The 72,089-nt window shown below is 37.4% G+C and overlaps 1 long non-coding RNA gene across 4 annotated transcripts; it reads left to right on the forward strand.

The window, feature by feature from the left end:
* The first annotated feature begins 42,420 nt into the window (after positions 1–42,420).
* On the forward strand, positions 42,421–45,657 carry LOC141642570 (uncharacterized). Of its 4 annotated transcripts, none has more exons than XR_012543341.1 (4): positions 44,752–44,828; positions 44,989–45,180; positions 45,302–45,342; positions 45,470–45,657. It is a non-coding gene; the product is annotated as an uncharacterized LOC141642570 (long non-coding RNA). The 4 variants fall into 4 exon arrangements; XR_012543342.1 differs by having other exon boundaries at positions 44,989–45,033; positions 45,109–45,342; XR_012543343.1 differs by lacking the exon at positions 44,752–44,828 and adding an exon at positions 42,421–42,531 and having other exon boundaries at positions 44,989–45,342.
* Positions 45,658–72,089: the final 26,432 nt, after the last annotated feature.

Genomic DNA, 72,089 nt, shown 5'->3' on the forward strand with positions numbered 1-72,089 from the left:
TATCGCGGCCAAGCTAGACTAATCCGAGTCGTGGAGCAAATGGAGAATGGTGTTAATCCTGCATGGATTATACTAGCTGAGACTATTAAAAGCTTGGATGCACAAAAAGCCAATCCGGATGCTGTATTCATGGGATCAACCCGTCTACTGCAAGTTTGTCTTTCTTCTCTTTTTTCCTTTTTTCTCTTTTCTTCGTCTCTTTTTTCTTTTTTTTTGTCTCTTTTTTTTTCGTCCTCTTTTTTTTTTTGTCTTCGTCTCTTTTTCTTTTTTTTTCTTTTTTTTTTCGTCCTTTTTCTTTTTTTTTTTTGTTTTTTCCGTCTTTTTTTTTTTTGACCTACCTTTTTCTGATTGTCTAACAGGTATGGCTCAGCGAGCGTCTTGGTTTGATTGATCCGCCGTTGAAACCAGAAGATTATCATGTCAGAAGTCTCACTAATCGGCGACGGCGCTACGATTCGAGCAAGGATCCGATTCGCGAAATATCTTTGATTAGCGGAACAGGGTCTCACATTCGCTGGTCCTTACCATGGCTTCATTTGAGCTCACTTACCGGGCTCGCAGATACTGATCATACACGGTATGTCACTTTGTTGGGCTTGGATCACCCTCTCTATTTTTACCCGGACCGAGTGCTTCGCCAATTCGGTCGTCAACAAATTGTCCCTGCGACGGAGGCTTCGCGAGGTCCTGCTTTTGTTATTTCTCAGGGTAGATGTCATACTTGGCTCCATGCGTGGCGCCGAAGGACCGTGTGGCGCATTCCCGAGCCACACGAGTCTACTTGGGTTTCTCCTTCATATCTCAAATGGACTACGTAACCGGGCCTTAATGCAAGGAAGAAACTACGAGAAAGATGATGCCATTGATCGGGAGAAGCATGACGGGGGTTGAAAAATCGACAATTCTTTCTTGGGCCGATTTCGGGCCCGGCGAGACCGAGACTAGGCCCGACGAGAACCCTAGGGCTAAACCTGGTGCTCTAGCGTGTGCGACCGATCGGGTACTACAAGTGGTGACGTTCCGACACTTGCGAGAAAGACTTGGCCCTCGACCAAGCGTAAAAGAGAGATTGGGCCCGCGAGAAGACAGCGTGGTCCCCCGAAGAAACGGGCAAGAATGATGATGGGTGAGACATCGTCTCGTAGTGTGGATACGCGACCCAACTAAAGATAGGTGGTAGTTACGGCTCTATTATTTAGTATTACTATTATGCTTTTATTTGCTTTCCTGTTAGTTTGATTTGTAATGGGCGTCGCCTGGATTTATCAAAATAAAAGACACGTATTATTTATTAGAAATCCCCGGTTTCGTATTGAATATTTCATTTTTATTGTGGTTGTACCCTTTTCAAGGGTTGCCTACGTATCGCTTTTCAACGAGAATCAAACCGAGGTCGTAGGTCTCTCATAAAACATTCGAGCGGTGGCAACAAATGCCAAACTTAAAACTTATTCAAATACATCACAATTCAAGTGTTATTTCATAACTTTGAGAGTGAGGTCTTAAGGATAGTACTTCTTCAATCGATCCGATTCGTTGGATTCGAGAAATCATTTCCATCCAAATCTGTCAAACGTACCGCGCCTCCTGTGAGTATCTTCTTCACGAGATAAGGACCGGCCCAATTAGGCTTAAACTTCCCTCTTGGATCGACTGGTAATAGAGCCCTTACTGATTTGAGAACTAAATCGCCTTCATTAATTCCCCTGGGCTTCACCTTCTTGTTAAAAGCCCGCTCTATCCTTTTCTGATAGAGCTGAACAAGATACAACGTATTCAAACGACGCTCATCAAGCAACACCAACGAATTATATCTGGCTTGGACCCAATCCGCTTCCGAGACCTGGCTTTCGAGCAAGATGCGTAGGGAGGGTACTTCCAGTTCGACTGGTTGTACTGCTTCCATCTCGTAAACTAGATAGTACGGGGTTGCCCCTGTGGCTGTTCTGATGGATGTTCTATATCCCCACAACGCGAAGGGTATCTTCTCCGGCCACTCCTTGTAATTGTCAGACATCATTCTCAATATAGTAGCCACCGTTTTGTTAGCGGCCTCCACTGCTCCATTTGTCTGAGGTCGATATGGAGATGACTTATGATGCTTGATTCTATACTTTTAAAGTATAACGGCTGTCTCAGCTTGAAAGTGAGTTCCATGATCATCGATGAACTCGTGCGGCACTCCGTCCGAACGAGATGATGTCATTACGAATAAACTTGGCTACTTGCCTCGCATTTAGCACTTTGTAAGACTTGGCCTCTACCCACTTGGTAAAGTAATCAATAGCGACTAGGATATAACAATGCCCTCCTGTTCTAGAAGGGTTTACTTTTCCGATGATGTCGATTCCCCAGGTTGAGAAAGGCCAAGGTGACGTCATGGTATATAGCATAGAAGGTGGTACATGTTGAATATTCGCAAATATTTGGCAATTGTAACAATGCCGGATATATCTGCGACAATCTGTTTCCATTGTTGTCCAATAGTATCCTAACCTCATGATCTTCCGAACTAGCATGTGGGAGTTCATATGCGGCCCACATTCCCCGTCGTGGACTTCTTCCATGACCTTTTCTGACGTTGTCTTGTCGACGCATCGCAACAGGACACCCTGTGCTGTCTTCTTATACAATTGTCCATCGTTAGTTTTAACGAATTGGGGTATTCTCCTGCTTCTTTGAATCTCACAATGGATGCATACCAAGGTTCGGCTTCGCTTTCCTCGGCATCATCGACAGCATTTATATAAGCTGGTGAAGACCTTCGTTCGACACACAATGGCATGCTATCCATATGATCACGGATGTTTATCAACGCGCGATTTTGATGCGTCGCCGAACCGATTTTCCTCCCTTGGGAGGTACACGTATCGCACCTCTTCGAAGAGTTTTTCTAGCTCTTCTATCTTAGCCTGGTAGGGTGCCCGGTCGCTACTTTTGATCTTCCATGACCCCGTCACTTGATTAATGACCAAGGAGGAATCCCCGTGTCATCGTCAACTTCATGACTCCTAACTTGTTAGCGCTCTGCAAACCAAGTAGGCATGCTTCGTATTCTGCGGCGTTATTTGTGACGGCGAAGTGCAATTTGATCGAAACTGGTACGTGCTATCCTCTCGGTGAAATGATAAGGACACCTATTCCGCATCCCATGTTATTCGAAGCCCCATCGAAATATAGATCCCATGCATCATCTTCGACATGGACAATATCCTCATCTGGGAACGACCAAGTGTCAACAATGTCAGTTTCTTCGACTGGATTATCGGCCAGGAAATCGGCAACGACCTTTCCTTTTATCGCTTTCAGCGGCACATATTTGAGATCGAATTCCGATAGCATGAGGGTCCATCTTGACATTCTGCCGTTTAGCACCGGCTTTTCAAACAAGTACTTGATGGGGTCCATTCTGGAATATATACTCACACTGTAGCTGAGCATATAGTGATGTAGCTTCTTCTTTGCCCAGACTAAAGCTAGGCATGTCTTTTCTAATGCTGTATACTTTGAGTCATACTCCAAGAACTTTTTACTAAGGTAGTAAATTGCACTTTCTTCTTTGTCAACGGTTTGTGCCAGCATTGCTCCCATCGCGGTATCTGTAACTGTTAAATACAGTGATAGAGGCAAGCCGTCTACAAAGCGGATCGAGCGGCGGAGAAGATAACACTTCCTTTATCTTATCAAACGCGGCTTGGCATAGGTCATCCCACATAATATGCTCCCCAACTTTCAATTTCTTAAAAATTGGTTCGCAGATCATAGTTAATTTTGAGACGAAACGGCATATGTATTGCACTCGGCCTAAGAAACCTCGAATTTCTTTCTCGGTTTTAGGATGGGGCATTTCCATAATGGCTTTAATCTTTGATGGGTCGATTTCGATGCCACGGTGGCTAACGATATGACCCAAAAGCTTGCCCAGGTGACCCGAACGCGCACTTCGTGGGTTTAATCTCATATTATACTTTCTCAACCTCTCGAAGAATTTTCGTAATGCCATCAAATGGTTATTACGTTCCGTCGATTTTACGATCATGTCATCGACGTAGACCTCTACTTCCTTATGAATCATGTCATGCAGCAACGTCGTTGCTGTTCTCTGGTAAGTCGCACCTGCATTTATTAATCCAAACGGCATCACTGTGTAGCAATAAGTGCCCCATGGTGTTGTGAAAGCAGTCTTGTGCATATCTTCCTCGGCCATTTTTATCTGGTTGTAACCAGCGTACCCATCCATAAAGGATAATAATGCATGGTTAGCGGTATTGTCAACCAAGATGTCAATGTGAGGTAACGGAAAGTCCTCCTTTGGACTAGCCTTATTTAGATCACGAAAATCGACACAGACCTGAACCTTTCCGTCTTTCTTTGGGACCGTCACCACATTAGCTATCCAATCTGAGTATTCCGATACTTTGATGAACCCGACCTTGAACTGTTTATCAATGTCTTCTTTGACTTTCAAAGACCACTCCGTACGCATTCTACGTGGCTTCTGCTTTACTGGTTTGAACCCCAGCTTGATCGGAATCTTGTGGTCTTCTTCTTCCACCTGTCTATCCTCGACCTCATTCTCAACGTTATTAAAACAATCAATTGAATCGCAATATAAATGAGACAAGTCGTAAGCAAACTGATTCATCTTATTATTGATTTGAAACTTCGCAAATTGCGTTAACATTTGGGCCAACTGATCAGAGGTCAGTGGCGAGATAGGAGCAGTATTCGGGACAGCCCGGAATACCAAAGACTAGGGGAAGGTACGGGAAAAGGAAAGACTGGGGAAGGGGTATCTTCGACACCTAAAACCCTAGACTTAGCCTTAGGACTTATGTCAGACTCAGACTCAGACTCAGAATCGTCATCAGGTTTGAACATTTGCCCTTCTCCAATGGTCATCTTAAAAAGCGAACCCTTGTTGTCGGTCCATTTCATGGTTTTCCGCCATCCCGATGTATTCCTCTGAGGATCTACATCAGTAATGAGGGTAGATGGATCGAAACGATCACTCCTTACGATCATGTTTACCAAGACTTCGTTTGGTATTTCCGGCTTCTTTTCCTCTCCAAAGAGGAGACCCATAGCTTTCCCATCTTCGATCGGAACAGACTCCTACTTTATTGTAGCTACTGCCATAATGTCTTCGGGAATATAGAAACAATCACGGAATACTTCGATTCCGGGGACCAGCTTGTTGGCCTTTGAGTTGAACAGTGGTTCGGGGAAGTCTAAACTCGGCATTTCCTCCCCGGCTTTCACAAAGTGACCGTTTAGAGTTAGCAAGTACGGCCCCAACTTGATGTCTCGGTCTTCATTCGAGACTCTCTTTCTCAGGGAGTCTTCTTCAGTTGGCTCATACCCAAGCCCGTATCTTGTCCCCTTAGGCACTGGCGACTTCATGTTTTCCCTTCGGGGGTACATGGAGTACCCGAAGTACTTTCCGGTCTTGAAGATTGTTTTACAAACACGGCTTCCCGTATATAAGTCCATATTCGGTGCCTCAAAAGTGGACTCAATTGCATTTACTACCTCGAAACCACAAGACTCCAAGGCTGTATTATCAGTTTGCACTTCGAAAGTAACATCTCCTTCCGTCACAATTATAAGAGTAGCATCGATGGTCACTACCTCTCCCTTGAGAGGGATTTTAATCTTGCGATGGAGGGTAGATAACACGGCTCCAGCTGTGTGAATCCATGGTCTCCCGAGCAAAATGTTGAAAGATGAGGCAACATCTGTGACACCCTCAATTATTGCGGAAAAGTAAACACGTAAATCTAGAATAAAACTGCATGGATATGTTTGTAATAAGTTCATTTGGGTAAAAACCTGTTATTTTTAAAAACCTGAACCTGTTATAAAGATATCCAAATTGGAAGGTGTCAAACATACAAGGTCTAACTAGAAGTTTCATAACATAACCATCGCTAAAGTCGCGAATAGCAAATTATACAACCAAATGTAAAGAGGGAGACATATGTCCCTAAAATGTATGTGACATAAAAAGTGTTTAAGGGTCACAATAAAATAAAGCCAATCTAGGTTCCAAGGTTACTTTGCTCGCTAGCTCGTCCATGTACCCCATATATGCATCACCTACCTGTCAATCGCATTTTATACAAATACGAAAGCCACAGTCAGTGGGGAGTAACTCCGAGTTCTCCCAGCCACGAAATGTCATAATTAATATAACATGTAAACATAAGAATATGAATACGAATCACACAATGCCTTATCATATAGATGCTAGACAACCGTGCTTATCATGTGAACAACAATATAACAACACATAGTCCTAGCATGTGAATACTAGACCGAGTCATACTACACTATCATGTGAATCACATAACATCCAGGAATCCAAACTCTATCAACCATAGCCGGCTTGCATCTCACCTTCTATGATTCATAGAATCATCAAACAAGAAAGGGCAATATATCAAAGACAGGCATAAGTTCTTAGTCCCGTCAATAGTCACTCTGTAACTCGAGTCTATACCACGAGGTAGGGAAGGTAATCGAACCGGTATCTTGGCTCAGAGGTTCTATCAAAACATGGCCAAGACACAACACAACCCTAGCCTAAAATCTGCGTAGACCTAGACATGCGGATACACACCACCGCACCCAAGACCCACAATTTTTCTAAAACAAAGTGAGTACCCTAAAGAGTCCACCAAAGGGTTGGCTAGTACTTAAGCTGACCACTTACTCTCAAAATAAGTAACGAGATCATGCCCCAACTTGGATATAAACCCACCAAGTCAGGAACACAGAGGTTATTAAGCAGTGAACATACAGTCGTCAAAGACTATAATGACCTATCTATGATGAAGGCCGAAATACTCACCTAGGACCTAGTCCCAGCTAGTCCAAGCTTGAATACTTTAGCCCACACCACACAAGACAAGTAGGATACCCAATTCAACTGACAATCCAACAATATCTCCATTATCAATAATAATCCAAATTCCAGCTAACCGTTAATTTCATAATTCATGAGAACAAGCTAAAATGGCAAAGAGGCAAGATCAAGTATAAGGCGACCAATTCATCCAACAACCAACATGTGAAATGATAATTACAAATATCAAGACATAACATAAAATTTCCAATAACAACCAATCTCACCTCAAAGACAAACCCTCGACCCGAGTCCCGCGACGGGTCATCGGTCAAATCGAGGCTGACTGGTTTAAACCTAGCTTGACCAAACTCGTTCGGTCAATCTGGCCCAGCTCAGAGTCTTGGCCTACTTTGGCCCAAATTACAAATTTTATCGCCATATTATTCTCATGCTATTTCCAATTTCTATCATGTGAAAAATGAAAGTTAAACATTATCAATCACCTAAACACTTAACAAACAACAAGCACCACATTTACTACTAATGTGACATTAATTCGTCGAGTAACTCGGAATTAGTTACCTTAAGCTAGCAAAGAGACAAGCAATAACTTGAGAAAGCTTCTAAAACCCAAAATTACTCTTCATCTTCAACCACATATGAGTCACCTAAAATAATTATGTGAAAGGACGATATTAACGAATTATCGTTATATAAAATATGAGACGGAAATTAATTTAAATCAAAGCATGTAAACATATTCATTAGCTACTGTCTTATGTTCATAAACCATTATGACCCTCCCTTTTGACAGGCATACCAAGAAAATTGTCACAACTTTTACGCCCTAGAAACAGTCCCATAAAGCACCATTTTATCCGTCCCAAAATCGAGCCTAAACCACTGTCACGGCTCCCAAAACCGAGGCCAAAACAGCCCACACGGCCTCCATTTCGATGTCCCAAAAAAATCTGATCAAGGCCGCACAAAACGGTACCAAAACGAGTTCAATCAATCCTAAACCAGTCCTAAACCGAGTCAAAACAGTCCCAAAAATGTCCCAAAGTACTTGCAAAGCGGACTCAAAAAATGATCCTAATTTCTCGCACAATACCACAACTAAACAAGATCCCAAATAGCATCCCAAAACGATCCCTACATGTCAGTATACACCGTCTTAAATATACCACTTACTAGCTAGCATCCCAAATGATCCCTAGAGGTCAGTATACACCGTCTCAATCATCTCCACATATCAGTATACACCGTCTCAACTATACAACTGACTAATTAACATCCATAAGGATCCCTATATATAATTATACACCGTCTCAATTATAAAACAGACTAACCAGCATTCGAAATAAACATATTTTACAAGTAATATTTAGTAATCCGTTATCGTTACCTTTTTCCGATCGAACTAGTCCTTCATGACTAACAAATATTCTACAGACTGCGTCTATTTTAGTACATACAACCGTCTTATAATAAATAAAGCTGAAAATATAAATGGGTTTGTAAAAATACATGACGAAAATGAATTTTACTTACAACGGATTGACAGAACGATGAAAGCAAAGACTATGGAACGAAAATCATTGATAACGGATGACAAACGGAGTGGCAGAATCAATTTAAAATTAAAAAAAAAATGAAAAGAACGAAAAAGAAGAAAAAGGAAGGGAGAAGAAGAAATGTTGCGTGAGAAATGAGGGAGTAGCTTGCCTGCCTGCTATTTATTATACGTACGTTTCTTCATTGTTAAGAAACTTCGATAGTTATTAAAATCGTTTCGAGTTAAATTTAACCGGTTTAAGTAAAAGTTTCAGTAATAAAACGGAATCAATAATAAATAAATTTAATGAGTGAAAATAAAATAAACTCAGCTAGTTAACGTAAATAATACAATATCAGCTTGAATCGGAATTATTAGCGATTTTTACGAAACTAACAGATATTAATAAAAATTGCTAATTTAGTGAAATAAGCTCAAAATAGCTAATTGGACGGTTTTGTTCCCAAAATCCATCTCGGGTTCACTTAAAACAACTTTCATAAGGACTCGTAAAGAAACGGAAATTATTAAATAAATAAACTCGAACTAACTTCAATAAACTCGAACTAACTTTAAATAAACTTATTAATGATTATTAAAATTAACGTATCGAATTATGATGAAATTAATTAATTAGCTAAGCATATATATATATATATAAATCGTTAAATGATGTAATTAAATTCAAAATAGCAATTAAAAGAATTTTATCCAACTTAATAAAATACGGGGTGTTACAATCACCCCATCTTTTAAAAAGTTTCGTCCTCGAAACTTGAAAGTATAAATGAAAGGTTATAAAAATAAAATTGAAATTGGAATCGGTAACCAAAACATTTAAAAGGTCACTTATCGTAAGAATCAAAATTCTTTCAAAAGTTTCAAATAAATTTTTCCGACAGAACCAGATTCTCATCAGAGGAACGGAAGTGTTCTCGTTGCGCATTCAAGAACATCACATTCCAAATCAAAGATAAGGTCAAAAAGCAAATTATTTGTATAAATCGAAAATCAAAATATTTTCAGAAACATTAATGAAAAGTTTTCAAAAGTATAAGTCTCATTCGTGGAACGAAATTGCCCTTGTCGTGCACACAAGAGCGCTAACTTTCCATGTCAAAGACAGATTTAAAATAAAAATCATTCGCCGATAAGCGCAGGGCAAGTTATTAGACGCCTTTAATAACGAGTCCTAACATCCCATCAACGTTAAAATAAAAATAAGAGAAAGGTAATCAACTCAAATTTTCTTTTGCAAAAAGCCAAAATAGAAATAAAGGTTTCACCTTTAAACTAAAAGGGGTGTTAAATTCCTGAAATATAATATTAAACTTTAACAAAGGCATCATGATTAGATCAAAGTGAATAGAAATTGGATAAAATTTACAAAAATCTCAGGTTTAGCAACTCAAAACCATGATAAAGAAGTCTATACTCAAAGAACAATTAGAGAATTAAATCGAATTTTCATTTTCAAATCTTTAAAATAGGTTAGGTTTGCAGAAGTGACATAAACTTTTAAGAATGAATCGAAACTGGTAGCTTGAAAGTTTAGAAGTTGTACAAAAAGGAAAGTAACTTAGATAGCATAGAAACAAAGTATGTTAAGAGAGCTCAAACTTAAGCAACAAGAGAGCTATAATGAATTTCATAGGGTAGAAATTGAAGTCAAAATTACAAGGATGTCAAAGATAGAGTTTCACAAGTTACGAGTGTCATACTTAAAGGAGGAGCAAGATGAAGCGAGAAAAAGAGGTATGAACGGTAACGCTTATGATCAAGGAGAAAAGAAAATTAGACAACAAGGAAACGCCAGATACTCAAATCTCAAACAACAATGTCATCACTCCACTAAGGAAACAAAGGGTAATAACCAGGTCAGGAAGTGATAGGAAATTTAAAAAGGGATATATGAATATGTCAAGATGTGATACTAAAAGAGTCGAATCATAAAAATAACTAGTAAACAACCAGTAAGAGATATTAGAATTAGGGAGGTATTCAAGACAAGGAAATAACGAGTAAACTTTTATACTTAAGAATCAAATCCAACCAAGGTATGAACGAAAGGGAGGAAAACGATTAAAGGTATGAAAGAGGATTTTAAGGCTTAAACCATACGCTTCCTAAAACTTAAGGTTCTCTCTAACAAGGTCACGCCTATTAGGGTATTGTACCTTCATGACAAAATGACCAAATCCCAAACAAGGGTCAAGGTAAAATAAACGCTCGCTTAAGGGGTGATAAATCGGTTAGATACTTCTTCCACCTATCTTATCACATATTAGGATTTCCCTAAATCAAATCTACCACTCAAGTATAAAAGCATCTCTTATCTCAAGCACTCGACACAACCTCAATGTTTTAAAAACCAAAGAATGAATTGACAAAGACTTCTCAACAAAGTTCTCAAAGAACAACTAACACCAAATCACATTCCCAATCTATACGGGATTGTTAACATCTAAAAATGGGTTTTCTTCCTAATTCATATTCTAAACTTATCTCATGTTTACTCCAAAGGTGACGACACTCAACCTACTAAACTTTCAAATCCCAAACATAAACAACAAAGCCAAGTTCTATAACTTTAATTACATAGGCAACTCATTCCTAACACAAAGAATCCACCAATCGATTATACTCACTTTGTCAAGGAACTAGGTATAAGAATCACTAAGTATGTCTCATCACATTACCTAAGTCTTTCTAACATCACATCCTCTCAAACCCAGGGTTAAGGTTCAGACACAAACAATCTCCTCAAAAGTCGAATTTTCCAACCCAGGTCAACATTCCTCACAAGAAAGAGTACTATCTAATGGCGTTAAGGAAGGATAAGCAAAGAACAAAGGACAAGTTAGGAGTACAAGCCTAGCTTTTAAAGTAAAACAGAAGGGAGTTTAGAAGGAGGATAAGCACCAAGAGATTAAGAATAAGGCGAGATACAAAAAGAACGAGAAACATCTTCAAGGAAGTAGAAGCATTCTTCAAAGGTTGAACAAATCTTCAATCCTCAGCAATAGGCACTAAATTTTGATCTTCTTAAAATATAAGTGTCTTTTCAATGGAACGGAGATGCTGTTGGCGATCACTCAAGAACATCAATATTCCAATTCAAAGACATAAAAATACATTTTTACACCAACAAATGATAAAACTAATTATCAGACGTCTCCAATAACAAGCTTTAACACTAATTGACGTTAAAACCAGTGAAAAACATTAAAATATTTTCAAAACCTTTAGTTCAAATTTTTTTTTATAATAAGGGTAATAACTCCATTAGCTATAGATAAGCTCACGGTCATTGATGCAAGAACGCAACAATTATTAAATGACAATCAACAAACAGGTTAGTACCTAACAAAGAGCAAACACAAAGAGACTACAACATAAGGTCCTAAGTCTACCCATCTTACCCATCTCTCAAGTTTATTATTTCAAGGTCAAGTTATTAATATTGGGGTGCACAAACGTGCGTCGGGAGCAAATATGCTCTGATACCAACTGTGACACCCTCAATTATTGCGGAAAAGTAAACACGTAAATCTAGAATAAAACTGCATGGATATGTTTGTAATAGGTTCATTTGGGTAAAAACCTGTTATTTTTAAAAACATGAACCTGTTATAAAGATATCCAAATTGGAAGGTGTCAAACATACAAGGTCTAACTAGAAGTTTCATAACATAACCATCGCTAAAGTCGCGAATAGCAAATTATACAACCAAATGTAAAGAGGGAGACATATGTCCCTAAAATGTATGTGACATAAAAAGTGTTTAAGGGTCACAATAAAATAAAGCCAGTCTAGGTTCCAAGGTTACTTTGCTCGCTAGCTCGTCCATGTACCCCATATATGCATCACCTACCTGTCAATCGCATTTTATACAAATACGAAAGCCACAGCCAGTGGGGAGTAACTCCGAGTTCTCCCAGCCACGAAATGTCATAATTAATATAACATGTAAACATAAGAATATGAATACGAATCACACAATGCCTTAGCATATAGATGCTAGACAACCGTGCTTATCATGTGAACAACAATATAACAACACATAGTCCTAGCATGTGAATACTAGACCGACTCATACTACACTATCATGTGAATCACATAACATCCAGGAATCCAAACTCTATCAACCATAGCCGGCTTGCATCTCACCTTCTATGATTCATAGAATCATCAAACAAGAAAGGGCAATATATCAAAGACATGCATAAGTTCTTAGTCCCGTCAATAGTCACTCTGTAACTCGAGTCTATACCACGAGGCAGGGAAGATAATCGAACCGGTATCTTGGCTCAGAGGTTCTATCAAAACATGGCCAAGACACAACACAACCCTAGCCTAAAATCTGCGCAGGCCTAGACATGCGGATACACACCACCGCACCCAAGACCCACAATTTTTCTAAAACAAAGTGAGTACTCTAAGGAGTCCACCAAAGGGTTGGCTAGTACTTAAGCTGACCACTTACTCTCAAAATAAGTAACGAGGTCATGCCCCAACTTGGATATAAACCCACCAAGTCAGGAACACAGAGGCTATTAAGCAGTGAACATACACTCGTCAAAGACTATAATGACCTATCTATGATGAAGGCCGAAATACTCACCTAGGACCTAGTCCCAGCTAGTCCCAGCTTGAATACTTTATCCCACACCACACAAGACAAGTAGGATACCCAATTCAACTGACAATCCAACAATATCTCCATTATCAATAATAATCCAAATTCCAGCTAACCGTTAATTTCATAATTCATGAGAACAAGCTAAAATGGCAAAGAGGCAACAAGACTGAAGTATAAGGCAGCCAATTCATCCAACAACCAACATGTGAAATGATAATTACAAATATCAAGACATAACATAAAATTTCCAATAACAACCAATCTCACCTCAAAGACAAACCCTCGACCCGAGTCCCGCGACGGGTCATCGGTCAAATCGAGGCTGACTGGTTTAAACCTAGCTTGACCAAACTCGTTCGGTCAATCTCGCCCAGCTCAGAGTCTTGGCCTACTTTGGCCCAAATTACAAATTTTATCGCCATATTATTCTCATGCTATTTCCAATTTCTATCATGTGAAAAATGAAAGTAAAACATTATCAATCACCTAAACACCTAACAAACAACAAGCACCACATTTACTACTAATGTGACATTAATTCGTCGAGTAACTCGGAATAGTTACCTTAAGCTAGCAAAGAGACAAGCAATAACTTGAGAAAGCTTCTAAAACCCAAAATTACTCTTCATCTTCAACCACATATGAGTCACCTAAAATAATTATGTGAAAGGACGATATTAACGAATTATCGTTATATAAAATATGAGACGGAAATTAATTTAAATCAAAACATGTAAACATATTCATTAGCTACTGTCTTATGTTCATAAACCATTATGACCCTCCCTTTTGACAGGCATACCAAGAAAATTGTCACAACTTTTACGCCCTAGAAACAGTCCCATTAAGCACCATTTTATCCGTCCCAAAACTGAGCCTAAACCAGCCTGTCACGGCTCCCAAAACCGAGGCCAAAACAGCCCACACGACCTCCATTTCGACTGTCCCAAAACAGTCTGAAGGCTGCACAAAATCGGTACCAAAAAAGAGTTCAATCAATCCTAAACCAGTCTAAACCGAGTCAAAACAGTCCCAAAAATGTCCCAAAGTACTGCAGCGGACTGTGATCTAATTTATCGCACAATACCACAACTAAACAAGATCCCAAATAGCATCCCAAAACGATCCCTACATGTCAGTATACATCGTCTTAAATATACCACTTACTAGCTAACATCCCAAATGATCCCTAGAGGTCAGTATACACCGTCTCAATCATCTCCACATATCAGTATACACCGTCTCAACTATACAACTGACTAATTAACATCCATAAGGATCCCTATATATAATTATACACCGTCTCAATTATAAAACAGACTAACCAGCATTCGAAATAAACATATTTTACAAGTAATATTTAGTAATCCGTTATCGTTACCTTTTTGCGATCGAACTAGTCCTTCATGACTAACAAATATTCTACCAGACCGTCTATTTTAGTACATACAACCGTCTTATAATAAATAAAGCTAAAAATATAAATGGTTTTATAAAAATACATGACGAAAATGAATTTTACTTACAACGGATTGACAGGAACGATGAAAGCAGCACTATGGAACGAAAATCATTGATAACGGATGACAAACGGAGTGGCAGAATCAATTTAAAATTAAAAAAAAAATGAAAAGAACGAAAAAGAAGAAAAAGGAAGGGAGAAGAAGAAATGTTGCGTGAGAAATGAGGGAGCCGCTTGCCTGCCTGCTATTTATTATACATACGTTTCTTCATTGTTAAGAAACTTCGATAGTTATTAAAACCGTTTCGAGTTAAATTTAACCGGTTTAAGTAAAAGTTTCAGTAATAAAACGGAATCAATAATAAATAAATTTAATGAGTGAAAATAAAATAAACTCAGCTAGTTAACGTAAATAATACAATATCAGCTTGAATCGGAATTATTAGCGATTTTTACGAAACTAACAGATATTAATAAAAATTGCTAATTTAGTGAAATAAGCTCAAAATAGCTAATTGGACGGTTTTGTTCCCAAAATCCATCTCGGGTTCACTTAAAACAACTTTCATAAGGACTCGTAAAGAAACGGAAATTATTAAATAAATAAACTCGAACTAACTTCAATAAACTCGAACTAACTTTAAATAAACTTATTAATGATTATTAAAATTAACGTATCGAATTATGATGAAATTAATTAATTAGCTAAGCATATATATATAAATCGTTAAATGATGTAATTAAATTCAAAATAGCAATTAAAAGAATTTTATCCAACTTAATAAAATACGGGGTGTTACAACATCTATCACTTGGAAATTGACCTTGCGCTCCACCTTTCCCACATTCACGCTTAAAGTGACGAGTCCGGACACTCGACGCACTGTGCCATCGAAAGCCCGAACCGTTTGCGTAGTGGGTGCGAAGTCGCTTTTCTCGAGTCCCAAAATGAAAGCGGCCCGTAGTGGGAGAACATTAACTGCAGACCCGTCGTCGACAAGGGTCATTGGGAGTCGCTTATGACGGCATTCTACCGTGATGTACATAGCGAGACAATGTTGTGGCCCAAATGAGGGCAGGTCTTCATCAGAAAAAGTTACGGCATTAGTGAGCCGAGGTTGGTTTTGAGCAACAAATGAGACCACGTCATCTGGAGTAGTGTGCGGTGACACGGTCATATTAATTAAGGCTTGAAGCAGAGCTTGTCGGTGTTCAAACGAGCTCAACATTAACTCCCAGATGGAGACATCCGCCTTAGTCTTTGTAATCGCTTGATGAGGGAGGCCTCGAGGTCGACCCTTCACCAAGAGCCCGGACTGAGGTGGCCTCCTTGGTGGGTGTCTTACTTGGACTGTCTCCAAAGATAGAGACATGGTTTGCCTTCTCGACATGATAGGGACGTCCCGATCGAGTCAAATGATTAGATTCGAGGACATCTTTCCTCAATTTAGAAATTTCTTCCGAGTTCGGGAATAATCGCACCTTCGGTGAGATAGATATCGTCTTCATCGTCGCCCCGGACCCATTAATTTCATTCTCGCCGGAGAATGTATGGTGTGCAATCGATAGCAAAATCCCCAATTCGAACTTCGTTCTTAGCTTGAGGGATATACTCAGAGCAGCTTACATAGACCTTCCCCACGAAAAACCCAGTGAGACGGCAGATGGGTTGGATTAAGTGAGATACATCGGTATTGTCTTCGACGAATACTGCATTGGCATGGTCGCCAAAAGGATTATTCAGGTTGTTAGGTCGGACGGTGGGGTTGGGGAGCAACCCATTCTCGATCATGTCTTGGATTTCATGTTTAAGACGGTAACAATTTTCGGTATCATGACCTTTTCCTAGATGATAAGCACAGTAGGCGTTGGGCTTATACCATTTACCCTGTCGATCCGCAGGCGGGTCCGGAGTTGGACCAATTGGGTTCAGTTTCCCTTGGGCCGAGAGCCTTTGGAGGGCGTATGCATAGGTATACCCGATGTCGGTGAACGCTCTTGGCCCATGGCGTTGCGATCCCTTAGGAGCTCCTCCCAAAAGACCGATGGCTTGGATATGATTGGCAGAACTGGATGCCTTAGATTTGGAAGAGGAGGCACCCTGATACCCTTTTGGCTTTTCAGCCTCAGCAGAACGAACGTCGTCCTCAATTTTTCTTCCGACTCGAATAAGGTCCTTGAATGAGCCGAAATGTTGATATTTGATAGCGTCACAGTAGACAGGTCGAAGATTGTTGATGAACTTATCTACCATTTCAGTCTTCTCTGGCCTTTTGGCCAACTGCACGCTTTTAGCGCGCCAGCGGTTGAGGAATTCAGTAAATCCCTCCTTATCCTTCTGTGTCATCACCTCGAGTGTGCGCACAGTAGTCTGAATCTCAGCATTATCAGCAAAGTGTTTGCAGAACTCCACCGCTATATCTTCGAAAGTGGGGAAATTCTTAAGCTCAAGGCTGTAGAACCACGCCTTCGGGTGTTCTCCTAGGGATTGAGCAAAAATGTGGGGCAATTTCTCAGCAGGTACTCCTTTCAGCGCAAGGTACTCCTTGTAGGAACGGATATGTTGCAATGGATCTTCCGTCCATTTGAACTTTGGGATATCAGTTAGGACAAAATTGGTTGGTAGCTTGTCCTGGACCGACATGTACCCTCTGGCATTCTCATAATGCACATTTTCCCCTCGGGATAGCTTCAACTGTTCCTCTATTAGTCGGAACCTCTTTTCGAATTCAGTTTCCGAGGCGGTGGTATGGGAGATTCCACCGCGATCTTGGCTTCCACAGCCGTCAAGCGTTCCATCATTGCGACCAAAGTGTCGTTAATCTGCTTCTGTGCCTCTGCGGTAGTCATACTTCTTGTTTGTAGCGGCCTTTCTACAATAAAATCCCGAGCGAGTATCAGTTATCGAATCAAAATCCCCTGCACAAACAGGACTCGACTCATAACAACATGACGGACTCCACGCGACTCAATATTGGGCTTAGACCCGGAGAGCGAGCAATTGGGCCCCCTCGGTTTGGGTCATACACGACTAGGGACGGTTTTTCAAACCTAAAAACTGGCTATAACTTGACATGGATCCTACGAATGAACTATTATGGCTCGTTGGAACGGGTCCTAACTGTGATACACACGTGGCTTGGGTTTTAGACTCAACGTGATCATAAATCCGACATGACAAACCCGTGTTCAAACCAGACATGGCTCTTGGGCTTTGTGACAAACGCCCTAGGTGGCCTAGTGGGGACGTTTTGGTGGACTGACTTGGACCAAATGGTCGACTTTCATGACTCAGACCCAAAGATCGGTTTAGGTGACTCACTTGACAAGTGTTCTAACCAAACAAAGGCTCACTCGAGTCTAAGGGTAGACTAGCTCGCCTATATCGAGCAAGCAAAAGCCCAACTCGACTAACCCGACCCCACTGACTCAAACTCTTTTCTAGGTTTGTGTTGGACCTGGGATACAGTTCATCGAAATTTGAAATCGAGAAGGATTGAATTGATTTTTAAAATGGGCAGCACTTCGGCTTGAAAGAAGGTTCAAAATTTCGAAATAGAGGGCCGAAATTTTCGAAAAGAAATGGACTTGAAAAAGAATCAAATGTTCGAAAGAAAAAGAAGATGGATTTGAAACTGCTATTTTGAAAACATGACCCGGGATTCACATAGCATGTAATCATTCGCATTTTAGGGATGCAATGCATGAACTAGACTCTTCTAAGTCTCGGTCAGTCCTCTAAAATGGGTCTATGCCAGTGAAACCGCTTTGTCGGGGAGTCCACATACCGTCATATGCCCGTAGCAATATGCCTCGTATGCAGCTGCCTACCTCCATGGAATCACCTTGATACTTAAATCGGACATAGTGGACATCAATATCCTCCCTTGGAATTAACCCAAGAGATTCTTTGGCCCGCCTAAAGTTTCGGTGGGTTTATGCATGATTAATATAAAAAAAAATGTGACAACAATCCTAATAGCCATCTTACACTTTTCAAGTTTCACTTTCCCCAACGGAGTCGCCAAATTGTGGACCATGGAAAAACACTCCACTCAAATGTTTTTTCAAAACATTTTTAATTTAAAAGAGTCGCCACTAAATTTTTAAATGGAATTTAGAAACCAATTTTAGAGATTTGAATTCGTGTGACTTTACGTGTTAGGAAGTTAATTTAATTTCATTAAAACAACACCCAACCCCGCCCCTTGCAATAACGGTCTCTACTAGGTGAAAGATGGTTATTTCGGAAAGATATCACATGCGTATGCAACCATTGAATTTAAATCCTATCATGCGAATTTCATTCTAAGTCGTTTAAAATGCATTTAACTTCGTCGAAGTGGTTTAGCATGTGAGGTTCATTGATTAAACTAGAAAATACATCCAAAGAGAGGGATAGGAAGGCTTACGCTTAGCATAAGATGTATTAACAAACATTAGTGGTTAGCTCATACATACAATATAAATTATAAATAATGTAAATTAAAATCTAAAACATAAACTAATTAAACTAAGGATTAATCAAACAAAGTCAAACAAGGAAGCAAATTATAACACAAAACCTGGACAAACCCGTGCACTGCACGGATCTGAAATTTTCGAAACATGTCAGAATTGACCCGTGCACTGCGCGGGTTTTGAATTAATACATTGCTAATTACGAAATAAATACTAAATCAATGCAATAAATTACGAAAATCTACCTAAATTAAAATTACAAATTATAGGTCTGTAAAATCATAAAAAATCAATTTTTATATGGTTAAAAATAAATACACGTAAATTAAATAAACTCGATTTATTAAATTGCCCTATTCCAACACGAGGATATGTAAATGAGACGGGGTGTACGGCCGACCGATATGGCGGATTTCTTTCCCATCTCAAGTCAACGCGGGTGCCGGAATGGTACTTTAACTCATACTCAAACTATTCTAGTTTCGATATTAGTTAGACGACGTTAGACAATGGTTAGTAAATAAACAATAAAAAAACGAAATAAAAAGGAGAGAAGGGAGTTTTAATGCACCCTCAACCTACATGTATCGTTGACACCGTCTTGGGTCGTAATCGATCGTAGATTTTATCTCGAGGGGCCGTCGTCGACGAAGACAATTGAAATTGAATTTTGAAATCACGAAACAAACACGTTCAAAAGGCAGACTTGCGCAGCGATTTTCAATCGCTCACCACGCCTTCGTTTCTCAACGATTTTTCAAACCGAAAGATGTTTTGGAAACTAGAAAGACTGAATTTTGTGAATATGGAAACAAACAAGACGCTTTAGTAGGATTTGTGCACGAGAATCAAGGCCAAAGACCACGACAGAAACTCGAAAACAAGATTTGTGTCCCTGTTTTCGAGCGGCTGTCACGGCTTTAGTTTAGGGTTTTTTTGGACTATTGATGGTTGTTATTTGTAGTATGTTGTGGGGAGAACTTAGAGGAATGAATTTATGGTGAAGGGGGGGTATTTATAAGGAGTTTCGAAGGGTAGAAGTAGGGCAACAAGCAGTCGGGCCTGTTTCGCATAGCTGCTGTCCATCAGCTAATTCGTGGGGTTTTTAGGGTTTGTATGGGAGGTTTTCTTGGTGGTTAAGCTAAGGTAATATGGGTCGGATACTAGGGTATGGTGTAGGGTTAATGGACACGGGTTTGGTAGCTGTTTGGAGCGGGTTTTGAGCTCGGGTTTGAGCACGCAAAACAGGGGGGGCTGCTTGTGTTGAAGGCTGTTTGTGGAGTATTTGGGACGGGAATTGGATGGGTTTTGTGGTGTTCTAGGTGCTGGGTTGTTGTGGGTAATGTGGAGCGCTGGTTGGTGGTGATGGGTTGCGGGTTTGGACTAAGTTTGAGTCGGTTTAGAAGGGCTATCGATGGGCTATACAAACACGGGTAAAGGAAGGAATTGGGCTGTGTTGGGGAGTGTTTAGGACGGGATTTGGGTGTGGATATGGGGGTTCGAACTGGGGTTGAATGGGTAGAGGGCTAGGTTGGTTAGTGTACTCGAGATTCGTGCCAACTCGTAAAGAAAACGGGCTCAAAAACCGAGCTAAGATCGAGCTCCAAAACGCGTGGTTGAAACGAGTTTTAAATTTTCAAATTCGATTTTTCAAATCAAATAGCACATTTAAAATGAATGATTTTTCAAATCAAAAAAATATATTTTATCTTCAATAAAATAAATTTAACGAAATAAATTCAAATTAAAACAATAAAATGAATTCACTTAAAAAAAGCTTTAATTTAAATATCATTTAGATTAATAAAATACTCCGTCGACAACGCTCATTCCACATCGTAAAACGAGCCCAAATAATGACAATGACAACTAAAGAATACATGTGTCCTATCATCATCGGGTGTTTGTCGGGTTTCTATAAATTCCAATATCGACAGATATGGGTATCTACAACTTCCTCAGCTGGTGTCTGAGATGAATTATACTATTGCTTTCCTCAGCCTCGTGTTTGAGATCGTAAGTACGTTGTATAGCTCAATTGTTTGCATTTCATATCATGAGCACTTGCATTGGTTTCCCAAGGCTGGTTCTGCAGGACTTGTCTCTGTTATGTTATTGAGATTACCCCGGCCAAGGATTAGGGGGATGAATGGGAGCGTCGGAGGATTAATCATGAGCATGCATTGCAGTTGCATTTAATATTTTCTTGTATCCGGTCATTGTTGTTGTGTGGCTATTCTTACTCAACCTCGTGGTTCACAATGTATTCGTGAACACCTGTGATGAACCATAATGGGGTGCATATTTGACAGTTACTAAAGATTAGCTGACTTGGGAGCTGTGGAATGCGTGAGGACTTAGCCAGTCTACCTAGAAGTCTAAACCACATAGATTATTATTAGTCACTTTAATTATGTAATTTCCGCTGCACAGTAAAATTGTAATGTTAAGGTTTAAATTTAATCGGTTGTCAATGTAATAAACCGTTTATTTTTTCTAAAGTTATTAAAGTACTTTGGTGAGTTGGACGTTGTTATTCACTACCTCGGGAAACCGAGATGGTAACGCTCTCACTTACTTGGGATGTCTAGCTAAATGCTCCTACATAAATGGGGTGTTACAAATTGTCTGACCGGATAATCTACTATAGATCTCGTCCTAGAGTGGCCACGCATTTCGAGTCATATCTCCTCGAGTGGCCTTGAGATAAAATATGACATAAAATGGACAATCCCGTTGACCTATTTTCTTCGTTCGATATAAAAGACAATGACCCAGTAAATGCTCATCGACCTCCTTTTACGGCGCGGCGTAGAACAAAAACCTAAGCCACCGTAAAATCGCACATACTCTGACAAATAGTCGCTAGTCTAAAGAATTGACTCGAAGGAATAAATAGAAATCCTTGCCACGAACTAGCAACAAAAGGACTCTATAAACGGTCACTGTCCGACAAATCATCTCACAATCTGTCTATGTAATAGACCAGCCATCTCTCTGGCCATATGACAGTCGAACTTGTCATCTATCACCTTAGAATCTAGTCACTTCGAGACGTCACCTCTTTAAGTAACTAGGGACAAAAATACTATGTTAACACAGTTCACTTTAATAGGTTTCGACATTGTCACTACAACCTATTTGGACAAAACAAAGTATTTAAATTCAGATATATAAAATTGAATACAACGATAAATGTAATTATCATATATGAAATAATAAATACAATATCTTAATTATTACATATCGTATAATTTACAACAGTTCTAGCATTCGTCTCAACCCCATAGAATCAACATGACTATCATGTTTAGCTTGAGACAATGACTTGGTTAAAGGATCAACGATGTTGTCGGTTGCCCCAACGTTACAGACTGTAATTTCTTTCCTTTCATTTAAATCTCTAATTGCATGAAATTTTCTAAGTACGTGTCTAGATTTGTTACAAGACTTGGGCTCTTTTGCTTGAAAAATTGCCCCACTGTTATCACAATATAAAAAGATAGGATCCTCGGAGGTCGGAACGACTTTCAGTCCCTCTAAGAATTGCCTAATCCAAACAGCTTCCTTCGTAGCTTTAGCGGCTGCCACGTACTTAGCTTCCGTTGTAGAATCCGCTTCTCCGTTCATCAAAAAGACCAAACCAGCCTAGATTTCAAATCATCCCTATTGGTTTGGAAACTGGCATCAGTATAACCTTTTACACGTAATTCAGATTCTCCTCCAAACACCAAAAATGGATCCTTAGTCCTTCTCAAGTACTTAAAAATATTCTTGATGGCTATCTAGTGTGGACATGGGCCACCCACGCGGTGTGCACCCGCGCGTTGTGTTGTTTAAGGCGGCGACACTTCTCCCACGGAACCTTGTTTTCCCAAAGCACGTTATGGGCCGTTACCGATTGCTGAGGCATTGAAACCGGTGAAAGGTTGAATAAGCCTGCATTTGTGGAGTCTCCACCAATTTTATGGGAAATTGAAACTATTCGAATACCTCGTTGCATGTCAAGACACAAAGTAGTGATATGAACACTAAGAACTTGATACCTTTGCATTCTATGTCTAGAATGACTCTCGTGGATGTCAATGAACACAGATGTTCTCAGAGATCTTCAGTAAGGGGTGATTGTACGTATTAGGAACCTCTTTAATCGAACACCTAATCCCGCCCGCCTCGATGGCGGTCTCTATTAATGATTAGGGAAATCGTTCATATTTGGTATGTCGTCGATGTAATGCATGCAACGCAACATCCACAGATTAATCCCAGCATGGGAATTACACTATGTCGGTGAACAAATAATTGAGCAATTATTATTGTCGAATTGGGATTTAGAATTGATTGCATGTGAAGGATCAAACAAACAAATCATAGATAAATAATAAATAACAAATAAAAAAACAATAATAAGAAATTACAATAACTAAATTACAATTGATTACAATGGTTTAATTGATTTACATCAAAATTACAACTAAAACATAATTTTAAGATGAAAAAAGAGGAAAATAAAAGATTACAAATTAAATTAATAAAATAGGTCAGATTAAGGGTGATATTACGATTATTAGTTAACTAAACACGTAATTAGAAGATACATCAAAGAGAGAACGAAAGTTCAGGGACAAAAATCATATCAGAGCAGGCGCAACATCTGTTGCGTCCTCTGGAAGAGGCGCAGCTCCTCCTGCTTCTGTTCTTGAGTTGAGCTCTTTCTGTGAAGTCAGAACCGCGATCTGTTATGTTTGTTGTTGTGTTTAGGATCAATTATTGATGTCTAGACTCAAGTGGAAGTGATTTAGCAGGTTTCATGCATCGGGAACCATCATAAAAACGATAAAAAAACGGATTAAAACGGATTAGATTATTTACGGTGTCGGAAATACAAAAGGAATTTTAAAATCGAATGGAATTGATAAATTGAAATCAAATAAAGTAAAGTATGTACAAAAGACGAATCCCAGAAACTTGATATGGACAAATCGAGTTTCTAAAAGTTGGATTTCATTTAGTAACGAAAACCCGCATATACCGAATTATAAGGGATTTAATTCGAAACAAAAACATTATAATTAAAAAAGAATTATTAAAAAATGGTTTGTATACAGAAGAATGGATGAAAATAAGAAAAATAAGACTAACGGAACAAAACAATGGAAACCCGAGGAAGAACAAGAAGAGCAGCGAGCAGCCTCTGGAAGAGGCGCAGCATATGCTGCGACTCTTTGAAGAGCCGTAGCTACTGCTGCGTTTCTTCTCGACGTCTACTATCCGCTGCTGTGTAAAAAACAGTTTTATAGAAAGGTTTTAAATGTCGGTTTTAAATATACTTTTGACGTAAACTTTACATTAATTGGTACAAAAATAAAATACAATAAATAAATATAGGATTTACACCCTCAGACTTACATGTTTGACGAAACGAGATTTACTAAATTAACGTTAATGATTGATCGACTCGAATGTATGTAGAAAGTGCCCTCGTTTGAGGATTTTAGATTAATTTATTGATGTGAAGTGGTCAAATTGGTCGGTCATGCAACATGACTGGTACACAGAATGATCTGAGCTTACGTGGTCGATTGATCAAGCACGTAGGCGTCAAAAGCTTAGAGCAAGATCTAGAATCCAAAGAGAGAGAAGAAGGGCGGACACTCGCGTGAAAAATATGGAGACCGAAGGTCTCTATTTATACCAAAAAATGTGAAAAGTTTTGGAATGATACAAACTTTGGAAAGAAATCACGGAAATATTTGGTAAACAGCCAAAAAAGGGCTAGAGAAGAGGCGCAGCAGCTGATGCGGTCCTTCCAAGAGGTGCAGCACCTGCTGCGTCATTTCCCAGAGGTTTCCTTCTCCGGAAGATAGATTTCCGCGTTGCTATTATGGAATTGCGGTAGATCTATAATTCTTTATTCTGTAAAAATGATATGTGGAAGATATTTTACCAAAATATATAAAATTTAATTAGGAATAAATATCTAGAACATTCCGACTCGGCATTTTAAACGGTTTCTTAGAAAATGAAGCGGTTTTGACCCGGACTACAAATGAACTCTAATTACTGTCAAAACGACCGTATCGGTGCATAGATGACGACCAAGGGTAGACACAAGTGTTTGAGCTATCACCTGACGATAAACTTTCGGACTGTCATAAATCGTTTCGTGTACCAAACATGCAGCCTAATCATCACTAGGTAGTTGGCAGAAGGTGTACAAATGAGGTATCTACATAGCCCCCACTTTGACAGAGGTTTGGACAAGGAGACAGTCAAAGTATAGCAATCAGGTCAATCGAAGATTACAACCGGACGACTATGGCGACGCAAGGTGGCTCAAGGGGTCTGAACCAAGGACCTGTCGTATGATCATTTTAGAGTCTGTCGACTATTGGGGAGTGTCGTTTACAGTCCACTAGACTACGTAAGAAAGCTCGTCAGCCATAAGAAAAAACCATACCTGGGGAATATGCATGTCTCTATCCTCAAGCAAACTCTCACTGGGGAAAATATATTGGGAACCTGCATGTCTCTGTCCTCAAGCAAACTCTCGTTGGAGAAAATATATAATGTCTTGATTGTCGTGGGAGGGACCCCATGGACGTAGACTTCGAACCTTCTCGTGCTCTCGTGGGATGAGAGAGACAGGAGGAGGTTGAGGAGGTCCCGCGGAGGACAAACGTGGGGTGAGGTGCTCGCGAGCTCGATGGGTGCACCTGAGTGGGTCGAGAAATGGGATGGTAGGCATCACATTTGGGCAGCAGAGAGCCACCTGTCTTATAGGACGGTGAGGAGTTTGGTAAGTTTCAAGCTTGTCATTTACTATTACCTTTCCTATTTGTTTGTCATCTCATTTCTCATTTTCCTCTTATGCTAAAGATAGCATTTGCTTTGAATTGATACATGAGGTCGGGAACATGAGGTCTTTTCTAGGTTACACGACGATGATGGATGCCTTTGGGAGGCTGTCGGAGGAGGAGAAGGCCATCATCGAGCTGGGAGATTTCGGGGCTTTGGTGGGCGCTTGGAGGGCGATTAGGGAAAGGAATATTCGGGCTAATCTTAGCCCGATTCAAGCTTTCCTTGATCGGTACTGGGACACGACCTCGACTTTCTATATGACTTTTGGAGAGCTCGGGGTCACTTTGGAGAACTACGGCATGATCGTGGGTCTATAGTGTGGAGAGGAGTCGTTGGCGTGGTCCTTGACGGCCATGAGAGTAGACTCAGCCGAGGCGAGGAGGCTGATCGACTGGAACCTGGTGGCAGGTGATGCCTATGTTCCCGGGTTGGTGCCGAGTTCTTACGTTAGGGACGACTTTGCAGGTAGATTCCCAGCGATGGTGACGATGGATGGGAGGAAGGTGCCTCCTACTCCTTGTACTGCTTAGCAGAGGGCTCGTCTGTAGTTATGGTGGTACTTATCTTTAATTTACCTCGGAGACAAGGGGAGATGTTGTCGACGAAGAAGCTTCATTTTCTTACTAACTTGAGTAGCCTAGGTCATTAGGACTGGGTTAATCCTGGCTTTGCGGTCCTTAATTGTTACATGAGGGCCATGGTACGTCCGGAGCTGATAGAGAACAGGACTTCTCCTGCTAATATCGGTCTCGGACTCTTGTTGGAGGTATGAATCTTTCCTTTGCATTATGAAAGATCATTATTTCTTCATTTTCTTGCTATGTAGAATAAATAAATGATTGTTCTGTCTGCGGGCGTGGGTGTACCCCTAATTTCCTAGCTTCACACCCAAGAGGACAGAACCTGAGTCGATGGCGTACCCTACGATGAGGGACTGGATGGTGTACCGTAGGAAGAGCGCCAGCACTCTTCTTACGATGTTTGTCAGAGGGACGTGAATGCCCTAACGTTGGACAGCGTAAGTGCCTTCGATCCTTATTTAATTACTTTTCCTTTTCTGTCTTTTATTTAGAAGTCATCATAAGAATGACCCTTTCCCGTTTAGAGCCGATCATAGGAATGACCCCTCGTTTTCTTGTTTTAGTGGGTGCCTAGACCTTGGGAGAGCTACCCTGAGGCTCCAGCTTTCGTGGTTGAGGTCCTTCGTCCTAGGAGCTCGAACCGGTTGTTGTTGAGGACGCCCATGGGACCAGTGTAGTACTTGGGCAAGCGTTTGACACGGCAGTGCTCTCATGACACCTTTACGTTCCCATCGATCCTCCACCGACGATGTTTAGTAAGATTTCTGAGGCTGAGAGGGAAGCTGACTTGGCTGAGGCGGGTGGCGATGCCCTCCTTCTTCCTGGCGAGGAGTACTCTGATTTTGTTCGTCAGAGGTTGGCGTATTAGCCGATCGTGGTAAGCATTTTTACCCTTTTTGCTTGTTTTTGAATTTATTTAATGAATCATAATGAAATAAAGACTCATTTGAACTTCGTAGGAGATCGAGGTGGCGGGCGTCGAGCCCCCAGCTTACCCAGAGGTGTTGGAGTACACTGAGGCGGCCGGCATGACGACGATCTCAAAGATCCGCGGCTTTGGCGAGGAGGTGACCGACGTTGGTCTGGACGAGTGGCAGCATGTCGTAAGGAGGGTAAGCCCCCAACTTTGGCTATCCTTATTATTTTATTTCATAAGAATGCTTTTGCTCCTTTTTTAACCTTCTTTGTTATTCGAATGCAGGTGGCACTGTCTCGGTACGTGGCGCTGTGGAAGATGGCAAACCGGCTGCGGGCTACGGCCATCGAGGCACTCGTAGGCGGCCACGGATGACAGTTATGAACCTCTCATTTCTTTTTCTTTTTTTTGACATTTCAAATTTCGTTGCAACGAAATGCTACTTCACTTTGTTGAAATGAGGCATTTTTTCATTTTTTGCGGAGGGAGCGTGACCTGGAGCACGAGCTGGTGCAGTCTGGGGAGGAGACCTTTTATTTGCTGAGGGAGCTTGAGGCCAGGGACGCCGAGATGGCTGCTCTTGAGGCGATTGTAGGTGAGCTGAGGCCAACAGGACTAGCTGCTGTTTTTTTTTTGTCTTGTATTCTTGTACATTTTGGACTTTTTGGACTTTGTTTCGGGTGAGAGCCCCCATTTTGATGTATATACTGTCTTTGGTTGTGTACATAATGGTCTGAGTGTCTTTGCAGCTGGGTGTTTGTTATTCCTGTAGGTTAGCTTAAAAAACAGGTTTGGTAGGTGACGGTTTGAGCCGTCATGCTGCCGAAATTTACATAGGATTTACACGTAAAACATGTAGCATATAGGTGGCCTAAATTGGCGCAAAATGGAAAAAGTAAAAAAAAAAGTCCCCGAAATTGAGCAAAAATGCTTAGAAATAAGCGAAAATGCCAAGAAATGAGCAACAAATGAACGGACGGTAGGGAGGGCTACTCCCTTAAAAAAAAATTAAAAAATGTTTTAAGTGTGAAATGTATCGGAAAAAAAAAAAGTGAAATGATTCCCTAAAAATAAGAAAAGAAATAAAAAATGAGTAAGTGTGCTCGTTCGGCAAAAATGTCGATTTTGCCTCGAAAAGCGAACCCGAAAAGAATTAGGAAACATAAAACTTGGTAATTTTGACAAAATTTACCAAATTAAGATCCTATAGGACTAGGAAATCATAGCTTAAAGCAAAATAGGAAAGATCCATGGCTGGCAACACGGAAAACGACTTTGAGAAGAGGCGCAGCATGAGCTCCGACCCTGGAAAGAGCCGCAACAAATGCTGCGTCAATTCTCCAGGTTACCAGTTCCTAACAAAATTTAGGAAACAGCGAATAGTAAAAATAGAGACTTCGGTTGAGCTTTTATCTACACAAATCCTCCATCTTCTCTTCCGTCTATTAAATAAAAAATCACATATCCTCTAAAATTTTTTTCAAAATTATGGATGCCTTTGAAAACCGTCTGAAGGAATGGAAGAATGAGTTTACAAATATTGAGAAACACGACATGGTTGCTTTAGGATCGATCTTGAGTCTCAAGTTAATGAAAGTGGTGAAGCCTTTCTTGGATGTTTGTGTTGAATATTAGGACCCAGATTTTCACGTATTCGCCTTTCCGGGACGCAAAATTTGTCCTTTCCCTGAAGAAAAGGCTGTTGTTGGAGGATGGGACCCAGAAAATGTACCTGCTATACCACCTAGCTCTCAAGGATATAACAATAAATTTAGGGACTTGCTTGGATTGACCAAGGCTGAGGTGGATCATCTGGTGACTTCAAAACGCGTTCGTATGTTTGACTTTATCGTTCGATTTATAAATAGGTAGGATCCTACTAATTCCTATGTTGCGAGGCGCGGGGCCTTCGGGTTTTGTCTACTGCATTGCTATATCCTTCGAGGGCATGTTGATGAGAGGTGATCCTCGTTTTTTGAGCCTAGTGGAACAAATGGAGCTGCGCAAGAGCCCATCATGCCTAGTCTTAGGGGTGACCATTCCTGGTTTGGATAACAGAAAGGCCAACCGCGAGCTTTCTTATTTGGGAAGTCCCGTCATTCTACAAGTAAGAACCCCATTTTTTTGACCATTTTTTTTTTGGCTTTTTTTTGTCTTGTCTTTTTTTTTTGTCGATATATGACTATTAATTGTTAGGTTCATATACCTATTATTAGACTCTTCTAATAGAGAACTAATTAACATATTAATATGAGTTCTTTAGATCTGGTGCATGCATAACTAAATAAGAGATAAAATAAGAAAAACAATGTTTCTTACATTGTTATATGGCTCGAAAAATTCGGCACAAAAAAGGTCACCTTCCTTATTTGTTCTTCAGCTTAAATGTAATGGATGATCCTCCTTAATCCCAAGTATTGAGATCCTCGTCTTGATTGCACCCAAAACAAATCCCTTAAACTAATATATTAACTAACTAGATTAATGTACTAGTATACTTAAAATAATTCTAATAGTATTCTTATTACAACACTAGTAATCTTATATTGTTATTAGAATTATGGATGAACAATCTTTAAGGATTCTAAAACTAATTTTAGAGAGAGTTGAGAGAGAAGGACAAGAATGCATGCATGAGAATATCGAGAACTGAAAAATGAAACAAAAATCTCATCATAAAAGAAGGAAGGGGCCGAGTATGGTGAAGGCTAAATGCCAAAGCATGGCATCTCCTTTTTCTTTTGTTCTTCTCCAAAATTTAGGTGTGCCAGGCTAGTATGGAATAGCCATGATTACATGCATTTTATCACATAAAATAAATAACCCACTAGCTCTTTCATCCTCCATTTTTTGGTCCATATGTAAAATGGACTTCCATTTTATTTTATCTATTTTCACTTGTCACATAATATGTCACATGTAGTATGTAACATATTATTAATTAATTTAATGCATATTTATCAAATAAATATCATTATATGCATTAATTAATTACATATAACAAATTATCTAGTGATTTTTGATCACATAAATAAAATGGGTCATATAATTATAATTCAAAACATATTGTAATCATAATTAGCCATTCATTCTTATCTCAATTGTTTCATAAACAACAACCAATTTTAGTAATAAAATATTTTAATTACTAAAATAAATCTTATTTAATCAAATTACAATAAGATATAAATATTCTCTCTCACAAATGAATTGTTCAATTTTAAGGAATTGATTAACATGTATCGTCATACAGTTAATCAATTTGTCTATTAAGGGAATTGTCCTATAGGTGTGACATTAAGGGATCAACTGGTCACCACCGTCAAACGACAGTAATGTCAAACGCTAGTTAGCTAATCATTATTGATTAATGTTGATCAATTGACTATATAAATGAATCATCCCTTAAGTATTCACAATTTGAGATTTAAACATGTGATCCCACTATTGTTGAGGATAAAAACTCCAACAATCTCCCACTTGTCCGAGACAAGTGTGCATCACCAATTCTCTTGTCCTATTATAATCTCCCACTTAATGCAAGGTGTCTAGCAGGTCGTAGTTGCAATTGATCATATCTTGATTGGTTTCCTCGATCTGGAGAGTAACTATCTGACCGGAATTACCTATCGTAGATACCTTCCGAGCGTGGCCATGCATTTTCTGTTCACTACTCCTCGAGTGGCCCTGAGATTTCAAACAACCCTGACAAGAGGTGGACAATTCCTATCACACTATTCCCTTCGTATGACCACCGTTCATCATGACCTAAAATATACTCATTTGACTTCAGTTACGATAGTTGTAGAGTATAAATCAAAGCCAATTAGAAATTTGGTCCAACTTGGGCGAATGGTCTCTAGTCAAAAGAATCGACTCATAAGAATACTATAGTAGCTCTTGTCACGGTCAGGCTTTATGAATTTCCAGAACTCTATAAACGGTCACTGCCCGACACAGTGTCACATACAGTCTGATCGACTAGTCATCCCATATGACCCTATGGCACTTGAACTTGCCATCAATCGCATCACACTCTAGTCACTTCGAGATGTCACCTCCTTTAAGTAACTAGGGGCGAATACTATGTTAATCCAGTTCACTTTAATGGGACTCAATATTGTCTCAACAGCCCATTTAGATATAACAAAGTAATGAATGAGTTTAAAGAAACTCAAGCAACAAATGCGATTATCGCATATGAATAGTCAATACCTTATTACTACTTCATATCTTATAATCTTTAGTGTACATTTTACACTAATTAAATTGCAATAAAAGCTTGGTAAATGGATATACCATGTATCCATGCATTCTAACTTAATTGTTATTTCCTTATATTCAAAGTTATTTCTAATAACATGAACTTATCTAAGTGTATGTCTAGTCTTCTTTACTAGACTTGGGCTCTTGTACTTGGAATATGCTCCCACTATTATCATATAACTTGTGATAAGGTCTTTGGTAGACGGATTTACTCTCACTCCCTACGTTGACCATCTTATCACAATTTACTTAGATTCCTTTTGTAGAATTTGCAATGGTCGAAACTAGAGTTTGTGTAACCCTTTAACACACAACTCATTATATCATCCTAACATAAGAACGAATCATCAATTCACCCCAAGAATCTTAAGGGATGTTCTGTTTAAGGCTTTCAAAAGACCATCATTCGAATTAACTTGTTATTGACTTATTATGCTCCAATCAAATGATTCATCCTGGCATGTACATATGATAGCATACATGATCATTCTAATGGTGGAAACATTAGCAGTCGATTTTATGTGATCAACAACTTATTAGGTTCAGTAAATGACTATGGCTTTATCATAACAATTCCACTTTCATCAATATGAATAACCTACTTAACCTTGTTGATATAAAATAGATATGAAAGATCTTATCATAATAAGACTCTCGACTCTACACCAACATCTTCTCAAATTTAACACATAGATTCGGAAATCTAAAATGCATCGCTCCTTTTCCTAGTCTCTCAATCACTCTTTCACATAAGAGAGCATTGGTACATTATTCTCAATAAGTAATATGTCATCAACATATAAGACATGGGAAAAATAATTATGGCTCCCACTTAACTTCATGTATAAATATGATTCTTCAACAATGTGTTAGGTTCATATAACTATTATTAGACTCTTCTAATAGTGAACTAATTAACTTCTTAATTTGTGTTCTTTATATCTAGTGCATGAATAACAAAATAAGAGATTAATAAGAAAAATAATGTCCCTTACATTATTATTTTCGGATTTATGGGCACAAGTAAGTTCTCCTACCTTCACTTGTTCTTGAGCTATGATGACTATTCGGATGATCCTCCAAAACTCTATATTAAGAGCCCTCCTCTTTATTGCACCCAAGATTTAACCCTTATCACTACTAAATAATATTTGCTAGATATTTATTTAGTAATCTACCTTAAAATTGATTACTAATATCATATATTACACTATCAATATTAATAATCTCATTGAACAATTTGAATCAAAATTTCTCAAGTTTTGGTGAAAGAGAGGTGAATATGTGTGTAAGAGTTTGCATGTGAATGAATGAGCAATATAAGAGAACAAATTCTCTTCTAAAAGAGCATGGGAAAACCGGTGGGGGGCTTTTTAGGAGACTTATGAATATATATTATCACAATTGTTCTATTCCATGTGATAAGTATGCATACCTATTCGGCTAGGTAATCATTTTGTTTATTTAGTCTCAATAAACAAACAATCAACCCACTAACTCCTATTTCTTCCACCATTTTCGGTCCATTTACATAAGGTGGAATACCATTTTATTTTGTCAATTTGTCATTTGTCACAAAAAATGTCACATGTAGTATATTACATGTTATTAATTAATTTTAATGCATATTTATCAAATAAATATCATTTTATAAATTAATTAAATTACATACAACAAATTGAGTAGTGATACTTGATCACTTAAATAAAATGGGTCATATAATTATAATTCACATCTTGTAATTATAATTAACCATTCATTCTCATCTCTATTGTTTCACAAACAATAACCAATTTTAGTAATAAAGTATTTCAATTACTAAAATAAATCTTATTTAATCCCATTACAATAAGATATTAAATATTCTCCCTCACAATTGAATTGTTCAATTTTAAGGAATTGATTAACTTGTATCGTCATACAATTAAAAAGGTTTACAGTTAAGGGCATCATTAGGTTTGACCTTAAGGGATCAACTGATCACCACCGTCCTACGACAGTAACGTCAAACTCTAGCAAGCCAATCGTTACTGATTAATGTTGATCCGTTGACTATATAATGAATAATCGCTTACGTATTCTTAATATGAGATTTAAACATGTGATTGCACTATTGTTGAGGACACATATTCCAACAATCTCCCACTTTTCTGAGACAAGTGTGCGTCACCAATTCTCTTGTCGTATTACAATCTCCCACTTAATGCAAGGTGTCTCGCAGGAATTATCTACCGTAGAGACCGGAATTCTCTTGTCCTATTACATATTCCAACAATCTGGAGCGTAACAGTCTGACCGGAATTATTTACCGTAGAGACCTTCCGAGCGTGGCCACACATTTTCAGTTCACTACTCCTCGAGTGGCCTTGAGATTTCAAACAACCCTGACAAGGGGGTGGACAATTCCTATCGCACTATTCCCTTTGTTCAGCCGTAGTTCATCATAACCAAAAATATATCCATTTGACCTCATCCACGACAGTCGTAGAGCATAAATCAAAGCCAATCAGAAATTTGTGCCAACTTGGGCTTATAGTCTCTATTCAAAAGAATTGACTCATAAGAATACTATAGCAGCTCTTGCCACGACCAGGCTTTATGAAATACCAGAACTCTTTAAGCGGTCACTGCCCGACAGAGTGTCTCATACAGTCTGCCTATGTGATCGACTAGTCATCCCATATGACTTTATGGCACTTGAACTTGCCATTAATCACATCACACTCTAGTCACTTCGAGACATCACCTCATATAAGTAACTAGGGGCGAACACCATATCATTCCAGTTCACTTTAATGGAGTTCAATTTGTCTCTACAACCCATTTGGATTTAACAAAGTAATGGGTGAGTTTAATAAAACTCAAACGATAAATTAGATTCTCATATATGAATAGTCAATAAACTATTACTACTTCATATCTTATAATCTTTAGTGTACCTTTTACACTAATTGAAATGCAATAAAAGCTTGACAAGTGGATATACCCTATATCCATATGTTCCAAATTTATCAATTGCTATTTCCTTCTTTTCAATGTTATTTCTAATAACATGAATATATCCAAGTATATGTCTAGTCTTCTTACCAGACTTGGGCTCTTTAACTTCAAAGATGCCCCCACTGTTATCACATAACTTGTGATGAAGTCTTTTGGTAGAGGAATCTACTCTCATTCCCTACGTTGACCATCTTATCACGATTTACTTAGATTCCTTTTGTAGAATTTGTAATGGTCGAAACTAAAACACTTCTCTAGTTTCTTACTCCTACGTCAGTAAGACATCCTAGGATTTCAACAAATCCTTTTCGGTTTGGAAACTAAAGTTTGTGCAACCCTTCAACTCATACCTTAGTTTATCATCCAAACATATGAATGAATCCTTAATTCATCTCAAGAATCTTAAGGATGTTCTTTAAGGCTTTCACAAGCCATATTATGGAAATTATCTTGTTATTGACTTATTATGCTCCTAGCATAAGTTACATTATGGCATGTGCGTCTGTTGGCATACATGATCATTCTAATCACGGAAACATTAGAAATCGATTTCATGTAATCAACATCTTAATAGGTTCAGTGAACGACTATGACTCCATCATAGTAATTCCACTTTCATCAACATGAATAACCCATTCAACCTTGTTGATGTTAAAGAGATACGAAAAGATCTTATCATCATAAGACTCTCAACTCTATGCCAATATTCTCTCACGTAGATTCAAAAATCTAGAATACTTTGCACCTTTTCCAAGTCTCCAATCACTCTTTCACAGAAGAAATCATTGGTACATTATTCTCAATAAGTAATATGTTATCAACATATAAGACATTGGAAAAATAATTCTAGCTCCCACTTAACTTCATATATAATCATGATTCTTCAATCATGTGAATGAAACCATTCACTAGTATCATATGAACGAAAAGTATAATCCTTTTATGCTTGCTTAAGACCATTCTAGGATTACTTAAGAAAGCTACACATAATATGTTAGGATTCTTAGATCTTTATCTAAGGTTTTGCGTTCCATACATATCTTTATAGATCATAGTTCCATTACTTTCACAAAGTAACATATTAACTAGAAGACATGTTTGTGACGATCCAATCTACTCCCACTCTATCTCTCAAAAATACATCTATCTTCTTGAGAGATAGCTTTGTGAGTCACAAACAGGCATATGGAGGAGTATTAGAACTTTCTCTAGATTGACGCATTAGCTCATAAAAGACAGGCTCTATAATGGCAGCTTAATTCATATTATATGCATGTCTGATCCATGTCATTTGTTAAATAGACTCTCTATTTCAGGTATTTCCTGGTTGACCATCCGCTTAGAATTACGTATCCGTTTTTGGATTGCAAATTCCCAAAATTGAGTTCGATTACTCAAACCGACTCATGTTAGTTTGATTTATGGGTAGTGTGACTCCCCGCGATAACGTGGAAAATATAACTGATAAATTAAAGCGGAAATTTGTGATATTTTTAAAAACTTTTTATTACTAGTTGAAGATTAACACGCGGGTGCCAAAAATGAAATGAAACAAATATAACAATAGGCAAACTCAGGTTATTACAACCAAAGTCTAGAAAGCGGGGAAAAGATATCCCACGAATAAACATATAAGGGGTTTCTAAACTAGCAAACTAAGTGCCAAGGGTTTAGTTCTCGCTATCCCACACGACTTCCCCAAATAAGCATCTTCACCACCTGTCATTCTTGTAAACATGAACGCCACAGTCAGTGGGAAGTACCTCAAGGTTCTCCCAGCCACAATATGTCGAAATGCAAGCAAACAAACACTTAATTAAACATATTGATCATGCAACATATTTGAACAGTAAAGAACAAGGGAATATACTGGATAATCATGATGATATAGGCATAATACTTTCTTTATAGAATACGCATGATACATTTGAATAAATATGCATTCAAGGAAACAGAACAATCAAGTCATCCAACTCATATTGACACAACTCATTAAGTGTAAGACCAACACAAAGTGTAGACGGACTATCCCACTCAAAGGCTACATTTAAAGCATGTCCGAGATACTACACACAAGACAACATCCTAGACTCCAACCACCTGGTAGGACGATGATCATAATACGGTCCTACTCTAAACCTGGATTCAGACTCTCGGGATGGACATCACCCGATTCGACATGCGGTGACCTATCCGCATCCACGACTCGAAACATGGCACACAGACCGTAACCAAAGGTCGAGTAACCCCAAATCGGAAACATAGCACAGAGTCCGTAACCAAAGGTCCGAAGAGGCAAAAGAATAACCCAATCCGAAAACATGGCACACATATCCGTAACCGAAGGTCCGAAAGGGTAAATAAGGAATGTCAAGTCGTCACACAATGTAAAACGTCACACTTGAGTCACGTGTGAGAGTAAGAATAATAATGCAAATATAAACACGAAAGAATGTCATATGACACAGGATTATTAATGTTACATTCATACTTATGGCTTACATCTCACCATAAGTACAGATGGGAACATCAATCCCGACGCTCATATCACAACTAGAGGGCTTATAGCTCACCTCTAGTATCCGATATGACTGAGACTCTCACGACAGAACAATACAAGACATTTTCAAGAATACGACTCTTGTAAGTAGTTATTTATAGTGAATATCTCATACTTGTGTTATATTACCAAATGTTCCACTTTACAATTTAACATGCAGGTTAAATAAAATATAACAAGCGATAAAGAATAATTTACGGGATAAAATGTGACCAACTCAAGTGACTCGTTTATGAGCCCGACAAATAAGCTATAAGAAGCCCAATAAATTAGTCCATTTAGGTCCAACATGTGAAACACAATTAGTCCATCATATAGAGCATATTAAATCAAACAAATAGAACATAACAAGCCCAATAATTGAATTATAAGGAATCCAACAAAATGAATATGTGAAGGAGCGATATTAACGATGTTCCTTATATGAAATACGAGATGGATATATTTAATTATATTTTAAATAAACCAAACTAGCGCCAAAACAATTTATAAACACGACTCAAAAGCTATTATGGCAGCCTCAAACTCGGCCTCAGAACCAACCACATACGGCCTCAACCCATGACTAACTAGGCCAATGCCTAGGCCACGGCCAGGCCACTGCCAGACCACTGCCAAGCCATTGCAAGGTCTCTGCCAGGCCACAGCCAAGCCATTGCCAGGCCACTGCCAACTCCTACGACAACCTAAACAAGACCCAAAAACCACCACTTACGCACACTACCTTAGCCACCCTCGACATCCCAAAACAGTCCACCCATATACCATTACGTGGTTGTCCACCGTCTGTCCCAAAACAGTCCTAAGGTAGCCATTAAATCATTCTCAAACTGAGGGAAAGTACACCTCCATCTACTCCATTCCTGCGCACAAGGCAACCCAAGGTCGAGTTAAACTAAGACCATATTTTGCGACGGGTTTAAGACGAAAGTTCTCAAGTACAAAACAACTCAACAACCGACTTGAATGACTGCCCTACCCGTCTCAAGACAGAACCCAACCAGCCACAAACACGGTCCATGTGAGCCATAACCCGAGCTCAAGAAAACAGATTTCATGACGGAAATTCGAACCCAAGACAATCTGTTTCAAACACCAAAATTAAGATAAAAATTACCACACACATGAGACAAGTAAAGAACCAATCTTTAACAGAAAAAGAACATATAAAACGACCCATAAGACGGAAATTTTGACCTTTGTCGAGTAACCTATCACCGTACCTTTAACTTCTCGAATTTCCAAGTAAAAACGTCAAAAATGGCACGAGCTATTCTCCAGGCTTCGAGCTTGACAACTAGGAAGAATAAAGCGGGTTATTTGAGTCGTAAAACCGAGTTTGTCATAAGATGCCATTTTCGAAAACTCAACAAAATCGAAGCTTTGTTACCTTAAAAGAAGGAGGAAGGAAAGGGGAAGATAATGGTGTAAAAATTGGAGGATTTGGTTGAGAAACGGAGGAGAAATATGGGTTTGAAAGGGTCGACTAAAATGGCGTACGGAGCTCTGTTGTTTGTTGTTGTTGCTGCTGCACTTTGAAATGAAGAAGAAGGAGAGTTGAGGGAGGGTGGGGATGGCAGTGTACTAGTAGTAGTAGTAGTAGTAGCAGTAGTAGTAGTAATAATAATAATAATAATAATAATAATAATAATAATAATAATATATATATATATATATATATATATATATACATATATATATATATATATATATATATATATATATATATATATATATATATATATAGTGTAAGAGGGTAGGTGGGTGTGATGTGTTGTCGATAAATGGTTGTCCCGTGTTTAGACAAGATTCTTAAATGAAATGCGACAGTCTATGTTAGACGGAATTTAAGACGGGAATTATTATTATTACTGTCACTATTATTGTCCGACCAAAAATATGAATACATATATTCTTATAAAAATTATGCCTCAAGAATATGATTTAATTATACGTATTTTTATATAAATGAGCTTTTATGTATTACTTTTATGAAAATCGTGTTTGACATAAAATATTAAATTGAATAATTCAAAAATATAAAGTAAAGTAATCAAACGGTTTACTAAATTTTAAATGTCAAAATAGGAAATTCGCGGGTGTTACAATTGACAGGGCAGTCATATACCTATCAAAAATAACCAATTGGCTCTAACTAATATAGCTAGGGAAGTCGGGTCGATCTCCACAGGGAGATGGGAAAGTATCAGCTTTGTTCAAGTTTGTCACGGTAACCAAATTGAGGGGTTTTAATCGTTTTGATCTAAACTAATGACAAGGATAGAGAAGAAAGAATAAGAGAATAAAGGTTAACTAGGTAGAGAAAACAGCTAAGACAGACGGTTCACAATAATCATTCGGTCAAGTAATCTAGGTCTCATGTCAATGCAAGTACGGTCTGAGGAGCAGTGAATATCTCCTTTCGGTCTCAATTCGCCCTAAAGCACAAATAGCTTAGTTTTCGCCCTAACTATAATGCCCTATTGTTCGCTACTAGTCTCACCTCTTCCAACCTTTCGGTCCAGGTCAAGGGTTACTATGATATAAATGCCTGATTGCGTTGACTCAATTAAACAGATACAGATAAATGCAGCAGTTAACAACAAAGATTATACCAGCATTAACCTAATACATCGATTACTATCCCTTCATAATTATGGATCCCCTTTAGTCCTAACAGAAGGGAATTAGCTACGCATCATCATTGAATTACCAACAATAACATATAGATAATTGAAACTAAACATAATAACAAGTTAATAAGGATTGAATAAGGTAGAGATGAAATAATAAGGGAAGAATAGAAACACAATAAAAATAATTATGATTAAGAGATTAAAAAAAGAATAATAATACCAATCGTAAATCCAAATCTGAGTAGCAAAGTGTAAAGGAAGAATAAAATCTAAGAACAGTAGAAAGTAATAGAGTAAAAGTGAATGAGAGAGAGAGATTACGCAGTCCATTGTTCTCCTAACATACGAAATCCTCTCCTAGCCTAACCTATGGACTAATTACAAAAGCACATACAAAAATTAGGCGGAAAAAGTCTATAGAAGGATAAACCACTCGATCGAGTGGAAATAAACCACTCGATCGAGCAACTAATCATCAAACCTCTCGATCGAGTGGAAATAAACCACTCGATCGAGCACTCCTTGCAATTTCTCCTCGATTTACTCCTCGATCTGCTTGATTGAGCAACCTTCAACATATAGAGCATTCGATCGACTAGAAAACTAGTCGATCGAGCTATTTAAGCACGTTAGACATTGAAACACTTCCCGAAACCAGCTCACGCGTCTCCAAAATGTTAGATTCCAAGCTCCGGCTCCTCGTTTTCCACAAATGGGAAGAATTAAGGCTCGATTTAGCTCCTCTTTGGTTAATTCCTGCAAATTACATAAAACGAACCAAAGTAGACTATTCGGGGGTATTTGTAGCTCGATGATATATATATATATATATAGTACAGAAATGCGTGTAAAAATGAGGTAAAAACCTTATATAAAAGACACGCATCAAATCCCCCCAAACAAAACATTTGCTTATCCCCAAGAAAAATATGAATGCAACTAAAGAATAAACAATGGAACAGGACCAACGCATCAGCTACAAATCACCCACCAAAACCAGTTTAATGCAACAACTGACAGAGTGGCAAAAGAGAAGTGCAAACGAATTAAATTAATGTTTCAAACTTACTGAACCGTCGACCTTGCAAGACTCAAAATATATCGGACTCTCACGGGTCGCTCGTCACTCAAAATTAGGCACAAGGTGAGTATATATGTGAAAGATAGAAAGAAGCAAAGTCACTCACCTAACTCGACCTATAAGAACATGCATGCAGTTAACATGAATAAAGTCTCTACAACCGTACATACGCATTCCAACCATACTAATGATCAAGACACATGCCAAGGACTTACATTTGGGTGAGTGAGGTAATGGGTAAAAAGGGGCTAAGATGAATTTGGATATGTGGAGTTAATAGCCATGCTAGCAACAACGAATCCAAATATAAACTGCATCCCAACTTCGTACTCAATATAACAAGATGAAACGGTGCAAATTCCATGCACTCTACTCACGAAACACCCAAAAACTCGTCAACTCCCCATAAGATATAAGTAAAACATGGAAGTGAAAATCATTATACAATTTCTCTTTTTTTCTTCACAAATGATTTTTCTTTCTTTTTCTTCTTTTCTTATTTCCAACTTTTTTCGTTCTCTTTTTTTTTTCTTTTTCATTTCTTTTAATTCATCATTTTTCTTTCATTCCCTTCAATTCTTCCACCAACTGCTGAAAATCAGATAAAAATAACCAAACTGCAGTAAAACATTCCAAGCAGCTACTCGTCACTAGCTCGGCTAGAGTAGGAAAAATTATAGATAGTAGCTAATAGGACAAAAAGGCAATTTGGCTATGTGGGGCTCATATGTAAAATGAAATAAAGGAATCGCTCTCTAACTCCTAACATACGTGTCACCATCCACAGACCGAATGCATACAGGTATTAAGAAGACTAGACTCATGCTTATGCAAATTGATGTTACATGCCTTAAAGAGAGTACTACTCACATCCTAAATGAAACCGGTCATGAATGTCACCAGTTTATAAAGCTCTAGCCTCAGAATGAAATGTAGCTTGCCAATATATGAATCAAGTCTATTCGTTCAGATAAGAGAAAAACAAAAACTCATAGATCATGCACATAATCATGCCAGCTAAATGTCAAGAATATGCAAGGCTCAAGTAAGGATTCAATGTAGCGTCAATGTTCAAACGTTCCGACTCAAATTAAACATGAAATGTTTTGAATTCACTACTACAATATGACTCTTTTGCAACATTTTGCATGCAACACTTATTATTTATGTTGCAATTTATAGTGAAGATATTAGCTATGCAATACTTATCATAAAAATGTTGCATTTATCTCTATAATGCAACACTTTTGTAAAATTGTTGCATTTAATCACTACATATAGCAACATTATTTTGTAAATGTTGCATTTAGTAGATGCATTAGCAACACTTTTATAATACGTTGCTAATTAGACTTATTAGAATAAGCGATAGCCCAATTTTTTTTAAAAATAAAATTTAGTGAGTGGGTGAAAGTTAGGCGGGATATGTGAAAATTGAAAAAAAAAAAAGCCAAATATTGCAGTTTTGCTTAGAAACCAACATTCATTTAACCTAATACTCCGTACTTCGTGTTAATCGTCTTCTACCAATCAATACTGCATTCCAAAAGGTTCAACTCCGTACAAATCAAGCATCTTCTGCTATATCAATCGTCTAATCAATTCTTATTTGATCTTGTTTCACCTGCAACAGTCCCAATTGTCTTTCAGTCTCAGGTATGACGATTCATTCCTGTAATTTCAATTTTATTTTTCGACTTGTTTCTTGTTATTCAATTCTATTTGGTATACAACTGTTTGATGTTATGCTTTGATTTTTAATCTTGGTGATTTTATTTGCTATTCAATTGTTCATTGAGATGAACTGAATAATGGCAGATGTCTGTGATACTATTAATTAACTAGTGACAATCAAAACAAATTGATTTTCTGATAAAGTCATAAGTTTTTCCAGGACTTGGCATATCTTCACTTGCTTCCATTAATCAAATTTTTCCACTTCGGAACACCCAATTGCTGGATACTATTATCCCCTATCTTGTTTTTCATTTTTAACTGGTTTTCTACTCCCTCGATCTCATTATTTGTTAGCATTTTATTTTTATCTTTTTGCAATGGTTTTTCATTCTTAATGGAATAAGCATCTACTATGAACACTACTCCCTTCGCACAATTGTTTTCACCCCATTTTATCTAATATATGTGAGGAGTATTTTATAGAAATAGGGTGCAAATGATTGCGTGGAGGGAGTAATTATTTAAGTCGTATAGAAAGTTAGGCATTTCTATGGCCGGATACAATGGTGGTTGGGTGGTTTATTGTGCTAGTAAAGAGTTATCGGATTTAAATCGCCATCATTTCCTTTCAGTGTGGTTCAAATTCATCCGAGAACGATCTCAAGTGAGAGTAGTAGTTCCCAATCCAAATATGAGAGAGATTTATTCGCTAGGATAGTCAAATGAAAATACGAATCAGTGAATTGTAGAACTAGTAAGAAAGAAATCAGTAAGAAACAATAAAATATATCTAAAACAAGAAGGTTCATATTATGATGGCCCTAAAAGTCCAGCATAACACACTTATGTCTTTAACAACACATTAACACAATAACTGAGTAAGACAGACCTCCATGATAAAACTTAGGTAAGATATAAGATCTTAGATAACAAAAAATAATATAACATAAGACGATAAGAGATAACGACAATAGTATAATTGCTGGCAAAAGATACATGTATAAGATGTAGCAAATTTATATCACTAGCTACGCCAATGTCTACTGTAACATGAATTAAGAGATTAAATTTTGTACTTGCACCATGAACAACCTCCCTCGGTGATTACACCTGCTCTTCTGAGATGATTCTAATGTGTTTCAAATAGAGTATCAGTCACATCAATAGAACTATAAAAGTATCCAACTAAGTAGTTAACTGTGTTGTTAAAGAGTAGAGAGAGGACTGGTGTGAGGTGTACATACATGTTTATTAATAGTCCAAAGGATACCTTCAGTACAAGGAGGGGTGGTGAGTGAACCCATATATCTATAGTACTTCTTTTTTGCCATTTTATCTTAGCTACATTATCAGTCCACCATTTATTTTCTTCTTATCATCCCCCATTAATTTAAAAGAGACAAGAAAAGACTAGAGTAGATAAGGGAGGAAAAACTAAGATCAAGGGCAAAGGTCCTGCATTTTATACCCATCACCACTGCTACTGTAGTGAATTCATTATTTAATCTTAGTTTAGTTTCATAAATACTTTGTTTTACTTAAATATTCAATTCTAATGCCAACACTTGTTATTGCCTCTAGTTCAGATTTAGTACACTGTTAAGGCAGGTCTGTGTGGTGGAAAGTAGACATAGGGTAGGTGGTAAGATCAAAACTCATTATGCCGGATCATAGATGACGTACCTATGAACAAGGACTAGTAAAATGTCTCTTTTAAACTCAATTTGTGTATGCAAATTATCTTGCAATTGAAATCTGCCTGCTTAAATCTGAAGATCATTTTATGTAAGTGATAGTTGGTTATTAACTTTGTATATTACTTCGTATAGCATAATTAGTTAAAGATATACAAATTGTTGAAGTTTACCTATTAGTTACGACACGAGCTTTTCAGTAATTGGTTCGTCTTTCTTGTTGACACTGTCCAACAAATATGTTGATCGAGCTCAAATCAACCAACCTAGAATCTATTTTGTGTTCGAGCTAAATTTATTGTATGTATTCCCAATACATTAGCCTGTATGTTTTTGACTCACTTGAATTCTAAAAAAAGTAGTTTTTGAAGAAATATGTAAGCAGCCTACTCATATAACTATCAGGTTAAGTGAGAAATTGCAAATTTTTGTTATATGAAAGCCCTGGTGTTGTTTGTTATTAGACCAATGTGAAACATATATCATTTCTTTTTGTTTACTTGACCTCAGGAAGTGGATGAAGCGATCATTTTCGTGCAAATATTATGTTTCTCTTTGTTGTAATAATTCTATATGCTTTAGGTAAGCATTCGATTAGCTCTCTTATTTTAATGTTATTAGTGTGCTACGCTAGTGTACTTTGTAAGGTTATAGTATACGGGTATTTTACTTAAGTGGCTTAGAATAGCATATTAATTCGGATTTTCTTGTTGGATTCGTACTGTTATTTTTTTCCTTGCAGGTGATTTTCAGTAGATGAATTATGATGATATTGATAATTTCTCCTGTAAGACGAACTTTCAATTCTCTCTTTTTTCCCTTTGAATGATATTTGTGTATTCGTGATGTTATTATATGCCAGGTGACGTAGGATACAAAGGGTTCTTACACTCTTAGTTCCCACCTCCACCTTTACCATGACAACAATCTTCAGGTAATGCTTTTATTGATAGTAATGACTATGAGTCCTGTAGAGGCATTGCGATAGATTTTTTTTTGAAACTCTTAAAATAATATATTCACACCAAGCTTTGAATTATGATTTTATATGTTAGTGTCCTTGAGGACTAGTTGACCAGTCTTCAATTTCATAATAGTAAGTTTTTATCCTCTTATTTTAAATTTTGTTTTATTTTTCACATATACTATTTGAATATCTTTTTTTATTATTTGATTATAAATTCCAAAATATGTGTTGATTTCGCTGTTTTTTTATGTTACAGATTCAAAGCTTTAAAGTTGAAGAGTGCAATAAGAGTTAAGACTCGTACTTGTCACGTACACAAAGCTGAGGATGAGAGCAAATGTTGTCTGTAGCCTTTTTTTTCTATTGATATTCGAGATGTACTTTTGAACTACTATTCCGAGATGTAACTAACATGAGTATTTTGTAATGAATTAATTTACGTAATTTATTTTCGCAGTACACTTTTTACTCATTACAGTACTTTTTGTCGCTTAATTTCCATTTACCTACCCTTAATTAAAAAAAATAACAAACCTAATTATCTCTCTAGAAACCTCTCTCCTTTCAAACTTCAACACATTTCTTCGATTAAGGACACATTTAAGAGTAAAATACCCACCTAATTCGTTAATTTGCATTATTATTAATCAGATCAATGGTTTATCTTTTAATTTTAAATGTTTTTCATAATAAATTTGCGTTCTTGAAGCAATTAATTGGGTTTGTGTATTTGTGGAGGGTTGGTGGTTGCCAGCGTTGGAGGACGGCACGTCAGGGACGGTGGCTGCCTCAAGTGTCGTCGGCGAAAGGGGCGGCAAAGGGAGTGGGGTCGGTCACCGGTAAGGGAGGTTGTAGAGGAAATGAAGGGGACGGATCTTTATTTGGGACAGGCAAGGAGAGGTAAGGCGGCAGAGGTGGACGATATGATGAACAATGATCGGCGGTGGCAAGGGGTTTCGACGGTGGTATTCAGGCAGATGGCAGTGGGCGGCCAAGGGAGGGGGTTGTGGTGGTCGGTTGAAGGTGCTTTGGGTGTTTGAGTTTTACTGTATGCAGTGTTTTTTTTCTAATGTAGTACACTTTCTGATGTGGGGAAAATGAGAGGGGTAGTATGGTCAAAAGTGTACTGCAATGAGTAAAATATGTACTGCGAAAATCAACACCCTTAATTTATAATAGAGATATGATTTGTTAAGCTATGTTTGTATCTACATTGCTCCAATATTTAATTTTAGTTTTAGTTTTCATTAGAGCTAAAAAGAAAATGGTGTGAAAATAGGGTCTATTCATTGTGATTGCACAATTGTTGCATTATATCTTGGAAGTGTTGCAAAGTCTTCATTGATGAAAGAAAGAAAGTGTTGCTTCTATACGTTAAAAGTGTTGCTTCCCAACATAAAAACGTTGCATCTCAACATTAAAAATGTTGCATTAGCTCTTGAAAAAAAAGTGTTGCATAAGTAAAGTAAGTGCAACACTTTTAAAAAGTGTTGCTTTTGATAAGAAAGTGTTGCTTAAAGTGTTGCATTGGGCTATTGCAACGAGACTTGAAGCAGCACTCATAAAAGTGTTGCCTAAATCTTATTGCAACATTATTAAGACATTTTGCAACACCTTCGTAGTGTTGCTATAGTTTCATTATGTAGTAGTGATTTTATGGTTTTTTTGAATTTTATGGTTTTTTTTTTAATTAAAAGCAACAATGCATGCGAAAATAATAAAACGTGCAGACGAAAATGCAAGAAAAACATGCAGACAGACACAGATATGGATGTATACCTCCCCAAACTAAACCGTACAATGCCCTCATTGTACCAAAAATAGGGAAAGAAATGCAAACGAAAGAGAGAAGGAGAAGTGGAGTCGGAAAACTTACAAAACGTCATAAAGAGGGACCTCCCCACACCGACCATGAACATGGGAGGTCAAAGAAAGTCAAGCAGTAGCTCCATAGACGTAAAACAACGGCTGGAAGACGTAACCACTCGATCAAGTAGCTTAGAATTGCTTGATCGAGTAAACTGGTAGCTGGAAGGACTCGAACGAGTAAAAAACTACTCGATCGAGTAAGCATGATTTTGCATTTGGTCGATCGAGTATAAATATCACTCGATCGAGTGAAAAATTCCCCAAAAGTGCTCGATCGAGTATAAAAACTACTCGATTGAGTGACTGGACCTGCAAAATACGCGTTAAAAGCAAGGAAAGCATAAAGAGTTCGTAAAACAGCGTCTAAAGTTCAACATAAAGCTAAAGAAAAACAAAATGTTCAAAAAAAGTACAATAAAAATAGTCCGGGCTGCCTCCCGGAGAGCGCTGGTTTAAGAGGTCCCGCACGACCTTTCTGGCATCAATTAACTGGCGGGTCAAGCTCGTCAAAATACAAGACTTCAACACGATTGTCTGCTTCATTTGCCTCGTGATAATGCTGCACATATTGCCCGTTCACCTTGAACCTACTACCTTCGGAATCTTCGAGCTCCACGGATCCAAATTTGGTAACTGCTGTCACCGTATAAGGACCACTCCACCTGGACTTCAACTTGCCAGGAAACAATCTCAATCGGGCATTAAACAGCAACACCTTTTGCCCAACATGAAACTCCCGAGGTAGAATTCTCTTGTGATGCCATCTCTTCGTCTTTTCTTTGTAAATGCGCGAGCTATCATAGGCATATAGCCTAAATTCTACCAACTCATCTAGCTGCAAAAGACGATTCTGACCACACAAATTAGGATCAAAGTTAAGCTCACGAATTGCCCACAAAGCCTTACATTCCAATTCAACAGGTAAGTGACATGATTTCCCATAAACTAACCTATAAGGGGATGCACCAATCGGTGTCTTAAAGGCAGTTCTGTAGGCCCATAATGTGTCCTCTAACTTAAGACTCCAATCCTTCCGTGATTTAGAAACTACCTTAGACAAGATCTCCTTCAACTCGCGGTTAGAGACCTCAACCTGACCACTAGTTTGGGGATGATACCCCAAACCACGCCGGTGTTGGACACCAACTTTAGACAGAATAGAAGTTAGTTTCGTTTCTTTAAAGTGCATTCCCCCATCACTAATGACGACCCTAGGGACACCAAATCGGGGAAATATGACCTTTTTGAACATTTTTATCACGGTCTTGGCGTCACAATGAGGTGAGGCAATTGCCTCAACCCATTTTGACACATAATTTACAGCCACTAAGATATACCTGTTACCTTTACTAGTCCGGAACGGTCCTTGGAAATCAATGCCCCAGACATCGAAAACCTCAACCTCTAAGATACCATTTTGTGGCATCTCATGTCTCTTCGAAATATTCCCTGATCGTTGGCAAGCATCACAAGCTGAAACAAAAGACTTAGCATCAGCAAACAAAGAAGGCCAGTAAAAACCAGACTGAAGTACCTTAGCCACGGTGCGCGATGGACCGTGGTGACCACCATAGGAAGAGGAGTGACAGCCTTCCAGGACTACTTTGGCCTCCCACTGCGGAATACACCGTCTGTAGAGACCGTCTGCACATTCCTTAAACAAATAAGGATCATCCCGTAAAATCGCTTAGCGTTATACAGAAAACGCTTCCTCTGCTGATGAGAAAGGTCAGGCGGCAGCTTGCCACTGACAACAAAGTTACCTATATCTGCATACCAAGGCTCTTGGTTAACAATAGACGATATAACAGCAAAAAGAGTATCGTCAGGGAAAGAGTCATCAATAGGTAGAGGATCTCCCCCTTCCTGTCGCGTCAGTCACGACAGATGATCAGCTACAACGTTCTTAGCTCCTTTCTTATACTTAATCTGCAAATCAAACTCCTGGAGAAGGAGTATCCATCTCAGTAGCCGTGGTTTAGCCTCCTTCTTAGCAAGGATATGCCTCAAAGCTGCATGGTCAGTAAAAACAGTAACTTCTGACCCAACTAAATAAGAACTAAACTTCTCTAAGGCATAAACTATAGCTAGCAGCTCTTTTTCAGTGGTAGTGTACTTCACTTGAGCCTCATCCAAAGTTCGGCTCGCATAGTAGATTGCATTCAAGGCTTTGTCTTTCCTTTGGCATAGCACCGCTCCTAGTGCATAGTCACTGGCATCACACATTATCTCAAACGGCAAGTCCCAATCGGGAGGCTGTATGATCGGCGCAGAGACTAAAGCCTGCTTTAACCTGTGAAAAGCAGAAAGACACTCATCAGTAAACACAAAAGGGGCATCCTTAAGTAGCAGCTGTGTAAGTAGTTTAGCAATTTTTGAGAAGTCCTTGATAAACCGGCGATAAAAGCCGGCGTGGCCAAGGAAACTCCTCACCCCCTTAACATTAACAAGAGGTGGTAATTGCTAAATCACTTCCACCTTTGCTTTATCAACCTCTATTCCCCTATCAGAAACTAAGTGCCCTAAGACAACTCCCTCGTTGACCATGAAATGGCACTTCTCCCCGTTAAGCACAAGATTAACCTCAATGCAGCGCTGCAACACTTTATCAAGGTTAGACAGACAGTTAGAAAAATCACTTCCATAAACACTGAAATCGTCCATGAAAACTTCCATAATAGACTCAATATACTCAGAAAATATCCCCATCATGCACCTTTGGAAGGTGGCAGGGGCATTACACAAACCAAAAGGCATCCTGCGATAAGCAAACACGCCCTGAGGACAAGTAAATGTAGTCTTAGCATGATCGTCTGGGTGAATAGGGATCTGAAAGAACCCTGAATACCCGTCTAAATACGCATTTTAAATTAAAACATGACATAAGACATGTCACATGTCACATGACATACAATTGTACAATTGACAAAAATAAAATGGACTTCATATTACACTATGTAAACCGAAATATTGGTGAGCTTGTGAAAAGTTTTGTCTTGTTCATTTGTCTTATTCATTTGTCTATGACACTTGATAGTGACTTGACCATGACAAAGCCTTACACCAATTTGTCTTGTGAAGACAAAAAGAAAAAGAAATATGGTCCATATAGACCATAGACCACCGGTTTTCATGAGAAAAAAAAAGAGGATTTTTCCTCATTTTTCATCATTCTCTCATGTTTTATGAAAAACAATTACTTCTCTCTCTTGTTCTTCATAAAATTCATTTTTGTGAATCAAATTTGTTTAAATCAAACACTAATATTACTAGAAGTAGTATATGAGTATTAGTAATCGATTTTAAGGTATACTACATTACAAACATCTAGTACATGTTAATTTGTGGGATTATGGGATAGTCTTGGGTGCAACTAATTGGAGGGCTTCTATTATGAAGTCATGAATGTTCATCCAATATTGGAAAGCTCAAGAACTAACAAGAAGGAGATCTTGTTGGTGCCCACTTGACCGAAATTTATTTGGTGAGAAATTGATTTTCTTATCTCTTTTGTTTTAGTTTGCATGCATAAGATCTAGAATTTATTTTATGACTAAATAAATTTAGAACATATATGATTATGTTAAGTAATGAGATATAGATTTCTAACAAGCGGTATCAAGAGCACAAGGTTGTTTGCATGCAAATCGGTTATTGTTTTTCCGAGTTATACGATTAACATATAAAACTCATAAATTTGTGTTATTATGATATATCACGAAATTTATTATGCATGTTAAAGTTTCTGATCCTAAAATGTATTTAGGATATTTTGGTTAATATATGGATTTTATTGTTCATTTTATATAATATTGGCATTAAAATGTGTTTTTTATGATAAAAATGTCAATTTTGGACGAACATTAGCTAAACTTCGAATTTTCCAGTGGTTTTTGGATATGTTTTCACATATATTATTTTTAGATGATCTGGAAATATTCATAATGTTTGGAGTTTTTATGCTCGAAATATGGATTTTTCATGTTTAAAATCGGATTTAGATGAAAAATAGGTTAATATGAGATAAATTTTGAATCTAGTCATAGAAATTTAGTATGTTGTACATGCAATTTTACAAGATGTGTGTAAAATAATAGGATATAATGAAGTCTTCATGCATGATTTATGGATTTTTAATGAAAAATAGCATAAATAGTGACTTAATTAGTGAATAATTGCTAAAATATATTTCATGACTAAGGAAAAACGTCACATGTTGCATTTTATTATCTTTTTCAGATCTAAATTTGAAAAGTTGATGAATATAATTTTTCTCATGTTTTTATGATTATTATTGATAAATCCGATAAACCGCAACATTGTTTTTCCCGATAAATTTCGAAATTTTTAACCTAAGTTTTTGAACATTATGAGTGTCATGGTATTTTTTCCAGAATGTTCATGAGTTTAAATTTCAAATTTTGAATTTATTTGAAATTTTTGTGATTTATTTGAAGTTTATAGCATTTTATTGTAATTTTGAGTCCTCTAAATGAACAATTTTAAGAAATATAAGTTAATTATAGTCAAATTGTTAGTGGAGACTAATTTTGAGTCCTAAGATGGTTAGGATAATTAACTTGTGCATAAATATGAATTTATGTATTTTATTGTGATTTTAAAAGGATGAATCACGCAAATCCGTAAAAACCGTTTAATATACGATATTGGCTCATTAAAGGCGATTTAGCATAAAATTGGGCATGTTCATACATATTATAATGCTGCATTTTATTTATGTTTGTCATAATTTTATTTTATGTAATTTTGAATTATGTAATTTTACTTAGTATGGCCTTAGTTTTTAATTGGTATTACCCGAAATGTATGGGAATATCGATTCGGTTGTAATTTATTGTGATCTCGTATCACCGTTTTGTAACTTAATAAATTTATTTCTATTTTAATTACAAATGTATAATAGGAAATTATGTAATTTGTTATGTAACTTAATTATTTCGGAGTTCCTTGAAGACGGTGTCACTCAAGAAGGCAATACATAAAGACGGTGTTACCTCGAGATGCATGCCATAACCGAAGTTCAAGGGACCAATGGAGTTGGTTTCCGAATATGTAATAGTTAATTATATTTTCTATTTTAGGAAGGCCATACTAGGATTTAATTTATGCTTTGCATTTTATCTATATGTCGCATGCATCGCTAAATCGCCATAACTAAAACATGCATCATCTTTTAATCGAGTTTATCGACCGTGTCAATTATAATTATCGTAGTTCACCGCTTTAGTTCACTTAAAACGTGATAGATAATAAATTGACATGACCTCTCGCTAAAAATAAACAATTGACACTTAGCCTTACCAAATAGTAGAAACTAGGGCAGAGCATGGATCGGATATCCGATCCGAATCCGAATTTCGGATCGGATATCCGATCCGAAAATTCAAAATTTCATTACCCGATATCCGATCCGAATCACTTCGGATATCCGATTTTAAGATCCGAAAATAACGGATCGGATATCCAAACATCCGGTATCCGATCCGAATTACTAGAAATTTGGGCTTGGTTCAACGGAGACTTTACTCTGGTGTGTTAGTGTAATTTTTTGACATCTTTGCCTAACTTTTCGTCCTTGGTTCTCCAAAAGCAAGATGTTTAGGGTGTGAATCATGTTTCCAATAAGTAAAAATCAGATCTCATGTTCAATTATCATTTTCAATAATACACCAAAATAGCAAATAGAAGAACTTTAATAAAAAATTGATACAGACAAATCTAACAATGGAATGTTAGACATAAAAATCTTGGTAATCTAAGTATTTCAGATGCACCGTTAACTAAACTCGAGTGAAGAAGATATCTTGTACACAGTAGATCCGTCCATGGCCAATACAGACGGTGACATGCATCGATTTGGCACACAAAAAATTAGCAAAATAAAGACTAAAATCAAAAAATGATGAAAATAATCATTTGAATAGGTGAAGATGAAGATAAGATATGAGTTCTTGACTTCTCTGTATAATTTAATGGGAGAGTGAGAGAGAGAGAATCAGAAAAGTGAGGTAAAAAAAGGATTGGAGATGGCAAAATGAAGGTATATTCTAGGTTTTGAGTGGAAATTTTACTTTATATATGAAATAATGGGTAAGTATGGTATGGGCCAACGAAGCCTAAAGTTCAGAAATCCAAAAAAAACACATATTGGTAATTTTCGGATCGGATACGGATATCCGATTTTTCAAATTCTAATATCCGATATCCGATCCGTATCCGAAATTTTCGGATCGGATATCCGATCCGAATGTCTTTTTCGGATCGGGTATCCGGTTTTTCGGATCGGATGCGGATCGGATAACGGATCGGTTCGGATAATCGGATTTTTTGCTCAGCCCTAGTAGAAACCATGAAATACCAGTTTCGTAAGGGAGTTGAGTCGGCTTTACCGTAAGACAAACCTTGATACGTTGGTGAAGTGGGTGATAAATGTCTACCCACCGAATTTATAAAGATGAGGGTTGTTTTCGGCTTTACCGATGCCCAAGTTGATGTAAGTTTGGATCATGGACACATTTATTCGAAATTTGGGTTGAACTCAACGAAAGTATTCTCGACGGTTGCCGGATGTGTTTCGGGCTAAAGATAAATTTTAATGTAAATTTTATCGACCAAAAGTTCTAAAAGTAGAATCGATTAAAGTGTTAATCCACCGAGTTATATTGATAAAGATTTGTTTTCGGCTTTACCGATGCCTAAGTTAATATGAATTTGGATCTTAGAATCATTTATCATAGTAGGGTAGAGGTCACTATGTAAATGCTATACTTGTTTACAAGTATTAATAAAACGATAAATGTTAAGTTTTCCACTATTCCGTTATTATATTGTTCTATTTCTTTACCACATTTCATATACGATATCATTTCGATTTTTAATTCAAATCTCCATTAAAACATCGTAACTAAAGACAAATATGAATTTGCTTCTAAAACCACAAATGAACCATTGCTAAGGATCTCTTATAAAGAGTATAGATAAAAGTTATTCATTATCAAACAGGTTTTTGATTCTTGACTAACACATCTACTTACAATGGATTGTTTTTCATATACTTAATTGAATTAAGTACCTTGAAGCGATAAATTGTTTTGGTAATTAGATTTATCGGAATTCGTAATTGACCAAAATAACGCAACCACTTCAATGAAAGTTTTAAGACTAAAACGAACAAATGAAGAGTAATCTTCATGAATTCATTTTTGCTTCTCAAAGCAAAGACTCATTGAAATAAGTGGGAGCATTCTCTTAAACCGTTAAGATGAGGACGAGGTTCAAAAAGTAAAGATTATAATTGATACAAGGTAATGTTAAAAGTAAAGTTATTGAGAATAACGATACTAAACCTATCAATCCCGACCGATAAAGTTTCCATTGTCTTAAATGTTGGACACTACAAAGGAAACTACCCCAAATTATTGAAGAATCAACAAGTTAGTTGTGGGACATCTAATGGGATATTCTTCTTTAAATGTTTATTTGATTGACATAAATCTTGCTAGAACTACTTCGTCAATATTAGAAACCAGTGGAGGTTTTCATCATTGTACTTGATACATAGGATGATTAGAATATGACGACTAGCAACAATGATGTTGAGAGATAGAGTCATTTTATAATCAATCTAGTTTTGGGTTTATAGTTGTACTTAATTATGAGTATTAAGTGCATAAACTCTAAATAAGAATATAAACTTGTTAAGATACAAAAGAGGTTTCACTTTTGTGGCCCTATACACCACGATTTGATGTATGGCTAGCCCATTATCAAGGTGATTATATTCTAAACCAAACTAGAATTAGATATCATGAAGATGATGCAAGACTCAAATTGGTAACCCAAGATTAAACCTTAAATTTTGGAATGATTAACGCAAAGAGTTATCGAGTACTCTTGAAACCATTAGATCTTATGGTATATGCGTATCTTGTATTCAAAGCAAGATATCTCGTGCCTTTTGGTTGAAAAGGAGATCTAGGTTGTAAATCATTGATTCAAAAGAGGTTGATCATTTTCTTTTACAAACTATTTAGGTTGACACTAATGTGTTCACTTAATAAGGTAAATAGAGAAATCTTTGAAGAAGTTCAAATGTTCAAAGAAGCACGATTTAGTTGTGATGGGATTATCAAAGTGAAGACTTTGATATAAGGCAAAGGAAATGTGATATAGTATTACAAGTTAATCTCTCTTAGCACGCATTATGGAATAATGTGTGTTTGGATAAAGAATTCAAACGCTATTCGATATGGTTTGGACTTCAATCAAGTTACTTTGAGTTACTTGATTCTTTTGGGGATTTTATCATTTTGTCTAAATTATTTTTCCACTAATACTAAAACGAATCATATGAGATATGATATGGTAAGGTACCATGTTTGTAAGTTTTCACAAGAAACAGATGCTCATTTTTCCTTTTCAATTATCACGAGTACGACGGGTTTACGGCTCGTGAAGCTGTCTTTCTAAAATACAAGTTTATTTCTAGAAGACAGAGTGGGAGAAATTATTCAAGAGCCACAAAGAATCCCACAAAGAATGTTATGTCGTAAGAAACTGGTCTTTCTTGGCTACATGAGACGTTTTGTGTAAGATGTTGTTTCTTCAAAACCTAGGAGGTTAAAGTCATCACTTATTAAAGATGATGAATTCATGTTACTTTTAAGAAAGTAAAGAGCTTACAACTTACAAAGAAATTGTTTGATTCAAGTTGATTACTTCTGGAAAGTAATGAACATATGACTTACATGAGAGTGTTTAAGTCACAACTCAATACAAGGCTTAGAGCCATGAAAATCCGAAATAAAAGGCTTGATTAGTGACAAAGGGTTTTTGCACTAATAAAGAGAGATTTCAAGGCTTGATTGGTTGCAAAGGGTTTTGCACTAGTTGAAATGCTTAAGTCTATTTGGATCTTCTTAGGGATTGTATTTAATTATGATGATATACATATAGCAAGTGAATCTAAAACCTACTTTTTCAATTAGAAGGAATGTATTCAATACATGTCTTGAGTTTTGTAGATTCTTGCAATCCTAAGATAATGTGAAACTTAAGAGAGGGTCTTAAGTAGGACATCAATGAGTTGGAATCAACATTTTGATCATGTGATAAAACATTTCTCGATAAGTCGAGAAGTTGTGTTTATACATGAAGTTTAGTGGGAGTTACGAAAATTTTTATTAGTCTTATATATGGATGACATATTGATCATTGAGAATGATTTAAGACTTTTGGAGTAATATAATACATCTTAAATATCCGGTTTTATGAGATAAATCCACATGATATTAGCGTCAATAAGAAGTCTTATGTTGATAAGATTCATGACTAGTTCAATTAAATTGAACATATTTGATTGATTTCATTTGCTTTCGCTGCCGGATCAATTAAATAAGTAATGATGTATAACACTTCATATGCTTTGAGTATGATGAATTGTTTCAAAATCAAATTCAATAAATAGTTACCAAGTAGCCATATTGATTACCCTTAAGTGCTTGCAGAAACATTAAGGATATAATGCACAGTGTTTTTGATGCAATTTTGTGTAAAGGGGTTAGACAAGTGACAATTGAGAATTGAGATTGCGCATGGTTTCCGACAAAACCATAATCAAAACACATTAGGATGGGTAAGATACCATTGTGGCTATGTTATTTAAGAAATAGATTTTCTAGAATTGTTCTAGGCAATAAAGAACAATGAGAGATATTTATAACGGAAATTGAGTACACTTGCAATCATGAGATGTGCAAGAGGATGAGTCCCGCACACTGTGAAAACAGTAGGAGCTATTCTTAGGCTAGAGGGCCTATGTCTTGATTGGATCTCGACACGTACTCAGAAAGTTTTGTGATGTAAATGTATACATTACAAAGGAAAACGAGTATGTAGTAAGGTTGAGTAAGGTACAAGAAGTTGATAAAACCTACTAACCAAAGCCTTCTCATAGGCTTAACATGATGAGTCATGTCATTTCAATTAACTTGAGATGAATAACTACATAAAGGATCAAATTAGATTATAGAATATGAAGTAGTAATCAAGCATTGACTATTCATATGTGATAATCGCATTTGTCGTTTGAGTTTTACTCTAAAACTCTTCTTTTATACTTTGTTACATCCAAACGGGTTGTAGAGACAACATTGAACCCCGTTAAAGTGAACACGGATTAGCATTGTATTCGCCCATAGTCACTTGTATGAGGTGACGTCTCGAAGTGACTAGAGTGTGATGCGATTGATGGCAAGTTCAAGTGCCATAGAGTCATATGAGATGACTAGTCGATCACATAGGCAGACTGTTAGGAACACTTTGTCGGGCAGCGACCGCTTATAGAGTTCTGGCAAATTTATATTGCCTGGTCGTGGCGAGAGCTACTATAGTATTCTAATGAGTCGATTCTTTTGACTAAAGACTGTTCGCCTAAGATGGCACAGTTTCAGATTAACTTTGATTTGTGTTACTACGACCTTCGTAAATGGGGTCAAATGGGCATATCTTGGGTTATGATGGATGTGGCTAGTCGAAGGGAATAAGTGCGATAGGAGTTATCCACCCCTTTGTCAGGTTGAAAACAATATCTCAGGGCCACTCGAGGAGTAATGAACTAGAAATGCGTGGCCACGCTCGGAAGGTATCTATGATAGATAAATCCGGTCAATCAGTTATTCTCCAGATCGAGGAAACCACTCTCGATATGATCACTTGCAAGTACGACCCGAAAGATACCTTGCATTGAGTGGGAGATAATAATAAGACAAGAGAATTGGTGACGCACACTTGTCGAGGACAAGTGGGAGATTTTTGGAGTAAGTGTCCTCCGACAATAATGCGATAACAATTGTTGATCATTTTGATCACATATTTAAATCTCATTACAAGAATACGAAAGGGATGATACATTACATATATAGTCAACTGGTGCACACATATCAGTAATGATTGGCTGGCTAGAGTTTGACATTACTGTCGTGCGACGGTGGTGATAAGTTGATTCCTTGAGGTCACACCTAAATGACGATTCCCTTAATTGAAAAGGTTAATTAATTGTATGCCGATACGGATTAATTGATTCCTTAAAATTGAACAAATTATTATCATAAGAGAGAAAATGACATCTTATTATAATGTGATTAAATGAGATTTTATTTAGTAATTTAAGAAGTTATATTACAAAAATTAATCGGTGTTTGCGAAACACGCGAGATGAGAATGATAAGTTAGTTATAATTACAAGATATTGTGAATTATACTAACTAGTAATTAAATGACCATTTTATGAGAAAGTAATTTTAAATTACTAGTCAATTTGTTAAATATGATTTATTTAATTTGTAAATGATATTTAATTTGTTAAATATGCATTTTAAATTAAAACATGACATAAGACATGTCACATGTCACATGACATACAATTGTACAATTGACAAAAATAAAATGGACTCCATATTACACTATGTAAACCGAAATATTGGTGAGCTTGAGAAAAATTTTGTCTTGTTCATTTGTCTTATTCATTTGTCTATGACACTTGATAGTGACTTGACCATGACAAAGCCTTACACCAATTTGTCTTGTGAAGACAAAAGGAAAAAGAAATATGGTCCATATAGACCATAGACCACCGGTTTTCATGAGAAAAAAAAGAGGATTTTTCCTCAATTTTCATCATTCTCTCATGTTTTATGAAAAACAATTACTTCTCTCTCTTATTCTTCATAAAATTCATTTTTGTGAATCAAATTTGTTTAAATCAAACACTAATAATACTAGAAGTAGTATATGAGTATTAGTAATCGATTTTAAGATATACTACATTACAAACATCTAGTACAAGTTAATTTGTGGGATTAAGGGATAGTCTTGGGTGCAACTAATTGGAGGGCTTCTATTATGAAGTCATGAATGTTCATCCAATATTGGAAAGCTCAAGAACTAATAAGAAGGAGATCTTGTTGGTGCCCATTTGACCGAAATTTATTTGGTGAGAAATTGATTTTCTTATCTCTTTTGTTTTAGTTTGCATGCATAAGATCTAGAATTTATTTTATGACTAAATAAATTTAGAACATATATGATTATGTTAAGTAATGAGATATAGATTTCTAACAAGCTGTCCCTCATTTCTTCGGGACCACCTGTACTGGACTCACCCACTTAGATCTACCAACAGAATAAATAATACCTGCATCGAGCAGCTTCATTACCTCAGCCATCACAACATTCTGCATCTTCTGGTTCAGTCTGCGCTGACCCTGTCTGCAAGGTTTGTGATCTTCCTCCAGCTCTATCCTGTGCATACAAATATCGGGACTAATCCCCTTGATATCATCCAATGAATAACCCAGTACTTTCCTGTTTTTCTTAAGCACAACTAACAAGGAGGTCAGCTGATCATTATCAAGCTTAGCACTAACAATGACTGGAAATTGCTCAGTATCGTCTAAGAAAACATATTTTATATGAGAAGGAAGAGGCTTACGCTCCGGTACCTTTACCTCAATGGAGCAAAGAGTGCTAATCATCTGTTCCACTTGCTCTCCCTCAGCTTCGGTGAGTTCACGCTCATTTAAATCATCTATAAGCAAATCCAACACAGCGTCATCGTCGTATGGGCTATCTGCACACTCATCAAAAAGCATAAGAGCTTATAGTGGGTCCTTCATAAAAGAACTCGACCAGAAGTCATAAATAGACTTGTCAATAATATCAACCGAATAACAAGTATCCTCTATCATTGGCCGATCCAAAGTACTAGGCAGACTGAAAGTGATCGTGTCATCCCCTACTGCAAGAGTCAAACGCCCTTGTTTGACATCAATAACGGCCCCAGCTGTACAAAGGAATGGTCTTCCTAAGATCATTGGGGTCCGGGTGTCCTCAGCAATATCTAAAACAATGAAATCCACTAGAATAAAGAGCTTGCCTATTTTCACAGGCACGTCCTCTAAGACACCTAAGGGCTTCCTAACAGATCTATCAGCCATCTGTAGGGTAATGTTAGTCACCTTAAGATGACTCATGTTCAGTTTCTTGCAGACAGATAGGGGCGTGACACTAACGCTGGCTCCTAAGTCACAAAGAGCCTTATCAATAACCACATTGCCTATAATACAGGTAATAGAGAAGCTACCCGGGTCTTTCATTTTTGATGGAGCCTTGTTTAAAAGCAAATTACTAGACTCTTCCATAAATGAAACTGTCTCAAATTCACTTAAATCTCTCTTACGCGTCACAATATCTTTCATAAACTTAGCGTAAGTAGGTGCCTGGGTAACAAGTTCGGTAAAAGGGACAGTTACCTAGAGGTTCTTCACAACGTCCACAAACTTACCGTACTGTCGCTCGATCTTTGCATCCTTCAGACGACCTGGGAAGGGCACTCTGGTAGCAATGAGTGGACCCGCAACTTTCTCTTTACCTTTATCAATGCGTGACGTCTCCACAGCAGGGGAAGATGACACGGTAGCGGAATTAGATAGTAAAATAGGATCTACGCCGCTTCTGGTACTCGATCGAGTACTTTTATCACTCGATCGAGTGGTTTCACTTTGGGATTCACTCGATCGATCATTCTCTTTTTCTGCCTTACTCGATCGAATAGTTATATCACTCGATCGAGTGATTTTTCCCCTCAAATTCACTCGATCGAGTAAGATTATCACTCGATTGACCATCTTCAATTTTTGCACTTCTCGATCGACCATAATTATCACTCGATCGAGTGATGGGATGAAATATTTCACTCGATCGAGTAGATTTTTCACTCGATCGAGTGTCTGGACCACACGCAGCAATGATTTCGTCCAAAAAATCATCTATATCATCCTCCGGGATATCATCAGCTATCAAAACCCCGTCTTCTGGTACTTTTCGCCCTTCATGAGTAAGGCCAACTTGGAGATTCGTTGCATTAACTGGATCGCATGTCGGTAGAAGTTTGGCTTGGTCTTTCGCGAGTGTTAACTGCGCGACTTGTTCTCTCAATTCCGCTATGACAGTTTCTTTCCTATTGCATTTCTCATCAAACTGTTGTGTTATGCTCAACATAAAGGATTTCAGTTCGGCAATTTCCTGATTTGCAGGAGGAGAAACCGGTTGCGGCGCTGGCGAAGAAGGAGTAGAGACATTCCTTATTTCTTCATACAGTTGAGAAAAAGGAACTCCTTGCTTGTATTTCTGATAAGCAAGGACGCGCTCTGTACTTGCCAGGCATCCAATAGGGTCATCCCCTTTCATGGCACATCTACCACATAGCTCCACATGCTCAGTAATCGAACAAACCTGTGCACTCTCGCCTAAAGCTCCTGTAATCTCCACATTACCTAGACTTTTGCTAGGACCTTCCACTACAGCTGCTGCCAACTCATTAACTTGCTCACTGCCTCGGAGATTTCCATATTCAGAGACATGAATATCCATCTCCTCAATGAGACGCCATCCTTGGTCATCTTCAACATTCTTCGTGAATCTCCCTTTAGCTACGCTGTCAATAATAGCTCTCTCGCTCTGATACAGTCCGTTGTAAAACTGAATACAAAGGAACCAACGTTTGAACCAGTGATGAGGCACAGAGCGGACAAGCTTCTTGAACCTGGTCCAAGCCCCATTCAAATCTTCAGTAGGTAGCTGCTCAAAAGAACTAATCTGAGCTCTCAAGGTATTGGTGCACTGCGGTGGGAAATATCGCCTGTTAAAGGCCAAAGCAAGGGAACTCCAATCGGTTACACCGACTGCTTCCCTATCTAAATCTCTCAACCATTCCCGGGCATCATTAGCTAAAGAAAAGGGAAAGAGGGCTCCCTTCACATTGTCCTGTGTCACCCCAGCAGAAAGAGGAATGGTAGAGCAATACTCTGTAAACAGCTTTATATGCCTGCATGGATCTTCTTCAGGTACCCCCCTAAAGAGATTTCTCTCTACCAGTTGTATGTAAGATGGGTGGATTCCAAAGTTTCCCGGATCAGTAATGGGTAATATGAAACCTTTTCGAAACGAATCCACATTAGGCTCTGAATGGCTGGCTAATTTAGGCATTCTGGCAAATAGACTCTACAAAGCAACAAGTAACCTGCAAAACTAATCAAAACTTTGTAGAAAATGAGATCAGTCTCAAGAAATAAATTCCTTGAGACGAGAAACAAACTTAAATACGCAACAAAATTGCACCACCTCCCCGGCAACGGCGCCAAAATTTGACAGGGCAGTCGTATACCTATCAAAAATAATCAACTGGCTCTAACTAATATAGCTAGGGAAGTCGGGTCGATCTCCACAGGGAGATGGGAAAATGTCAGCTTTGTCTACGTTTGTCACGGTAACCAAATTGGGGAGTTTTAATTGTTTTGATCTAAACTAATGACAAGGATAGGGAAGAAAGAATAAGAGAATAAAGGTTAACCAGGTAGAGAAAACAGCTAAGACAGACGGTTCACCATAATCAGTTGGTCAAGTAATCTAGGTCTCAGGTCAATGCAAGTACGGTCCGAGGAGCAGTGAATATCTCCTTTCGGTCTCAATTCGCAATAAAGCACAAATAGCTTAGCTTTCGCCCTAACTATAATACCCTATTGTTCGCTACTAGTCTCACCTCTTCCAACCTTTCCGTCCAGGTCAAGGGTCACTATGATATAAATGCCTAATTGCGTCGACTCAATTAAACAGATACAGATAAATGCAGCAGTTAACAACAAAGATTATACCAGCATTAACCCAATACATCGATTACTATCCCTTCATAATTATGGATCCCCTTTAGTCCTAGCAGAAGGGAATTAGCTACGCATCATCATTGAATTACCAACAATAACATATAGGTAATTGAAACTAAACATAATAACAAGCTAATAAGGATTGAATAAGGTAGAGATGAAATAATAAGGGAAGAATAGCAACACAACAACAATAATTATGATTAAGAGATTAAAAAAAGAATAATAATACCAATCGTGAATCCAAATCTGAGTAGCAAAGTGTAAAGGAAGAACAAAATCTAAGAACAGTAGAAAGTAATAGAGTAAAAGTGAATGAGAGAGAGAGATTACGCAGTCCATTGTTCTCCTAACATACGAAATCCTCTCCTAGCCTAACCTATGGACTAATTACAAAAGCCCATACAAAAATTAGGCGGAAAAAGTCTATAGAAGGATAAACCACTCGATCGAGTGGAAATAAACCACTCGATCGAGCAACTAATCATCAAACCTCTCGATCGAGTGGAAATAAACCACTCGATCGAGCACTCCTTGCAATTTCCCCTCGATTTACTCCTCGATCTGCTCGATCGAGCAACCTTCAACATATAGAGCATTCGATCGACTAGAAAACTAGTCGATCGAGCTGTTTAAGCACGTTAAACATTGAAACACTTCCCGAAACCAGCTCACGCGTCTCCAAAATGTTAGATTCCAAGCTCCGGCTCCTCGTTTTCCACAAATGCATGCAAATGGGACGAATTAAGGCTCGATTTAGCTCCTCTTTGGTTAATTCCTGCAAATTACATAAAACGAACCAAAGTAGACCATTCGGGGGTATTTGTAGCTAGATGCTACATATATAGTACAGAAATGCGTGTAAAAATGAGGTAAAAACCTTATATAAAATACATGCATCAACAATCACCCCATCTTTTAAAAAGTTCTGTCCTCGAAACTTGAAAGTAGAAATGAAAGGTTATATATAAAAGTAAAACTATAATTTCAAAATCGGTAACCAGAACATTAAAATGTTACTTACTTGTAAGAATTTCTTAAAATTCTTTCAAAAGTTTCAATTAAGATTTTCTGACAGAACCAGGTTGAAAGATAAATCATTTGTATAAATCAAAAATCAAAATGCCTTCAAATATATTTATGAAGAGTTTTCCAAGTATGTCTCACATGAAACGAAATTGCTTTTGTCGTGCACACAAGAACGCTAACTTTCCAATTCAAATACATATTTAAAACAAAATTCTTTCGCCGACAAGTGTAGAACACGTTATTAAACGTCTCTAATAATGAGTTCTAACATCCGATCAACGATAAAATCAGAAGAAAAAGGTAATGTACTCAAATTTTCTTTTGTAAAAGCCAAAATGGAGGTAAAGGTTTCACTTTTAAACTAAAAAAGGGATCAAATTCCTGAAAATATAACATTATACTTTGACAAAGAGATCATAAATAGATCAAATTTGACAGAATTTGGATAAAATTTAGAGAAATCTCGGGTTTAGCAATTAAAATCATGATAAAGAAATCTATACTCTAAAAACAAATAGGGAATTAAATCAAATTTTCATTTTCAAATTTTTAAAATAGGTAAGGTTTTGCAAAAGTAAAATCAACTTTTAACAACGAATCAAAATGGTAGCTTGAAAGTTTAGAAGTTGTAAGATATAAAAAGCAACTTAGATATCATGAAAACAAAGTACGTTAAGAGGATCCAGACTTAACTAACAAAAGAGCTAAGATGAACTTCCTATAGTAAGAATTGAAGTAAGGTCAACAAGGAGGTCAAAGATAGAGTTTCACAGGTTATGAGTGTCAAACTTAAAGGAGGAGCATGATTAAGCGAGAAAGAGAGGTACGAACGGTAACGCTTATGGTCAAAGAAGAAGGTAAATTAGACAACAAGGATACGCCAGGTACTCAAATCTCAAACAACAACATCATCCTAAACGGTTACGAAAACATCCTAATAACAACACTTATGACCACAACACTCCCAAGGATTATTTCCTCAAAGCACTTACGTTATTTCATTCTACGTTATTCCATGAAACGAGGTACTTCACTATAAGTGTGATTTCACCACTCTAATCCCTCATATATCTACTGACCGTTTCCATGAGATCAAGGTCAAAGCTCCTAACAAAGCTACACTCATATCCAACTAGTGTCATATGTAAGTTTCCCAAAATGGTAAAATCCTCAATCAAGGATCCTAATTCCTATCTCTAATTTCCCAGAAAATATTTCTCAAATATTCCACAAGGTCCTCATATAGGGTAAGGTAGTAACAAGTCAACCCAAAGTCTTCTTCCATGAAAGTCCACTCTACTACACTCCTTTGAGAAAGATGCCTAATCACCCAAGTTTGAAAAATCAATAGGATCTCGAGTCCTTCTATCCTTTTACTTATTACGAATCCCCTAAAGCGGAACTACACTCAACTACAACATCATCCCATCATCTCAAGTACTCAATATAACCTCAAAGTTTCTAAAATCATATGGTTAACAAAGACTTCTTAATTCTAAGTCTCTCTCAACTCAAGAACTCTCAAGAACCAACTAATATCAAATCACATCACCAATCCATTATGGTCATCAACACCTCAAGTTATATTCCTTCAAATCCGATATCCTAGAACTTTACTTACCATCGAGTTCTCAAGAAACATGGTCTTAGTTGTAACAACGCTTTACCACCTCATATTTCCACATTCTAACACCATAAATTGAAACTATGTTCTTCAACTTAACAATTGGCGTCAACCATACCATTATCCTTTCTAGCTACTAAAACAAGCGCTAAGACTCCCCAACAATGTAGCTTACTCTCACTCTCATACCATACCTCAAGTAGTAATCAAGATCACTCACTAAGACTAACTAATAATCCCATAATTAGCTTTTCTCATATGTTAACATACACATTATCAAACCCACATATCCAAAGCGACTACGGAAGCCAATCATAAATTCGACTTACATAGTCAATCTTATATCCTCAAATCCACCATTCAATTCCATCCCTTTTAAGTCAAGCACTAGGCACTAGTATCCCAAGACACGTCTCACTACACTTTCCGAGCCTTTCAAATCCAAATCATAAACAACAAAGCCAAGTTCTATAACCTTAGTAACAAATGCCACTAATACTTGACAACACAAATAATTCCACTAAACAACCACACTCACTTTATCAAGGAACTAGGTATAAGAATCACTAAGTATGTTTCATCATACTACCTAAGTCTTTCTAACATCACAACCTCTCAAAACCAGGGTTATGAGTCAACCACAAACAAACTCCACAAAGCCAAATTTCCCAACCAAGGTCAACATTCCTTAAAAGAAAGAGTACTATCAAAAAGGCGTTAAGGGAGGATAAGCAAGGAACAATTGACAAATTAGGGTACAAGAGTAGCTTAGAAAAACAGAAGAGAGTTTAGAAGAAGGATAAGCACCCAGAGATAAAGAATAAGGCAAGGTACACAAAGAATGAGAAACATCTTCGAGGAAGTAGAAGCTTTCGTGAAAGGTTGAACAAATCTTCAATTTTCGGCAATAGGCGCCAAATGTTGATCTTCACGTTGGTAGGTTTACGGTTATTGATCCAAGGGCACAACAATTATTAAATGACAATCAAAAAACATGTTAGAACCTAACAAAGAGCAAACACACTACAGACTACCACCTTATGTCCTTAAGTCTACCCATCTCTCATTTATTATTCAAGGTCAGCTTCAAATTTAAATTTGGGGTACACGTGTGTGCGTCGGGAGCAACATAGGCTCTGATACCAATTGTGACACCCCGCGATAACGCGGAAAATATAACTGATAAATTAAAGCGGAAATTTGTGATATTTTTAAAAACTTTTTATTACTAGTTAAAGATTAACACGCGGGTGCCAAAAATGAAATGAAACAAATATAACAATAGGCAAACTCAGGTTAGTACAACTCAAGTCTAGAAAGCGGGGAAAAGATATCCCACGAATAAATATATAAGGAGTTTCTAAACTAGCAAACTAAGGTCCAAGGGTTTAGTTCTCGCTAGCCCACATGTCTTCCCTAAATAAGCATCTTCACCACCTGTCATTCATGTAAACATGAACGCCACAGTCAGTGGGGAGTCACTCAAGGTTCTCCCAGCCACAATATGTCGAAATGCAAGCAAACAAACACTTAATTAAACATATTGATCATGCAACATATTTGAACAGTAAAGAACAAGGGAATATACTGGATAATCATGATGAGATAAGCATAATACTCTCTTAATAGAATACACATGATAAATTTGAATAAATATGCATTCAAGGAAATAGAACAATCAAGTCATCCAACTCATATTGACACGACTCAACAAGTGTAAGACCAATAGAAAGTGTAGACGGAGTATCCGACTCAGAGGCTACCATTAAAGCATGTCTGAGATACTACACACAAGACGACATCCTAGACTCCAACCTCCTGGTAGGACGACGATCATAATACGGTCCTAGTCTAAACCCGGATCTAGACTCTCGGGATGGACGTCACCCGATTCGACATGCGGTGACCTATTTGCATCCAAGACTCGAAACATGGCAGACAGACCGTAACCAAAGGTCGAGTAACCCCAAATCGGAAACAGGTCACACAGTCCGTAACCAAAGGTCCGAAGAGGCGGAAGGATAACCTAATCCGGAAATATGGCACACATATCCGTAACCAAAAGTCCAAAAGGGTAAATAAAGAATGTCAAGTCGTCACAAAATGTAAAACGTCACACTTGAGTCACATATGAGAGTTAAAATGATAATGCAAATATAAACACGATAGAATCTCATATGACACGGGATCACCAATGTCACATTCATACTTATGGCTTACATCTCACCATAAGTACATATGGGAACATCAATCCCGACGATCATATCGCGACTAGAGGGCTTATAACTCACCTCTAGTATTCGATAGGACCGAGACTCTCACAACAGAACAATACAAGACATTATCAATAATACGACTCTTACAAGTACTTATTTATAGTGAATATCTCATACTTGTGTTATATTACCAAATGTTCCACTTTACAATTTAACATACCGGTTAAATAAAATATAACAACAGATAAAGAATAATTTACGGGATAAAATGTGACCAACTCAAGTGACTCGTTTATGAGCCCGACAAATAAGCTATAAGAAGCCCAATAAATTAGTCCATTTAGGTCCAACATGTAAAACACAATTAGTCCATCATATGGAGCATATTAAATCCAACAAATAGAACATAACAAGCCCAATAATTGAATTATAAGGAATCCAACAAGATGAATATGTGAAGGAGCGATATTAACTATTTTTGTTATATGAAATACAAGACGGATATATTTAATTGTATTTTAAATAAACCAAACTAGCGCCAAAACAATTTATAAACACGACTCAAAAGCTATTATGGCAACCTCAAACTCGACCTCACAACCAACCACACGCGGCCTCAACCCTTGACTAGCTAGGCCACGGCCAGGTCACTACCAAGACATTGCCAGGTCACTGCCAGGCCACAACCAAGCCATTGCTAGGCCCCTGCCAGGCTACAGCCAAGCCATTGCCAGGCCACTTCCAGGCTAGAGCCAAGCCATTGTCAGGCCCCTGCCAGGCCACAACCAACTCCTACGACCACCTAAACAAGACCCAAAAACCACCAGTTACGCACACTACCTTAGCCACCCTCGACATCCCAAAACAGTTCACCCATATACCATTACGCGGCTGTCCACCGCTTATCCCAAAATAGTCCTAAGGTAGCCATTAAATCATTCTCAAATGGAGGGAAAGTACACCTGCATCTACTCCATTCCTGCGCACAAGGCAACCCAAGGTCGAGTTAAACTAATACCATATTTTGCGACGGGTTTTAGACGAAAGTTCCCAAGTAAAAAACAACTCAACAACCGACTTGAATGACTGCCCAACCCGTCTCAAGACAGAACCCAACCAGCCACAAACACGGTCCATGTGAGCCATAACCCGAGCTCAAGAAAACAAAGTTCATAACGGAAATTCGAACCTAAGACAATCCGTTTCAATCACCAAAATTAAGACGAAAATTACCATACACATGAGACAAGTAAAGAACCAATCTTTAACAGAAAAAGAACATACAAAACCACCCATAAGACGGAGATTTCGACCTTTGTCGAGTAACCTATCACCGTTACCTTTAACTTCTCGAATTTCCGAGTAAAAACGTCAAAAATGGCACGAGCTACTCTCCGGGCTTCGAGTTTGACAACTAGGAAAAATAAAGTGGGTTATTTGAGTCGTAAAACCGAGTTTGTCATAAGATGCCATTTTCGAAAACTCAACAAAATCGAACCTTTCTTACCTTAAAAGAAGGAGGAAGGAAAGAGGAAGATAATGGTGTAAAAATTAGAGGATTTGGTTGAGAAACGGAGGAGAAATCTGGGTTAGAAAGGGTCGACTAAAATGGCGTACGGAGCTTTGTTGTTTGTTGTTGGTGTTGCTGCACTTTGAAATGAAGAAGAAGGAGAGTTGAGGGAGGGTGGGGACGACAGTTTGGGGATCACGCTGTTTCTTGTACTGGTACTGTAGGCGTTAAACATCGGCATAACCTTGTCCGGGACACTCTTTTCGACATCTGCTATAGATTTGGTATTACTGCGGGGAAGGAGGTTGATATCGGTTTGGTTGATGGGCATGGTGGCTCTCTTCGTCCTGCGGATTTATTGCTTTATTCTTGGGATAGGGGGCATGATGTGTGCGTCGACCGTGGTTCTTCACCTTTGACTCGGATCGGGTTGGCGATTTTTGCCGGGCGGGTTGTCGTTGATCTTTGCTCAGCGAAAGTGTGCTAAGTATGGGGATTTGTGCGCGGTAGCAGGTTATGGTTTCCTACCTTTCTCTTTCTCTTCCCTTGGGGAGCTGGGTTCGGATGTTGTTGCCTTGCTCAAGCGGGTCCAGAAATTCTCGGTATCTCAGGATGCGGGGGCTCGGGTAGCCGCTTACATGCTATTGCTAAGGGTGTGGGAGCCCAGATTGTCTCTCGGCTCCCCACCAATTTCATGTAAACTTTTTCTTTTATTTTAATGAAAGCTGCGCGCATCTTATAATAATAATAATAATAATAATAATAATAATAATAATAATAATAATAATAATAATAATAATAATAATAATAATAATAATAATAATAATAATAATAATAATAATAATAATAATAATAAATAATAATAATAATAATAATAATAAATAATAGTAATAATATATATATATATATATGTATATATATATATGTATATATGTATATATGTATATATGTATATGTATATATGTATATATGTATATATATATATATATATAGAGAAGAGATCAACTAAGGTCCACATTTATATTGAGTCCATAAGGTCTTTTGTGAGCCATTGGATGGAGGGAGATGGAGGGATGAGATGAACCCACCAAAAGTCATTATACAAGCAAATTAACACACTTTACTAATCCACTCTAATTAACCACTAATTTACTATATATTTGTTTTCTACCCACCCATTTCTCTCTCATCTCACACATTTCACTCTTCTCTTCTCTCAAAACCTAAAAAAAAAACCCAAAAAATCCAAATAAATAAAAAAACCCAAAAAATCCAAATAAATAAAAAAAACCCAAAAAATCCAAATAAATCAAAAAATCCAAATAAATCAAAAAACCAAATAAATCATTCATTTCTCTCTTCCTCATTCACCACCACCCACCACTATCCCAACCGACACCACCCACATCCACCGCCACCTCCACCACCGCCGTCGGTAATTATATAAACTCGTTTTTTTTTTTTTTTTTTTCCAGATTTTGCGTCTCGGTTTATTTCGTCACTTTTTTTTTTTTTTTTTTTTTTCGATTTTGTGTTTTAAATCTCGTTTTTTTTTTGTGAGATACTTTTTTTCATCTAAGACAATAATGGACTAAAGTTATACAAAAATGAACCAAAGTTATACAAAAAAAGACTAAAATTATACAAAAATTGGACTAAAGTTATACAAAAAATTGGACTAAAGTTATACAAAAAATGAACCAAAGTTATACAAAAATGAACCAAAGTTATACAAAAATGGATCAGAGTTATACAAAAAAGCACCAGAGTTATACAAGAATGCACCAGAGTTATACAAAAATGGACTAAAGTTATACAAAAATGAACCAAAGTTATACAAAAATGAACCAAAGTTATACAAAAATAGACCAAAGTTATACAAAAAAAGACTAAAGTTATACAAAAAATTGGACTAAAGTTATACAAAAAATGAACCAAAGTTATACAAAAATGAACCAAAGTTATACAAAAATGAACCAACGTTATACAAAAAATGAACAAAAGTTATACAAAAATCGACCAGAGTTATACAAAAATGCACCAAAGTTATACAAAAAATGAACTAAAGTTATACAAAAATGAACCAAAGTTATACAAAAATGAACCAGAGTTATACAAAAATGAACCAAAGTTATACAAAAATGAACCAAAGTTATACAAAAATGGACTAAAGTTATACAAAAATGGACTAACTTTTGTATAACTCTGGTGCATTTTTGTATAACTCTTGTGCATTTTTGTATAACTCTGGTCCATTTTTGTATAACTTTGGTTCATTTTTTATAACTTTGGTCCATTTTTTGTATAACTTTAGTCCAATTTTTTGTATAACTCTGGTGCATTTTTGTATAACTCTGGTCCATTTTTGTATAACTTTGGTTCATTTTTGTATAACTTTGGTTCATTTTTGTATAACTTTAGTCCAATTTTTGTATAACTTTAGTCCATTGTTGTATGACTTTAGTCCAATTTTTGTATAACTCTGGTGCATTTTTGTATAACTCTGGTTCATTTTTGTATAACTTTGGTTCATTTTTGTATAACTTTGGTTCATTTTTGTTCAACTTTAGTCAAATTTTTTGTATAACTTTGGTTCATTTTTTGTATAACTTTAGTCCATTTTTTTGTATAACTCTGGTGCATTTTTGTATAACTCTGGTCCATTTTTGTATAACTTTGGTTCATTTTTGTATAACTTTGGTTCATTTTTGTTCAACTTTAGTCAAATTTTTTGTATAACTTTAGTCCATTGTTGTATGACTTTAGTCCAACTTTTGTATAACTTTGGTGAATTTTTTAATAACTCTGGTCGATTTTTGAATAACTTTGGTTCATTTTTGTATAATTTTGGTTCATTTTTGTATAATTTTAGTCCAATTTTTTGTATA

The sequence above is a fragment of the Silene latifolia genome, chromosome 2 (genome assembly GCF_048544455.1).
Source record: "Silene latifolia isolate original U9 population chromosome 2, ASM4854445v1, whole genome shotgun sequence".
NCBI lineage: Eukaryota > Viridiplantae > Streptophyta > Magnoliopsida > Caryophyllales > Caryophyllaceae > Silene > Silene latifolia.